General features: G+C 42.4%; 7 protein-coding genes across 16 annotated transcripts; 4 read left to right on the top strand and 3 right to left on the bottom strand.

Moving 5' to 3' along the window:
• Window positions 1–948: 948 nt before the first annotated feature.
• On the top strand, window positions 949–5,134 carry LOC121678095 (muscle-specific beta 1 integrin binding protein). Of its 2 annotated transcripts, XM_042057304.1 has the most exons (8): window positions 949–1,171; window positions 2,093–2,183; window positions 2,595–2,643; window positions 2,827–3,001; window positions 4,064–4,135; window positions 4,313–4,419; window positions 4,555–4,640; window positions 4,819–5,134. In XM_042057304.1, the coding sequence occupies exons 1-7, from the start codon at window positions 1,146–1,148 to the stop codon at window positions 4,638–4,640; spliced, it is 606 nt and encodes a 201-aa protein (XP_041913238.1). In that variant the 5' UTR covers window positions 949–1,145; the 3' UTR covers window positions 4,819–5,134. The 2 variants fall into 2 exon arrangements, with proteins under 2 accessions (XP_041913238.1, XP_041913239.1); XM_042057305.1 differs by lacking the exons at window positions 949–1,171; window positions 2,595–2,643.
• A 71-nt stretch (window positions 5,135–5,205) lies between these two features.
• loxl5a (lysyl oxidase-like 5a) lies at window positions 5,206–11,275 on the top strand. 2 transcript variants are annotated; one of them, XM_042057301.1, is made up of 8 exons: window positions 5,206–7,233; window positions 8,279–9,183; window positions 9,368–9,476; window positions 9,691–9,828; window positions 10,143–10,299; window positions 10,460–10,555; window positions 10,633–10,748; window positions 10,833–11,275. In XM_042057301.1, the coding sequence occupies exons 1-8, from the start codon at window positions 7,124–7,126 to the stop codon at window positions 10,837–10,839; spliced, it is 1,638 nt and encodes a 545-aa protein (XP_041913235.1). In that variant the 5' UTR covers window positions 5,206–7,123; the 3' UTR covers window positions 10,840–11,275. The 2 variants fall into 2 exon arrangements, with proteins under 2 accessions (XP_041913235.1, XP_041913236.1); XM_042057302.1 differs by lacking the exons at window positions 10,633–10,748; window positions 10,833–11,275 and having other exon boundaries at window positions 10,433–10,521.
• Window positions 11,276–16,268: 4,993 nt separating this feature from the next.
• Window positions 16,269–20,869, top strand: mydgf (myeloid-derived growth factor). Its single transcript, XM_042056580.1, has 6 exons — window positions 16,269–16,485; window positions 17,747–17,797; window positions 17,883–17,944; window positions 18,040–18,121; window positions 19,417–19,489; window positions 19,851–20,869. Exons 1-6 carry the CDS (start codon window positions 16,324–16,326, stop codon window positions 19,928–19,930), a joined length of 510 nt encoding a protein of 169 aa, XP_041912514.1. The 5' UTR covers window positions 16,269–16,323; the 3' UTR covers window positions 19,931–20,869.
• Window positions 18,145–24,291, bottom strand: LOC121677685. Of its 2 annotated transcripts, XM_042056576.1 has the most exons (4): window positions 22,768–24,291; window positions 21,481–22,098; window positions 20,668–20,749; window positions 18,145–19,175 (listed from the first exon to the last, which is right to left on the bottom strand). In XM_042056576.1, the coding sequence occupies exons 1-2, from the start codon at window positions 23,872–23,874 to the stop codon at window positions 21,574–21,576; spliced, it is 1,632 nt and encodes a 543-aa protein (XP_041912510.1). In that variant the 5' UTR covers window positions 23,875–24,291; the 3' UTR covers window positions 18,145–19,175; window positions 20,668–20,749; window positions 21,481–21,573. The 2 variants fall into 2 exon arrangements, with proteins under 2 accessions (XP_041912510.1, XP_041912509.1); XM_042056575.1 differs by lacking the exon at window positions 18,145–19,175 and having other exon boundaries at window positions 20,599–20,749.
• A 2,232-nt stretch (window positions 24,292–26,523) lies between these two features.
• On the bottom strand, window positions 26,524–33,322 carry tnfaip8l1 (tumor necrosis factor, alpha-induced protein 8-like 1). 3 transcript variants are annotated; one of them, XM_042056579.1, is made up of 3 exons: window positions 32,897–33,322; window positions 32,711–32,784; window positions 26,524–28,669 (listed from the first exon to the last, which is right to left on the bottom strand). In XM_042056579.1, exon 3 carries the CDS (start codon window positions 28,662–28,664, stop codon window positions 28,104–28,106), a length of 561 nt encoding a protein of 186 aa, XP_041912513.1. In that variant the 5' UTR covers window positions 28,665–28,669; window positions 32,711–32,784; window positions 32,897–33,322; the 3' UTR covers window positions 26,524–28,103. The 3 variants fall into 3 exon arrangements, with proteins under 3 accessions (XP_041912513.1, XP_041912512.1, XP_041912511.1); XM_042056578.1 differs by lacking the exon at window positions 32,711–32,784 and having other exon boundaries at window positions 32,897–33,316; XM_042056577.1 differs by lacking the exons at window positions 32,711–32,784; window positions 32,897–33,322 and adding an exon at window positions 30,694–32,196.
• A 4,950-nt stretch (window positions 33,323–38,272) lies between these two features.
• cers1 (ceramide synthase 1) lies at window positions 38,273–53,230 on the top strand. The gene is made up of 7 exons (XM_042057556.1): window positions 38,273–39,784; window positions 46,078–46,237; window positions 48,010–48,190; window positions 48,323–48,484; window positions 50,291–50,438; window positions 51,449–51,594; window positions 52,338–53,230. Exons 1-7 carry the CDS (start codon window positions 39,527–39,529, stop codon window positions 52,378–52,380), a joined length of 1,098 nt encoding a protein of 365 aa, XP_041913490.1. The 5' UTR covers window positions 38,273–39,526; the 3' UTR covers window positions 52,381–53,230.
• Window positions 53,231–55,482: 2,252 nt separating this feature from the next.
• ncln (nicalin) lies at window positions 55,483–65,669 on the bottom strand. 5 transcript variants are annotated; one of them, XM_042057180.1, is made up of 15 exons: window positions 65,361–65,669; window positions 64,586–64,776; window positions 64,106–64,247; window positions 63,895–63,989; window positions 62,286–62,366; window positions 59,903–60,006; window positions 59,392–59,480; window positions 59,034–59,173; window positions 58,222–58,445; window positions 57,892–57,979; window positions 57,333–57,371; window positions 56,936–57,099; window positions 56,644–56,697; window positions 56,483–56,561; window positions 55,483–56,367 (listed from the first exon to the last, which is right to left on the bottom strand). In XM_042057180.1, exons 1-15 carry the CDS (start codon window positions 65,533–65,535, stop codon window positions 56,302–56,304), a joined length of 1,731 nt encoding a protein of 576 aa, XP_041913114.1. In that variant the 5' UTR covers window positions 65,536–65,669; the 3' UTR covers window positions 55,483–56,301. The 5 variants fall into 5 exon arrangements, with proteins under 5 accessions (XP_041913114.1, XP_041913113.1, XP_041913112.1 ...); XM_042057179.1 differs by having other exon boundaries at window positions 56,936–57,096; window positions 64,106–64,250; window positions 65,361–65,668; XM_042057178.1 differs by having other exon boundaries at window positions 64,106–64,250; window positions 65,361–65,668.
• Window positions 65,670–69,192: the final 3,523 nt, after the last annotated feature.

Genomic DNA, 69,192 nt, shown 5'->3' on the forward strand with positions numbered 1-69,192 from the left:
GTGACCGGAAGGGCAGGTGTTGGTCTCATAAATATTGTTCTCATGCCTTTGATGATTTATGTGACATTTTGGACTGTGAATATCACTAACCTTCTGTGTATTAGTATAATTTGATAATTGATGTAAGTCACTTGTTTTACATCATCATCAAATTAATTTGGATGGTAGGCTACACTACAGACCATGGCCAAGTGAAGGATAAGTCCAGGCTTGCATTTCTATTGTTTGGAACTGGTTGCCACTGAAAATGTGAGCAGCTTCCACACACTCTGTTGACAAAAGATGTTAGCAAGTTTTATCAGCAGCTATGCTGTTGTTGGTGCTGTCAGGTTGTAGCCCAGTTTGTTAGACCAAAGCTCCTCACTTCTGTTTTAACATGATTACATTATAGTCTATACGAGTTGTCTCACTTTGCTAAAACCTTAATCTGATTGTGCCCATTAAATCACATTGTATGTGCTATTCTGTAATCTATTTTATCAGGCCTCATAGAAGTGTGTGATAGGAGGTAAATTTCAACTTTATTCACTGTGAGCAGCTGTCAACATGATGCGTTTCATAGGCCATCCAACACATCGGACAAATTTGCCTCATCGTGCGTTGAACACCACGTTTACAGTGTAGCCTACAAGTACGTTTAAGTGGATATATTTACAGCTATTAGGCTGTTTACGTGAAGCTGGTCACACTGTACTGACGCGGGCTATACACAATGTGCCTGTAATACCTTATAGGTGTCGTTGCGTGCTCCATCAGTAATACATGTAAGTGGTCATGTTATTTGTCACAAGGACACAAAACAGGTGGTAGTCGATAATGTAAACCTTGGAGATCCCTAAACGCCGATTGGTTATTATCGTGGTTTCTAAAAACATGATTGGCTGCTCTAAAAGAGCCGCGCCCACAATCGCCCACGAGGGGTAAATATTCTAGGGATTCGACCCTGGTCTGGAATATAGCTCGTGGTGTCTCGAAGGTATCAATGAACTGCTGCGTGGAAAGTTTAGATAACGTTACCCAGGCTTTTATAACGTTACAACGTCTGAAAGTTAGGTAGCGCTAGCTTATCGTGGGGATTTTGGTTAGTGTCCCTTTCATTTTTAGTAACTACTGTTGTGGTGGTCTGTAACAAAACCGATTTCAGGATGAAGTACATCATAGGAATTGGCGGGTAAGTTGGAATTTCATTTGAAACTTAAACTGTAACGTTATGTTAGTAAGCTAATGAAATACGAAATGTTTTACAAAGTTAGCTACATAGATTGGTAAAGAAATGAACCATTTGGCAATTGAAACTCTGCTGAAAACGTATTTAGCTGAAACATGTCACGTTAATAAGTCGACATGTAAGCAAGTTAGCTTGGAAACTTTCGCCAATAAATCTAAACAGACGTTTCGTTAACTTCACTTTAAACATTCAACACCAGAGTTGATGATCTGTAATGTTTATTTATAAAATATATTACAACCTAATGTCCATTTGCGTCATGTTAGTAGTTCGTTTCCTAAAGTTTAAGCGGGAGATTTAAAAATATTGCGCGGCACCATGTGGGAAGTGGGATTCTAGCCAGTAGCTAACGTTAGTAAGACACAGGATGAGTCGTTTATGGTGTAATTGACTATTTGCATCTAAAGTTGTATTACTTATGTTAGTCTGTTGCAATCATCTTTAGCGTTGTTACAGTATCCGTTACTAAGATGTCTGTATAGCAGTAATTGTTCCTGACTGCTGTGCTGTCCAATGTTTACGATTTGATAACCACATTGGCTGGGCCCAGGGGTTAGCCGATTTTGCCTCTAACGTTGACTAACATTAAAATGTATCCTAATAGATGGTGTTAATGTTTCTGGAAGTAACATTAACTGGGAAAGTAATATTGTCACTCATTACTGCCGATTTTTTTACGTTAGACATTGGCTGGCAGAGACTGGACCATGAAGCTTGAAGCTAACGTTAATGATAGTCGCGCCAATTTTAAGTAATTGTTTCCAGGCAGGCTAATGATAATTAACGTTACAGGACAAACTAGACTATTTCTAGACTTTATAGTATTACTAATCTGTGCATATGTATGTTTTATTTTATATACAGTGTGACAAATGGTGGCAAAACCACACTAACGAAAAGATTGGTCAATCTTTTACCTAACTGCTGTGTGATCCATCAAGATGATTTCTTCAAGGTAAGTATTGTTTCAGTTTGTTGCTAAAAGGTTAGGGAACAGTGAGTAAAGGACATGAGCTCAGGGACACATTGTCAGTGAATGTTAGACTAGCAGTACCAAAAATTAACCAAACTGTAGCTTCAATACAGAGGTACACCGAATCGTGATTTTTTTTTTTTTTTTTTTTTTTTTTTTTTTTGTACCGTACCCCAAATGTAGGAATTGGAAGCTTTCGTCACATCCTTCTGTACCTGCACTCTCATATATGCTGTAAAAGACAAGATTTCCAAACCCAGTCTTTGTGCTTTGCATGCTTCTGTGTGGCTAGAGCAGATGTGTGTTAGCTTGAGTTCAGGATGTGATCAGGCCGTCTGGTGTGCTGGTCAGCCTGAGGTTGCAGCAGTGTTTTACTGGTCACTGTTATTTCAGCCACCGGATCAAATACAAGTCGGAGAGGACGGCTTTAGGCAATGGGATGGTAAGATCGTGTTTGACTGTAGGAAACCCAGCCATACATCCATTCCTTGTGCTATTCCACCTCAATGCTATTGTAATATATTATCTGTAGCATCACACCACTTCTGATCATATTTGGTCATCCACAATTAACTATGAATTAACACTAGCGTTCCACATTTGTATGTGTGCTCCCCCTGTGTAGTTATTACAGCTTTGGATATGGAAGCCATGGTCAACACTGTAAAAGGTTGGATTGAGAATCCGGTCAAGTTTGCCCGTTCCCACGGTGTGAGGCTATCGCCTACAGCAGAGGTGGAAGATCAAGAGGAGCAGACCCACATACTGATTGTGGAGGGTTTCCTTCTCTACAACTACAGGTGAGTCTTGCAGCAAGTTTGCATCATCAGACATTAGGTCATTCGTGCAGCAAGTGTTCCATGCTGGGCTTAATGTGATGATACATGGAGCAGCTTTTTGAATAATGTTGCTGGGCAACCACATAACCAGTTCCATGTATTCTGATTAGATGATCATGATGATTTGCCTACTGATGATTAAAGTTTTCCAGAAAAGAAATTGTTGCCCAATGGGTAAAATGCAGAGAACAAATGTCTTGTATATGCCAATAAACCTGATTTACATATCAATGGGAACATGCCAGAACCACAATAATGAGGAACATTGCCCAGCAATATTGCTTAGAAAGTTTCCCCATACATCATCAGCTTTACAGTTCTTGGGCACAGTGCCAGGATTCTGGCATGGGTCAGGCCGTTTAAGATTTGAAAGCAAATAATTGTATATAACAACTTTGAAAGTTTATGATGACTTCAGGCAGACATTTTATTTGCTTTAAGCCCTGTCCATATTTTACAACTTTGCTATGATATACATTACAATGACACTAGTTCCTGGCATTTATTGACAACGTACATCATATCCTATTTGGAATGTCACGAAAGGTTATTCAGACTAAACAAACTATGATTATTAAACCGATGTGTGTTGTACCATATTGGTGACCTTAAGTGCCTGGAATGTCTACAGTGACCTAAAACATAGATCTTTCTGGAGAAACATAAAAATTAGCTTTGTCAGATAAGCTTCAGGGAAGTTTGGGTAGAGTATACCGAGTCCGACATCACGTGAGATGTAAGTAGTAGAACACTCTGCTCTGAGTGTAGCACTGCTGAGCTGTAGATAAGGAAGGTGGCTGCTGATTGGAGCAGCGCATGTTTTGGACATGGCTGATGAGCAGCGCTTCTTACGAAGTGTGATATCTTCTCACTCACACTTGAGACCAATAGTACACTCGACACCATGGAAAGGAGATACTGACGTTTTAAGTTATGTAAGCTGGGTTGGTATGTAGTGAGGTTATGGCACACAGTATCTATATTATGCACAGGTCATTTTATCTTTTTTTGTTTCGTTTGAAGGCCTTTGGTTGATGTCTTCGACAAGTGTTACTACATCAGCATTCCATATGAAGAATGCAAGAGGAGGAGAAGGTTTGTATATGTACAGTTTTAACATGTTTACAATTTTAACATGCTCCATTATGGACTCAATTTGCAGAGTCCAATTATTCTTATTATTATAAAAATAGACTTTGATCTGTACTGTATGGATCTTCATGTAAAAGCATCCCCAAAAATAACTGAATGGAAAGTGTAATTGTTTTGCAGTACAAGACAGTACACTGTCCCAGACCCACCTGGTTTGTTTGATGGCCACGTGTGGCCCATGTACCTGAAACACAGGAAGGTGATGGAGGATGGCTGCTTGAACATCGGTGAGTGGAAATGTTTGATATATATACAGATAAATTCATGGGAACCATGTTCTCACACTGTCTAATAATTCCTTTTTTTATCTCTGCCTCTGAATAATGTATTTGATTATTTTTTTTGTGTGTGTCTTATTTCAGAATATCTGGATGGCTTGAAGTCTAAAGATGAAATATTCAACATGGTGTTTGAAGACATTCAGAATACATTGTTAAATTGTTTATAGGTAAGCGGAAAAAATTAAAGGAGCCATTTCTACAGCTCATCAACTGCTATCAACTATATTCAACATTATATCTTTCCAGTGTGTGACTGAACTTAATAGAATCTGAGTGAATAGAATCTGGATTCTTTGTTGTTATATAATGTTTTGTTTTCAATAACGATGCTGTTTTCTCTTTCAGTAACAACTCCAGATCGCTGCCATGTATAGCTCTGTAAATAGGAGGCAGTCTGAAGACATTCTTGTGGATGATTTTTTTTCCCTTGCCCATAATTGTTTTGTATATAGTATGAAGGAATGGATTTAATTTATCTTTTTTTGGAAATTGATTAGTTTTGTTTTTCTGTCACTTTCATTTATTACTTGATTATGTAATGTTTTCTAAGACGTGTAAGTAGTTTATTTGTGTATTCAGCCAGGTTCCATCCTGCCTACTTTGAAAGACCTTTTCCAAATAAATGAGTGTCACAATTTTGTGAATGCTCTCCAACACAAAACCACTATCTTTAATCTTTTTGTAACTTTTATTAAGAGTCATAAACAATGACAATAGAGCATATATGAGTTGAGTTAAGTCTTAATGATTAATTTAATCTTATTTAAATAATTCTACATTTTAACTACTGTTTGAGGTTATTGTAATTGCTGATGCTATTCAGTCATTTCAGTGGGTTTAAGACCTTGCATTCCAAAGAATACTTGGTGATTAGAATTTAACTCTGTACTACAGCTATAATTTTATGGGCAGAACATAGGCTCTAGGTCATCAGTATCCTAGTTTTGTACCACATGAGTTTCTTGCACATGACCATGCCTCAAATTCTTTGAGTTATAAATAGGGTTATGGGAGGATTAGAAAAGGACATTGTATGCCTGTATTTGCATGATACTACTGCTATGAAATTGGCCATGTATTTAGATTCATGTTTAGCTTTTACACAGGTAGTTAGTAGAATGCATTTAGGGATGTGGTTTCAGTAAATCTCACTGAATATTTCCTTTAGACCTTTTCAGCTGGTTGACTTTTCTGACTTGACAATTTAGTCCAAGTCAAAACTACAACCTCCACGATTTAAAATCCTAAAGAGTATGAGTCTGGCAGTAAAGGATCACCAGTAGCCTACATTTGCCTGTGGTTACCACAGGTTCATATGACACAATATTTAAGATAATATTAGTGATATAAAATAGCTGCCTGTTTGGTAAATCCAGAAACCCATCTGACTATGGAATGAGATTAATTTAGCTCTCCTGCGTTGGGCAGTGGTTTAGAAACCACATGTTTGTCAGTAAATAACATCCAGGTAAAACCTCTTACAGAGAAGTGATCTATTTCCAGTTTAGGGTAATTCTACCAAAATGTTTATTTGGTACACCTGCTAAAATGTATTTGAGTATTAACCAAGACACTCCATGTAGACTTTTGAGTTGGAGCGAAATAAAAGTCTATTAGCACTATAACAAGATGATCTATTTTGATATCTGGTAATCAAAAGTGAAGTTGTAGTTTGAGTCATTTGAACTCACCCCATCTATATGAGGCCATACATTTGATGATGCTATACATTTGGAACTTGATCTTCCAGCTGTCTCCCCTGAATATTGTGTAACAATGGTTTGGGGATGTGTGAAGGGACAACCCCTGGATGTGTCATTGTGTTGTGTGTGTGGTCTTGGACAGACCATAACTCAGCCTATGCCAGCTAACGGCCAAGAATCCCCTGTGTGGTTAGCAATGACCAAACAACCCTGTGAGGTGGGACAAAAATAATCTTGAATTTTTTCCGTGGGTTTTTATGAATGGTATGGTTGGTGATGAATCCCAGGGCATACATGCAGAGGTCTGAAAGGCTGAGTGAACGTCAGCCAGTCAAGTGATCAGCTTTTCCACACCCGCTGTTTTAAGGAGCCAGAAATACTCCAAATGGCTTTACACTGGTGTCTGCACTGAAGGCTGACCTGAGCAAAAACAAATACTGTCTAGACTTTTTCCTTCAAAGTGACCTAGGTCTCATTTAAATTCTCTTTAGAAAAATAATTTTATTTATTTGCCTCCACTGGATATTTAGACGTTCACTGAACAAACGGAGGATGAATTCCATCATCAAATTCAAGGAATCACTGTATGGTTAGTGAAAAGACAAATCTCATTTTCTTAGTCAAGGTCACAAAGTATAGTGTTGTATTATATGTTTTCATGAGCCAGCTGAAGTCAAAATATTGTAATGACATAGTCAAACATAAAATGTATGGACACACTGTATGTAACTTCATTAAAAAAAGTTACCACAGGCACAAATCTCCATCATGAAACATCACTCATCCTCACACTTTATGGCAGTTGCTTAATTGCCCTCAGCTGAAAGCTCCTCTTTCTGTCACACATTGCTGAGAGACCTGTAAGTGCTTGTGGACAGACTGTGTTTATATTTAGCCGGGACTCTGTCAGGGAGGCAGGGGTAGGCTTTTATAATGGTCAACGTGCCATGGTTGACAGCTTGACTGGCCTCTTGCCCATACCTATCAGCCAGCTACTTTCTCCTCATCACGTCCAGCCTCCATACCCTAAGATTGAGGGCAGCTATACAGGGGAAAGGTGAGATGATCAGAAATACTTTCTATCTCTCTACCTAACATTGTATATAGAGCACCTGAATAACACAATCTAATGCTAGCCTACTCCTAATTACTTTGGTTTGAATCTTGGTTTTCAATATTGTATTAACATTAGGCTTATGTTGTTCTGTGCCCTCACATTACACCTATGTCAGAAATCCTCTCTGACCACTATTATGTCTAAGGAACCAAAACAAAATGGAAAGGAAAGTGTGTTAATGAGATGATGATGCTCAGCATCGCCATCATGTGGTGATAAATGCCAGACAAACACGCCCTTAGCATTGTAAGATGTCATTGCAAGCTGACAAGAGCCCAATCACACTGGCGCTCTTCATAGTTTCCAATTCGTGACAAGACCATTTTAGACTGTTAGATTTCTCCCAGTTTAGCTGTGGGTATAAACCTGAACCGTCTGTCTGCTTTTCCATTGCCTTGGTATTTGCACTTCATATAAACTATCCTCTCTTTAAAAAGCATTCACCGCTCAGGCCAAGTTTTTACCCCCGGCGCCCCCTGGTTACTGTTATGGGATGGTGTTAGTAGGTGGACGGTGTTAGGCAAGTGGAACAAGACATTTTAATCCAATGCCACATGCAAAGGCAGTTTCAACATAGCCTACTTGTAGTGCGCGTACTGCACGTTTAAATGTGACAGCCATTCACGGCAGAACCACCTCTGATGCCACCTACTCGCCACATTTACCTCACTAAACAAATATCCTTGTGTAAGGATTTCAGAAACGAAATGGTTAAGTGTACGGTGCTTCTTCTCGAAATCCTACAGCTATCTGTGCATGCGTAGATAAACTTTGGAACAAGTAGGTGTCTTACACCTCCGTTTTGCAGTCTCTTTATAACGCACCACCCTCTTTAATAGCCAGAATGGACCTTTAAATTCTCCAACTTAAGGAGTTTTCATCACATTAGGGAAAAAAACATCACAGTGGAACAACTATATCCATTTACCATGATTAAGTTAATAGTTCTGCTTTTTATTCTATTCCATACGTGGGTTGATTTAAGCACCGGACAGCGCCATTTAGGCGAGCGCGCTGGACCATGGCGGCATAAAGTGCAATGGGAGAGCAACGGCCATGTCTACAGTTTATTGAGCACCGGATCACAGTTTCATCGACCTGTGCAGTCAAGGAGAAGTAGTCAGTTCTATTTAACTACATATAGAGGTTTGGGAATTCCAAGGAGGTCCACCGCTTCCAGAGCATCGGATTCAGAGTCTAGGTCCCGGCGACCTCATCCCAATGTGGTGGACTCTGCTTTGCCACTGAATTTACGGGAATCACAAAGTGTTTTAAGTTCGGATGCTGGTCCCCACACGGCAAACAGCCTCATCTCCAGTAACGGGAATCAGAGGTTTCTGGCGTCTTTTCGCAGAGATGCTGTAAGTGCAAATCCAACCAACCCTAGCACTTACGATGCACTACATGGCACAACAGGTGTGTCAGCCTTAACGCAGGAATATTCTGGGAACGGTGGATCGCGGGGACAGCGCAGTCACGGCGAAGAGGAACCTGTGTCCGAAGCTGTACATGTCCAACCATCACCATCATTAATGGACAATGCTGAAATAACGGCAGACCAAAACGCTGACATTGAGACACAAGAAGTTGGACGAAACACCTCACTGAACGAAACTGAGACTGAAGGCACCACTGAAGAGGTTGGGCAGCACTTAGCTCCGGGTGAAAGAGATTCAGTGCCTCAAGAAGTGTTTCCTTCTGCTGCTGCTTATAACACAACAGAGGAAGATGCTCAGCTGGCAAATGCAGAAAATGTGACCAACAATGATTCCCGCAGCAAGAATCACAGAAATTCAGTTTTTCACAATATGTATCCCTCAAGTGGAAGAATAAGACCACCAGCCCATCCTCCACCTGCGTCTGGTTATGGCACCAGGTACTTCCATAACGGTAGGTGATAACATCTGATGCTAGAAATTACTCTCACAAAGTTTCAATCATCAATTTCCATACATTTCTATGCTGAATAATGGAACTTATATGTCCCCTGGGCAGATAGGTCCTGCCTTTTAGCACATAGGCCTATATGTAACAATGAGAGTTTGAAAAATGTTCTGTATCTGTATTTTCTCAGGTCTTCCAGACCTCATCCCTGACCCATATTACATTCAAGCAGCATCTTATATCCAGCGTGTGCAGATGTATGCACTGAGATGTGCTGCTGAGGAGAACTGTCTCTCTCGGTAACTTAACGTCTTCTGCTCTCTGGTTAAATAATGATACATAATGACAAAGATATCAATATACATTTTTAAAGTCTTTGTTAAAAGATACAACACTATACAATGATACATTTGATACAAGATAGGGCCTACATTTGATACATTTGTTCTTCAATATATGTGGAAGACATTATTTGATGGTAAAAAATAACTTTCTTTGTATTTCCCCATCAAGGTCTGCCTATAGTCCAAGCGTCAGAGACCTTGACTATAGAGTACTACTTCGATTCCCTCAGAGAGTCAAGAATCAAGGAACTGCTGACTTCTTGCCTGTGAAACCAAGACACGAGTGGGAGTGGCATAGTTGCCATCAGTGAGTTCACTATTAAATTAATTATTGGCACCATAAATATATTTCCACCTCCACCTGTTCCAACAGTCCATTGATAGGCTCCAGGCAGAACTATAAGTCAGTCAGTATCACTATTTTCTTCTGCACTGGAAGTGAGATGTGTATTTTCTTTTTTAAAAGTGTCTTGTGTTTACAACCACATGCACTAGTTATATTCATAGCAAGAAAAAGTTAGGAGAGAGAGTGAGCTGAACTAAATACGTTTTATGGCATTTATATTTAGTGATACTGCCAGATAAGTGCATCTATTCCTCTCCACAATTATTTTCGCTCAGGCACTACCACAGCATGGAGGCTTTCAGTAATTACGATCTGTTGGAAATCTCCTCTGAGAGAAAAGTGGCTGAAGGACACAAGGCAAGTTTCTGTCTTGAGGACACAAGCTGTGATCACGGTGTAAGGCGACGCTACGCTTGCACAGTTCACACACAGGTAAAATAACCTACCTGAAGCACCACTCAGCTCCTAAATAATGCTTCTGTCCCCGATTTTCTGCATAGTAATCAGTTTTTTCCGATATTTTGATTGGATAACCAAAGCAGTTGGCAGTTTTATATTGTACCAGATATTCCTTTTGTGATGATTGCCATAGGGATTGGGTCCTGGTTGCTATGATACGTATCATGCCAACATTGATTGTCAGTGGATTGACATCACTGATGTGCCTCCAGGAAATTACATTCTGAAGGTAGTGTTAACTATACTTTAACTCAGTGTTACAAAACAGAAGTGACATTTTCTTTAAAAGCTGTGTCTTTCCTACAGGTCACAGTGAACCCTTCACGACAGGTGGAGGAGTCTGATTTCTCCAACAATGTTGTCAGGTGTGACGTCAGATACACAGGCCCGTATGTACAAGTGCGCAACTGCAGAATAACTGTGTAAGTAGTGAAACGCCCAAAAAAAGGTGCATTAGACAAAATATAAGTTAGATCCTTTACTGACAAACTGTTGTTCTTTCACAGAAATTAACTTCTTCAGTAGAAGAGGAGAAATCAAGTTCTAAGGATTTCTATTTATTTGAGCACAGTAAACATAACTGTTTTTCTTTAATGCTGATGCAATTGTGTGTCAGTGGCAATTGAGTAACTGAGATGATGAAATGTGAAAGAGGTAAGCCCTTAACTAGGCGTATATGCATAACAATAATGACCAACATAGTGTAATGAACAATGTGTCCACATTAATATCAACATTTGAGCTTTAAGGATGATTATTTTGGATGTCAGCTAACTCATATATTCCATACATATCGCTTTAGTGCCACACCTTTCAGTTCAATGCTTGTTGCTCTCTGTGTGCTGTAAATTTGGAATATTGCACACAATATATTTGTGAAAGCTTGAATTATTGTAATTTGCACTTTTGTATGAAGTGTAAGCAAATTGTATTTTTGATTAAAGTTTTTCATCTAAAGAGAAGCATCACTTTTCTCCTTTCCCCCCTTTTTTCTCATCCCCAACACAAACACTGCACAGCAGTCAGGTATGAACCCACCATATGTGTGCGGCACTACAGATGAATCCTCTGTTTACTTTAACAGGGACGTGTGAAGCACATCCATCCAAAGTTGGAACAAGATAAAACGTTTGTCTCATATAAAAGGCACTATAATGTCACTCACTTTGGGTTTATGACATTAATGGTTCTGATTTGATGTCTTTTTGAATGTAAATTTAAGTAAATAGAGCTGATTATTAAACGACTGAAGGTTTTTTGCTGCATACATTCCAACATACTAAGCTTCAGACAAGGAACGGCCCATGATCCTGGAGGTTGGGGATGGCACGGAGTGGAGAAATTCCACAGGTGGAACAGTGCTGAGTTCAGTGTCTGACCCAGCTCACCGTATGGCACAGAGATGTGTGGGGGCAGTTAAACAGCATGTGTTGCAGAACGCCTCGCTAAATACACACCTCATCAGTAAACCTTACGCTATAGTCATCTCGACTGTCTAAAGACAGTGAATGTGAGGAGAATCTTCACCGTTCACTTCTGATGATGCATTGGCATTTTCCATAGTTTTTGTATTTGTAGTCTCATCAGGTGGCGATTTGAGACAGGTCTTCAGAGACAGTACACATTTCACCAGCAGTTTATGGCAATAGCGTATTTATGTTTTTGTTTGTGCTGAGGGAGAAAATTAATGGAGGGACAGAATTACTGGTGTTTATTTTTTTCTGTGGGATAGTATTTACTCTGTATTTTTGAGACTGACATGAAAGGCTCATTATTTAAAATAATACCCTACTTATTTCCAGTGACCTACAATGTCTGTTTCTTGCAAAGGAAAATGTTTACCTGGTCATAATCTTGACAGGTTGTTCCGTGTAGAACATCCTCTAGACTGTGCTTTCCCTTCATAGCTCCTGAATAAAACCAAATGGTCTGTGCAATGCATTTGTGAACTTGAGACTAATGAACATCCTGAAATGCTGTTTTTTTTGGGGCCAGATGCAACACTGGGTGGTGAGGCCAGCTAGACGAGGTAGGTGAGGTGTTTGTTAGACTGAAGCTGTTATTTTTGGAAGAGCAACAGCATGTAATGTCTGTGTTGTTCCATATTTATAATGTACATATGAAAGCCAGCCAGCTGGCTCTGGTAGGTATGAGTGAGGAGGAGCATGGATTTGAGCACAGGTGTAACTTTTGCTTAATGTGCAGTTTTCCACCTCCTGCTTGCCCATGTGCTCTGGTTGTTTGTGTTGACTGAGCCTTCTGGTGGTGTCGTGAATGTAATTCAACGAAACACAGAAGAAGGAAGGTGCCTGCTTGATAATCCCAGTGAAATACTGTTGACGGCTGTTCTGGTGGATATGTTGTCTGTTCTTGCTTTGGTGTTTTTCTCTGGCTGATTGGCTTCTAGCTTTGCTTAAAACCTGCATCAACGGGGCATGACCTGAAGCCTATTGTTGCGCACTGAGGCTGCTTTGTTGTGTTTTTGTGTGATTTTGTGTTGGCTGCTTTGGTTCATTGTTGGTATTTGTTAGAGAACCCATCATGAGTGTGGAGGAGTATGGGACGCCAGACACCACTGTTGAGCCTTAGAATTCTGGAGGTGTCATGGGCCTGATTCACTGAAACACCAAAGAAGGTGCCTGCATGATAACCTCAGTAAAATGCTCTTGTTGTGCTCAATGTTCTGTTGGTGATGTTTTTTGGTTGCTTTGTTAGTGATTTTGTTTTTAACAGTAAATAGGCTTGGTTGATTGATTGTGAAATTCCCTACTAGGAATTTAACATTTCTCCTGTGTATATTTGAAATGCAGTAAAATCATTAGAGCTATGAGATAGAAATAACATTATAAGGGAAACAAACTACTTTGTTCCTACACTGCCCTCTACTCCTTGATAGATACTTTTCTCCATGGCACTGCCGTCAGGGTTGGGGAGTAACTAGTTACATATAACAGTTACGTAAATAAATAAAAAAATAAATGTAATTACAATCAGTTGAGAAAAAACTGTGTAATTAAATTACAGTTACTAATCAAAATCTAGGTGATTATCTGAATTATTTCTTTTCAGAAAAAAAAAACAGTAAAGCTAATATGCAGAATATTACATTCATAATTTTGCATGTTTTGCAGAGACTGGTTCATCTCTAAATTTAAACCATCAAATCTGCAATCAAAGCTGAGAGCCTTTTCTGTTGTATTCTAAAGGCTAACGCCCACTGGCGGCGTATGACGCGCGTCAAGTGACACAAAAGTTTAGAACTCCATTATTTTGAATGAGGCAAAGCCAACTGGTGGCATCTGATGTGCGCCGACGTAAAAGTTTAGAAAATTGTTCCATCTCTTGAGCGCCAATCGGAATGTCACCGCTGTTGTGCGTTGGCCTCAACTCATGGGAGAACCCACATGAATCTGTTAGCAAATTTGTGAAGTGGTCTTGTGTTAACCAGGCTATCTCAGAGATGGAAAACCACATATTTGTTCCATTCACTCAACCAGCTGCTCCTAATTAGTCTTCAGTAAATCAGCTAATTATTGATATCACCTGTGTTAAGGGCACAGGCAGAAAGAATACATGGCAGGACTTAAGTAATGCGCTCCTCACATTGGCGACGCCATGATGCACTGTTACTCACGCACATCATCTGGCAAGCATTGAATAAACAAAAACAAAATGATGACAAAGTGACGAGTCCACAACTGGGACATTTTTACTTTCTGGGGTTTGTCCACTTTCACACTCAACTCTTAGGGGAGGGGCTATGTTAAGTGGGAAACTCATCTCATTATCTCATCATCTCATTATCTCATCGCCTTATAGACCTCTCCGGAATAAGTCCCGCCTCCGAAACATCCGGATCCACCCAACTTCCGGTTGCCGAATGTCTATGGGAAATAACATGGCGTTACGAAAAATTGTACCTGTCAAATAGCCTAGAAATCTAGACGCACCCTAGCGGCGGCAAATTAATTTGCTCAGCCTGTACGTCTAGTATCAAACCATAGGGATTTCTACTGGCTAACACCGTGGATGTTATTCAATCACAGCGCTCTATTTTGTTAGAGTCTTAAGGCGGGCTTAACAGGATAACGACAGTCCTGCGACGGTGAACAACAAGAAAGGTGGCTATGGCGAACGAAGAGCGGTTGTTTGAATCGGCGTTGGCGTCAACTTTGGAGAAGTTGGACTTGTGCTTTTCTTTGAAAGTTGAGCAACACAATGCACTTAAGTCATTCCTTTCGAAGAAGGATGTATTTGCCGTTTTGCCGACCGGATACGGATATGGTCGTAGTGCTGGCCTATTGCAAGCCTAGGCAGTTTGAAAGACAATTCTCTGCCCGCCCCTTGGATTAAGCGAGGTGAATGGTTCGATGCCAGACTATACATTTCAATGATATAGGATGGCCCGCCAGGCTACCTGTCAAACTCTGTAGGTGGCAAAGTAGGATTTTTTGATTGTCGGTGCCGTTAAAGTAGTAAACGATTATTAATGCTAACCGGGAGCTAGTTCCGATGTACGCGGGCGGAGGAGGGCGTTAGATCTCGCTCACAACCAGTCACAACCTAACGTGATGGTCATTTACGCGTGATTTCAGTGGTCTATAAAAGTAAATCGTTTGCAAGGTTCAGCCTCTTTTCAACACAACTTAACTTTGGTTTGACTGTGCTGAGAGTTTGTTGGCTGTTATTGAGATATTTGAAAAAGAAAGAAATCGCCGACAAAGACACTAAAGACATGACGAGACAAGATTTTTTTTTCTCACGAAAAACAGATTATGATAAGCAGATTAGGAATCAGAGGCAGAGTCGTATTGAGTCAATAGCTTTATTTTGCATGACCTTGATCAGAACAGTAACATTTTCAGAATGTATTAACAACCTATCAAACATGACTATTTCATGCAGGGTTAGTGCCACCTCCGTAGACAGATTCTGGTGCCACGAACTCCATTTCGGTGAAGACAAACTATGAAACATTGCCGTTGCTATGCAACCTTGACTCAGGGAGTCGCGGCGTCCGAAGCGTGCGTTAGCTTAGTGCTTCTTACTGATATATTTCTACTTTAACGGCACCAGTGGAAACTAGATGGCAGAAGTGTGTAGGCCAATCGGCCCACCATTTTTTTCTACTTCGCCACCTACAGATGTTTGACAGACATTTCGAAACGGCATGTTATTAGCCCATAGACATTCGACACCCGGAAGTTGGGTGGATCCGGATGTTTCGGAGGTGGGACTTATTCCGGAGAGGTCTATTCACCTGGCGGCCAGATCGAGGCTAAAGGGTACAAATGCCATTACACCTCAGTCCAGCAGATGGTGGTGGTAATGCACTCCATTTGCAAACTGCCAAAAAAAAAGCTCACCAAAAAAAGAAGGGTTCGGTGGCCTGTTCTTCTTCTTCAGTGAGTTTTTTTTGGCAGTTTGCAAACGGAGTGCATTACCACCACCATCTGCTGGACTTAGGTGTAAGTGTAGCCTACCCTTTAGCCTCGTTCTGGCCACCGGGTAAATAAGGCGAATAGACCCCTTTTTAGGACCGTCAGCCGACACACGCACACACAAATGATGTCCTGTTTAATTATCAGTAGCCTACACAGTTCAGTCTTTTCACATGTTTTCAGGAATAATTTTCAAACCTATATGAGGTGTTTACAAACAAACCTCCCATTTTGATTGACAGGGTTTTTGAGCTCTTAGTAGGCCTAGGCCTAGTCCTATAAGGCTTTCTGCAATCAGTCATTTCAAATAGCCCATTTCCTCTCATAGCCTATAATTTATCATTGTAGCCTGGGCCTTTTTGAATTTATTCAAGATTAAATGATGCCAGAATATCTCTATAGTAAGACGTGTTCATGGACATTTGCTGAATATTTTGTAGGCTAACTGTAGAGGGCTACTGTTGACGTTTTCTCTCTTGACGTCACGCAATGCTAATATCTGGCAACCCTGGAACCTCCTTGCCCTCAACTCTGGTGCATCAGCCAAAAAGCCAAAATGACCCTCCTCAGTAACAGCAGAAGTGCAGGTCCCTCCACTAATATTCTGCTCGGAACTGTTGTTCTCATCGTCGTTGCGGTTGCTTCATCCGAAAACACAAAAACGGTGGAATTCAACGTAAAACCCGGGGGAGTTGTTCAGACTTTCTCCCAGAAAATCGTAAGTAGCATCTAGACTATTTAGCATAGCTATCATACCTAACCTTAGCTTGAAAACAGTGATCCCAAACTCTGACGAGTCAACTTAACGACAGCAACTAACTAAAAGATAGTCTGTGATCCTATTTGAATACCCGCATTGACCAGGAGATTGTCCTAGGAGTTAAAGTTGACATTTTGTGTCAAAACATAGCTAACTAGCTGCTTTTTTGCAGCGAACGTAAGCTAGCTCGATGAACTGCTAACTCAGGTGGCTGGTTTGAATGGACATACTTGTCCTGAATGACCGTTAACAGGACACATTTTAAATTCCCATAGATCGATGTAATATTCACGTTAATATTGTATCTAGAAGCTAGGCGTTACTATCGATTTTCATTCACGCTTTCCTTAGCTCACGGTAGGCAGATAAGTGAAGTTGCTGTGTGGTAGCACTAGACGTGGCTAGCGTTGAATTCCACCAGTCAGTCAACTGCTGCAGCTAGGAGCAACGTTGTTGAAAGAGGAATGCTGAATTAATTCTATTAATTACACTAGTTGTGTTTTGCAATTTTTAAATATGAACAATGGGTTTACTGGAAAATGTAAAGCATTGATTTGGTACAAAAAGCAGCGCTTTAAATTTCGACACGTCAGTGCGGAAGTGCAACAATTCGGCTATTCATTGGTGGTAAAACTCAACGTCACCAGCAACTATGGCTAATCATAATGCGCCACCTGCAGTGCATTTCGCAAGTAAGCACATAGTGGTCAGTATAGAGTAGACCGGTGAAAGGTCTCGATTTATACCAGCTTTACTAAATATGATTACATTTGCTTACGGAGTTACTTAGCAGACTTTGATTTGTGCCTAAACAGAACTCCAGTGCTGGTCATCCGTAATAAGGCTTGAACTCCCTTGTCCCCACATAGTGCTGCAGGTTGCTCTAGTTCAGTGGTTCTCAACCTTTTTTCAGTGATGTAACCACTGTAAAATATTTTTTCAGCCAACGCTGACGCTACCCCCATTTGAGAACCACTGCTCTAGTTCACTAACTGTGAATGATACATTTTTAGTAAACTGGTGTATATGGCCATTTTCATGTGAAAGAAAGCATAGAATGCATCAGCATAATTGTTGTAATGTGGCAGCGAGAGTGCATTGAATTAGGCCTGAGTTAATTAAGCATTTTGGGGTTGTCAACTCGTTTTAGACTGTGAAACCTTACCTATGATTGAGTTCTGAATTTGTGTCTCTCTCCACCTTCCTTCTTATCTTGCAGAAAGATCATGAATGCTCTTTCACATATGCATCTCAAGGAGGCACCAATGAGGTAATATGAGCTACTTTCAGTGTCATCAAGTTCAGAAACCTTGAATTCCATTTTTAACTCTTTCTTTAACGGCTTCTTTAATTAGCAATGGCAAATGAGCGTGGGCCTCAGTGATGACGACAGGCTTCTCTCTTGCTCTGTGTGGAGGTGAGTTGTCCTGTTCCCTAGCATGTGTTACCATTTGGTGTCAAGTGAAGTGTACCATACATTTATCTGAGGTGTTTTCTCTACTCCTTTGGTAGGCCACAAGGGAAGTCCTACCTGTTTTTCACTCAGTTCAAGGGAGAGATCACAGGATCAAAAATGGAATTTGCAAGTGCTTATGTAAGTATCCTGATCAGCAAATCTACAATGATTGTCTTTATTGAGATCATGAATGCTTTGTGTTCACCTTTGTGTAATATTTCTGGAGAAGGTATTCCATAGTAATACATTCACAACAATTGCTGCAGCATAAAAGATTTTACATATAAGAATACATTACAGAATGTTGAAGTTCAAGGTACATTTTGGTTTCAATTAATCAAACAGGTCTGCTTGACCTTGATGACTCCAAGCTAAGACATCAGGGCCCTAATATTATCCCATCAGTTGCTAATACTTCATTTAAAGTGGCTGGAATAAAACCTTTAGAGTACAGCTAGTGTTGATATGTGAAGTTCAGTATGATGTTTAAAGGTATAAAGTAAGTCTGAACTTGCATGCATCCTTCCTGTAGTAGGCAAGTCGTCTTAACAGATTTGCATCACAGTTTAGTCTGATGGATATGACTCCAACATTCCAGTCTATTGTTCTTTTAGTGCCATGATTGCTTGATTAGCTTTTAGATCAGATTTGTGGAAGAATGTAATCATGCACATACAACGGAGTGTGAACGGCTTGCATCTTACAGAGGGCCGCACGTGTATCGTGCTCACAGGCTCTCTGTGTAGGTGATGTGCTGTTTACGAGAGGCTCACATTTCTGTTAAGCTGTGCTGTCCTATAAAACCATGCTTGACTGATTGTTGAACAGTGATGGGGATATTTGTTAGCTCTCCCTGGACCAGCCATGATGTCAAAATCATTTGTCTTCTCCTCTGCACGAGTCAAAACATGTATGCACCAATCGCTTTTCCCTGAGTGGAGGATAAGCAGGCCACACCGGTGACCCAGAATCCTTAATCGTCCTCCGGCACGCCAGACAGGAAGCGTTGTTTCTGTCGCAAGTCCTGTTTCTGTGCAGGGCCCGTGATCTAGAAATGAGTGGTGTAGTGAGTACGAGAGCGGACTGCGCAGTACAGGACGGCAGGATCTGGTCCGAGTCCTCCACAACTCCAGTGCACTGAGCAGACGCTTGTCTCGTGGCCTCCATACAACTCCATATGCAGCAGCAGCACCTACGTATATATATATATAAAAAAAGATGGGTTTTTTTATTTTTTTTATTTTTTTATATATATCTAGGAAATGAATCTCACACACATACACACTAAAAAATAGAGTACACTTCCCTTGCCCTTGTCACTTATCTCTGCTTGTTTCAGGATGCAGTTTCTCCTTGTATCTCAGGCCTCTTGATGTTCGTGTTTGTCACATCTCGTCACCGCCACTGTTTTTCTTTTTATCCCCCCCCTACAGTCCCAGTCTGCTGTGGGAGGACAAAAGGATGTGCCTTTGAAGGAGGAAGAGTACATCGTTGGGGACTCCTCAGGTGATCTTTCAAGGCCGTTGATGTATTCCGTTACCTGTCAGCTCCTCTACCTCTCCGAACTGGCACTTATTTCCTGACAACCATCTCAACAAGCACAGCTGTAAAGCGTGTACTTTGAACTGAGATCAAAGGGGCGCTTTTTTTTTTTTTTTTAAACTCACTGAGCAGCAGTTGGCTGCCTATTGCTGCCACTGTGGGCCGGTTTGGCAGTTGACGTTTATAGGGTCATAGTTTTGCAGTGCCATTTGATTGCCTTTATCTACTGGATGACGCCCAAAAGAGCATAATCCCAAAACTAGGTTATTGCTTTTCTTTATTGTGCACAATTTGAGTGAAGCACTCTGTTCTTTTTCATCCTCAGTGACCCATAGAGAGGGCAAGTTCCGGGCTGAGCTCTCGAAGCTGACCATGATCGCCCGGACCAAACACGACGAGCTGTGACAGCACGGACGCAGGTGATCAACTGAATGTGCTTTCGTGAGATAAAGGAAGGAAGAAGGAAGCTGGACGAGTGCATTACCGTCATCCTGCAGAAACCTCTGTGACAAAAGAGGGGAAGGAACTGTAAATGCGAAAGAAAGAGATTGCTCACTGTAACAGTTGTAGTCAAATGCAACTGTTCTATACAGTATCGTATAGTACAGCTTGGGGTTTGTTTTTCTAATGAGGCATCCCAGAGGGTGAATGGGGTGGGGGGGGGGAGGGGGGTTCTATGGGGATATTAGATATAGAAAACGAAACCAGAGATTAAGGATCTGCTAGAATAGCCATGTGCACAGACAGAGCTGCATTGTATCTGAAGATACTCCGTGTCTCCAAATGAGGTTGTTCCAAGAAAATTAAGAATGCAGCTCACTGTATCTGCCATAACAAGAATCCCAGCATCTCGCACTGAACTCCCACTGAGAGTGAAACAAACCTGCAGCCTGCAGATTCTGTCTTCCTTGTGCTCATTCCTAATCCTCATCTATGAAGCAGAACTTGGCAGGATGGTCTCTCTTGGTCCAGTGCAATAGACCCACGGGCGCATTCTAAAACTGTTCACCTACACGCAATCTCAGTTATTTATACAGTCTGAGGTTTTTTTTGTTTGTTTTTTTTTTCTCCCCCCCTGATGCTTATCTTCCCATAGAATAATTTTTACATCAGACAGATGGAGGAAGATTGATGGGACTTACCCAATCTACTGTAGCATCAGTCCTCAGGGTGTGTATTAGCTGGTGGTGGTGCATGCTCCCTCAGTAGTCCCGTGGGTCTTTCCTGGGGGGCCACAAGACATTGTTATTTAGATTTTGCCCCCTTACTCATACATATTGCTATACGTTCTACTGTGCTGCCACTTCTGTAAAATAAATATTGATTTTTTTTTTTTTTACCAGACAGTTGCTCGAGTTATTGTCTTTTTGGACTAATGTGTCAAGCTGAACTTATTCAGGAATCATTTATATATTTTGTATCTAGGACACTGATATTTAGGTACCTCAACACAATACATTCTAATCCATTGTATTAGCACAAATATTCCCCCGATTACAAAATTCTGCCAACAGAAGACATCTAATTTTTATGTCTTGTAGCTGTAATGATTCCCAACATCCTCTAGGGGGTGATGAGTACTTTGGATCCAGCTCAGGGGGCTCAGTTTTGAAAAACTCTAAGTCTATTATAATTATGTTGTGCAGCAAATGCAGGCGTGTCAGTAATGTTTTTGATTAGCTAGCATATTTTGGGTAGCTTGTATGCAGCTACTAAAACATTGCCAGGGAGGCCCAGTAAGGGACCCACTCAGGTAATTGCACAGAGAGCTGTTTTCTTCTTCAATGCCTAGGCAGAAACGTAACATTTAACAAGGGACCACAAGCTTTTTTTTTTTTCTGGAAAAAAGTGTGTGCACTATGTCGTTCTGGCACAAAGCCAGTCGAAGCAGCCCACTAAATAAGAACACATCAATTTCAGTCAGGGCACAGCAGGGGTTCCGGCTTCATACTCACTGAAAGGTTCCTGTCACCGTGGAGACCGACCTCTCACAGCTGGTGAGAACTGTGCCAGCCAGCAGCGGCAGCAGCCCTGGCGCCCCGAGTCCCTCAGACGGTGGTGGAGAGCAGCCTGCGTTTCACTGGGTACGGGGGACAATCCCTTCCCTTGTCTGCCCTGGTAGTTTTGGGGTGCTGGTGGGGGTATGGTGGGGGCTTCTTGCCCCTGGCTCCTAGAGTAACTGCCCTCAAGAGGGCTGGTTTCATTCCCTCTCTCCTGCCCTTTGGCCTGGGGCCACTAGATTGGATAGCTGGTGGAGAATCAGTGTTAAGTGGGTAATTTGGCGAGGTGTTGTGGTCCTCATTAGAGTTCTGACTGTGCTGTGTTCTGGCGTTGGCCACAGTGCTGGACGACACAGGGCTGCTGCTCTCCGAGGCGACGCTCTTTTGGGAGGAGGGGACACTGTCTGCTCTGCTCGACTCCACATCCCCCCTGTCGTCCCCCTCCGCCCGCAAGCAGCCCACCATCACCCCGCTGGAGCTGCTGCTGCCCAGCGTGTCACTATGGAGACCGGCGTGTGGCTCGTCCCCCGTGAGGTCAATGTCTGAGGTCAGAAGCTCAATCTGTTGGACCACCTGTGAGGGAGAAAGATGACACTAACATCTCCACAGCAGCTCTCCGTGCACAGCCAAAGAGGCCCCATCCCCTGCATTTGTCAAACCACAATCAGGCAGGAAAAAACACCCCGAAAGTGGGCATATTATGGGGACGCTTTTATGGCAATTACACCATTAGCCATGGTAATGTTTTCATACAGTGGCGGCTAAATATTTAAATAAATAACTTATTCCAGCTGTTTCCAACATCTGTGGATGAGTGGACTCGGGGGGGAAAAAAGGTGTTGCATGAGCATTGCCTTCTGCCAGTGCATGCATTTGGTAAATGGAGCATATGAAACAGCTCTTCCCCTCCTGCTTTCATCACTCTGAGCACTGGCCTCTTCTGTCCTCTTCTTATGCTACATTATCTGAACCTGCTGTATTTCTGGGTGGATTATAGTGAACGGCGTAGCCCATAATTGCTCTGGGAATGCTGTGTTTACATGCAAATGAAGCTGGTCCATTTGTACCCAACAATTCGTAACACTGAATTATATGAATATATTGAAAGCTATCAGAATGTTTCAAAATACAGCTCAATTCAATGTTGCTTGTGGGTCATTAATAATTTATGTCATTAATGTTTCAGAATTAGTCTTTTTTTCCAATCCTTCGGGCAAGAAATGGAAATGTAATTTTTTTTACCTCTTTTATCTCCAGATGAACCTCTTTTAGGCCATGCAAAATCCCCTCCAGTTCCACAACGACTCGTCGGATTTGGTCCCGAACGGCCCTCTGTTTCTTCTTTGGCCACGGCAGGCACGGCTCGGGTTTGGGCTCTGGCTTTGGAGCGGGCTTCGGTCCCTGTGCTGCACTGGAGGGCAGCCGCTCAGCATTAGTTGTGATCTCCCCCATTTGGGAATGGCTCTGTTGATGCTGCTGCAGCTGCTTGTTAGCAGAAGCCAGCTCCCCACGTGAAACTTTGTATGGGAGGATGGGAGAGTTACTGGAGCTGGATTTATCTAGGCTTTCCTGTGCAAGGACCTTGGGTGCAACCTGATCCCCCTTGCTGCTATCCACTTTGCAATCAGAATCAGAATTTAAAGTGTTTTTTAAGTAGTCGTGTGGAGCGGGGTCTTGTTTACCTGTGTCAGGCATGTCAGCTCCATATGGCTCTCTCTGAAAGGGCTCTCTCACACAGCCCTGCTGTTGTCCCTGGCTGTAAACAGGCGCTCCACAGTTTTCTTGACCTTTGAACTGTGTCGGTGGAGCAGGCGAGCACTTTCTTGAGGAGGGGTGTGTGTCGGTCTGGTGGCAGTGCTCAACAAAGCGGCATTCTCTGTAGTAGTCCCTCACAAACAGGCAGTGTTTCTGCTCCTGTCCCACAGACCTGTTCCACCTCACAGGGCTCGCCTCCGGCGCACAGCTGTATCCGGCCACATCTGGCTGCTCGCGGCCGTCCCGCGCGGCAAAAGGCAGCTTTGTCTGACGCCAGGGTCTGTTTGAAAGGTCGCCGCTGCTGCCCGTGCTCTCGTGAGATTTCGCTGTGTGCTCTTTTGCCACGAAGCGCAGGCTCCCGTTTTTGTCACATGTCCTCTTGTGTTCACTGTCGGCGCGTCTCAGCTCCCGTGGAAAGCCCGGTACCTTGTGTGGCCACGGGAGGTGGTGGTGGTGCGTGCCGTTGTTGTTTTGGTAGACGCTGTCCCGGCCTCCCTGCCTGGCGTCTGCGAACATGATGGAGAAGTCCGGTCGGCTCAGAGGAGGTGTGGTGCACAGAGCCTGTCGTCCGGTTCCCGCCACTTGATTTAGCATTGAATGGGCTTTTCTTCTCTTCCTCCAACTTTCCTCCGCTCCCGGTGCACCTCGCACCCCCCCCCCCCCCCCCCCCTTCCTCCTGTCCGCTCCCTCTCCCTCGCTCCCTCCGTTTCCTGCCTCGGCTTGTTTCTTGATGTTATCCCTCTGTTCTCTCCCCCCCCTTATCCTCCTGGATGCTGTCCGCCTCTCTCTCTTCCTCCCCTCCTCTTGCCTCTCACCGTTCTCCCTTGTTACCCCGTGCTGCAGTGGGCCTCCCTCTTCCCCTTTCTCTCCTGCGCCCTCCCTGCATTTCTGTCTCAGTAGCAGTGGCACGGCTTCCTGCCTCTCCCTCCCTCTCTTGCTCTCTCTCTCTCTCTCACTCACTCACTCACTCACTCACTCACTCCCCCTACATACTGCGCTGTCTCCCCTTTCTGGCTCTTTCTTCCTCCCACACTCTCTCTCACTCACTCACTCTCTCACTCTGAGCTGTTCTCTTTGCTCCTTTTTGCTTATTCATTTGCGTGGACTAGTCTGACTTCAATCAAGCCCGCTTTTAATCCCGGGTTAGACAATGTGCCACCACGTGAGTTCTCCGCTTCTGTTCTGATCTGCCTCACTCACGTTCTGGCACACAACTCTACAATTAAACACAGCATGGGATTCCGAAGATGGAGGAGAGAGAGAGGGAGAGAGGGAGGGAGGGAGGGAGGGTGGGGAGCGCAGGGGAGGATAAGAGGGAGGTGGGCTTTCCCCCCTTAGGAACAGGCAGACTTGAGTTACAGGAAACCGGCAAAAAGAAAATGATGTAATCGTGCTGATGAAACATTGCCTTCATTGTCATTCATTGTTTCCACTCACACAAATACACAGTGCGCCTTCAGTGTATTGTCTTTATTTGTGTTTGATGTTTTCATACCAAATTACTGCATTCAGTAGCAGAGGCTCTGGTGTAATTTCATTCCAAATGTGTCTCTCAGCACAGACGCCTTATGAAACCGGTTTAAATGAAACTGAATTATAGGCACCCATTGCAGACTTTTTGCAGCTGATCCTATCTGAGGCAGCAGAAAATAGTGGCTGTCACAGCTTTTGTCTCCTCTCCTTTCCTAGGAGAAGGGCTTTTTGTCTTCCATTCTCGATGGAAATGGAACAGTAACTTCCCACCACTTGATGACATTGCATGCACCTCTCTCTCTTTTTCACGAGGGCCCCGGCTGCTCATGCGTCACATCACACTGACTCCCTCTCATTTCAGCCATCACCCACTTGCTGTGCGGTCTATAAATAGGTCCAAATCTACATTATTTTAAATTCACAACAAGTACACTCTGTACCTGTAGCAGTGGAAAACTTCCCGTCCTTGTCTGCTGACAGCCTCTCAATTCTCCTCTTCATCTATTTAGGTGCTGGTGCACTGGAGAATTGGAGACTGCATCAGAATCACCTCTGTTCAAATAGCCCTCCTCCCCAGCATCATGTGTTAGTGCAACGGACCAACTTTAGCCACATACTGAGTAATGGTCCAAATAAACAGCACTTTTATTTTCTTGCCAGCCCAACAACAGAGAATGACGGCTAGTAATGGTCCCTTTGCACTGTGCCACATTTATATGGGCACCCGGGAGTGTGTGGGGACAACTTTTAGTGCAGGAGCACAGACAGGGGTCGTTAGTGTCACCTCTGTTTGTGATTCAAGGGCTTGGTCATTTGGTATTCTTGAGGGTCGGTGTTTGTCTTGGCACGGTCTGACAGGGCAGCCTTCACAATGGCGGGTCTGTGGCTCTCGCAGTGGGAGAGTGGATTGTTTGTCAAGTGACCTTTTGACGTATGGTGGTCTGGGCCCAGCGCTGAATACATTAAGCCATAGTGAGTGTGGGCTTATGCTGTTGTCAGGAACATATTTTTATAGGGTGCTGCTTTTCCTGCTGACACCCCTTCCCGTTTTATCTCAAATAAACATGCCAGTCTTGTTTCCTCAGAGGACAAACTTTAAAGAAAAAGCGAGATTGGAGGAGCTCAGGAACTGAGTCTCAGGTAACCGTCATATTTCCTATAGCCTGGAGGCAGAGGATATTAAGCAAACACAGTGGAGAGCGACTGAGGCAAAGAGCAGTGAGCAGAAATAGAAATGGAGAGTGGCGAGGGGGAACATGCGTTTGGCTGGGACTGGGAATCTACTTAACAGAAACGGAAAATTGATTTCTGAAAATGAATAGGCAGACAATCAATTTTAATTAATATATTTTCATAGTGTTATTTTAATTAAACATTGGAGGGGATATGAAACACAGATACGCATTCCGCTTTCCTCCCAACTAGATACTAGCATGAAAAATTCCGTCATGGTAAGCAGACTTGACTACTTGTGGGAGTGGGGGAAATGCTGGAGTGCTTTGTTTGGGGAGTCGGAAGTACAGCCTCTAAACATAACAATGCTCTGGCCAGGAATGACTGATTTGAATGGACTAATCCAGGTCAGATGCATGGAGATTAGCTGAATGTTCTCTCCACTGTTTTAAGAGACTCTAATACTGGAGATCAGTAACAGAAGTATACGGAGAAGATCAAATAATGCAATAACCTCTTAACAATGCAAATAATGCAATTACTTTTACTTGTCTAAAAAGTGTATTTGTTTATATTGCAATTGTAGAAAAGAGAACGGATGTTGACAAAACCTTTATGTTCACATGATTTGTTCACACATATCATATTACTTTCAATCAAAAGGCATACATTGGATTTGACTAAAAATATCTTAATGGTCATGATGAACCAAATATATATATATATACAGAAATAACAGTTCACCGTCATTTCGTTACTGACTCACTAAGAACAGAAGGCCTGAGAGACTCAACCCTGAGTGCTTAAGTTGGAGACGGATATGGCATTGATTGCAGCTGAACTTTACTGCTCCATAAAAAGATATTCTGGTCTATTGTTCTCCTCTCAGTACTTGTGTTGGCATACTCTTTCAAATCCTTTATTCATGAGCTCAAGTGTCACATAACCAACAGAACAGTCCAACAGGTGATCACTTTACAGCTGGGAGATGTATATTTAGAAAATACAAAAATATTACCCACTAATCTACTAAGTGCATAGATAATGAATAGTAGCATTCTAAAGTTGAACTTCCTGTGGAATGTAAACACAGCATTCCAAAACAGAACCTCTTTTGGAATGTTTGGGTCCTCTCTGTGACTTAAAAACAATCATTTGAAACCTCTTTGGCAGAGCTGCTACAGGTTTTGATTCAGTGACGGAACGATTACTCCTCTGGTGTATCCCATGAATTGACGGTCTTCCAAGTGTCTCTGATCTTCGCCAGAGACAACATTAAATGAGAATAACGTATTTAAAAAACAGCAATATAAAAATAAATCTAGAAGAGCCTGTGTGTGCAGAGTAGCATCATAGAGGCAAGTAGATTATTCACATCAAACTTCATTCCTGATTGAGGACTTGCATCAGAGAGCAGATTTCTAACTATCTCTATCACATGAGCTTGGGGTACAGGGTTTAGAGTGGGCTGTAAGCGAATACTACTGAAATACTAGATCCTGGTCTGAGTGAGTCTCACTTGAGATTTCATAACTGACAAATATATATGTTACAGTTCCAAAATAAAGGTCAGGTTTGTTGAGCACCAGCTACATGGTTTACACAAACAGGCTTTGGTGTTGCTGTAATCTAATAACTACTTTCCATTAAAACAAACTCACCTGTGCATAGACAAGAATAAAGCAGGCATGGGGATAGTGCTGGGGATTACATGTAAACTCAGGATTACATATACATTCATATCCTACCTGTAATCATAAATGGTCCTTCAACATGTTAGTATACTTAAGAAATTGCAGTGCTTGTTTTGCTTCAAGTTGTGCTTTAAGTTCATCATATTCTCACTAGGCATTAGGGCTTGTTGGCTCATGGTAATGTCCTTAGACTGCACTAGTTCACAACATCCTCTCACAAATTTGATCATAGGCTTTCAGTGAAAGACCATTTTAGGTAGATAGTTCAGTCATCAAAGGAAGTGTCTGTCTGCATTATAAGGATCATCATAAATGATGGGAAAGGGGCAAAGTGTCTTGAGTCTGGAGATCTCTCGGATTCGTCTTGTGAATAGATGACACACAGAGACTAAAAGGCTCACAGAAAAACATGTAAAATGTTCACAAACACACTGTTTTGTTTTTTTAAAAATGGAGGGAGGCAGAATATAGGGTGGTAAGAGGTCAGAGGTTGCCTTCATCCAACATCTTGTTCACACCGTCACAAATCCTCTGTAGGTGGCCACGGTAGACCTCGGTGGGCCCGTAGAGCGTTGCGAGGAAGTCACAGTCGGCAAAGTGGTTGAAAACGTGGTTGATGCGGGAGTGTGACTTGGCGGTGAGGTGGCGGTTGATGGCCTGGTGGAGCAGCTCGCGGCACTCGTTTAGGATGCCACTCATGATGCGGCGGTCGAAAGTAAACTCGATCTGGTGGAAGCTAACCGCCGTCATGGCCAGCGTGTGCACCTTCTTGCGGAAGCCCTCCACCAGCGCCAGCTCGTCAGCGCTGAACTGGTTGTTGCGGTAGAGCACACCCAGCTTCACTACCATCTTGATGAGGTTCTTGATGATCTTCTGCGCCTCCTTACGGTTCCGCGTGTACTCCTTGGTCACGCGGTATAGCTCGTCCAGCACCTCGCTGCTGGTGTCGTCGATGAACATGTTGGCCACTGTCTTGTTGGCCATCTTACTCATCAGCTTCTTTTGAGCCTGCAGCGCCAGGTTCTTGGTGCTGAAAGAGTCCATGATGTCTGTGGAACGAGATCAAGCAGAAGAGGTTTGAGGCACTTCTCAAGTGGTCTCCCACAGAGACTCTCCTATTCTGACATCTAATGGCAATCAAATCATGTTCCATGCAGAGAAAAATATATAACATATCATAAAAAAAACAACATGAGAGGGAGGCTTGGACATGAAAAACTCTCTTTGAAGACACTGAGACATCGATCAAAAGAATGTGCTCATGAAACACAGCAATCCACTAATTACTTCCACTTTTTCATTCAGCTCAATAACAATAGATTTCATTCCACACCAACCAAGCTCTGAAGAGAGAAAAACAGTGGCCTGGTTGTCCTAAAAAAATAAATAAAAAAATAAAACCACACACCACTCAGCACGCACTGGAGGCAGATGAAAACTACCAATCATCTCACGCAGAAACGCCAGTAGCGAGGCGAGTCGCTGAAACATCCTGCGCTGCCGCTGAGAGCACTGAACCATCGGCGGTGGGAGAGAGCAGGAGAGGTGGGGCCGTGAGTTATCTGTGCGCCGCCTGCCAGCCAGCATGCTGTGAGTCACTGCTACTTCACGCGCTGATGTCAGCCAAAACAAAAAAAATACAATGCACTGGAGGAGCACATCTTCATGTCAGGGCTTCACTGGCAATGCTTCAAGAGCCTTTCATTGTCGAAAGCACATTCTAATTGTTTCAAATTATTTACTCAAATGTCACTTGTAACACCTACTTTTGTGATCAATATGGTGAACCAGTGATGGAGATTGATTCAAGTGATACAATGTAAAAATCAGGGGCACAATATAATAGTCAACTATAGCAGGAACAATACTGAACAAATTCATGGGCCCTTGTGGAGCAAGGCTCTGACCTATATTTGTGTTACCTGCATTTATATTTTATGCATGGAGCAACATTACACACATTAGAATGTACTTGGTGAGACACAAGTAATTTGTATTCCAAGACACTGTCCCTCAAAGAACACAATTTGCATTCATTAATGTATGCTCGATGGGCCTTTTTGCCCATAGAAAACTTCAGTAATAAAGTGCAGGAACAGTTCCACAGCAGCGACATGACAGGAATTTCAGATGATGTAAATCTCCCACTCTCTCTGCCTCAGCTAATCAAAAATGTCAGCCGGGATCAAACTGAAACGCTTTGAGGATCTAGAGATCATGATATTAGGCTGTAGATATCAAAAGACTTTCCTATATCTAGACTATATGCCTCTCTGTTGTCACCCTCTCTGTCACAGCATACGGACACAAACACAAAAAATGCAGGGGGGGGGGGGGGTCAATTGAAATATATTTGTGTGCTCATTAAATTTCAACTTTCAAGGCATAGTCCCAAAATCAATTCAACTTGATGGCTAGCTCCTCAAATAAAGTCTGATGTGCATAATTTGGATTTAAGAGTTGGCACAAGCCTCCTAGAGTTTGCACTACAGCGCCGAGCTTAGCACAAAAAATGTCACTGTCATTGGCTGGCAAAGGTGCCTTTTTATCTCTATGAAGAGATGACTGATTCCTCAGCGCAAACGATGTGGGGGAACGAGAAGGGAGGAGAGGCGCGGAGAGGAGGGTTAGGTTGAAGCACCGTTCAGAATTATAAGGAAGCATAAAGTGCTCTTGTGTGCCTTACGCTTCAAGTGATGGTGCCAAATACAAGCATCAACTGCTACATGGGATGAATCAGAACTCGGATCTTTGAGCTGCATTTAGGAGAATTAGAGGTGACAGGAATAAACAAACACAAAGGAGACGCATCTCCAGCAAGACGCATCGACCTCAGAATTTGGATAAGGCAATTTTAACCGATTTCAAAATGCTCTGCATGCACAGCAATAAATCCCAGAAGCCATTCAATGCAGATGCTGCAATACAGCAAACAGACTAAGGAGAGTGAATTCACTTTGATCATATCTGGCACATATGAGTACAAATGGACCCCTCTACCAAGCTAAATGAAACAAGGGATCAGTAAACAACTCCTAGTTCCTTAGCACCCATTGTGTCATCAGTCACTCACCCTCAGAGATGTATAGAACAGCCTCTAGCTCCATGGTAAAGTATTACTGAGTGGCTATGTTTCTATGGGGAAGGAAGTTCATGAGTTTAGCCAGACTAAACAGTTTGGTCTGAGCAGAGTGAATGGAGGGGTGGTGGAGGAGTGGGGGAGGTGGAGGAGGTGTTGCAGGCTGATTGTGTCAGGTGAGGTAGGGTGTCAGATTGGATTCACCTGGGGACTGCAACACAAGTCTTCCAATCAAGTTCGGCTTTACATTTGGAAATCCTCCAAAGGCTCCTCACTGCTGAGCCTCACCAATGCAGCAAAGCAAACACTCTACAACTGTGGCAATACACTTTCTGACTAAAGGATGCACCAGTTGTCTTTCTTTTTTCAGGCTATTCTCTCTATTCTTGCACTGTTACATAAGAGACAAATCACTACACTAGGTGGTGGAGCGGGACCTTATTTAGTATAGCTGTGATGTGTGTGGCTGTCTCTCTCATCCTCCCACTAGCAGCTAGGCTTTGAGTAGAATGCTGAGAGTTTAACAGGCCCTCCAACTCCAAACAAAAAAGCAAGCAATGTTCAGAATGCTCTCATAACACCTTGAGATGCCTGTGGTGCAATGAATTATTGAAAAGAAGCTAACTGACGCCAAATAAATAATAGGCGCTAAATTATGTCTCAGCAGTAAGAAGTCACAGTGCAAACTCCAAGTCACTTGTGTGAGCCTGTCATGAAGCAAGAAATTCACCACAGAATAAGACTGTTAAACTCTTTAGACCTCTATACTTGAACCACTTGTGAATTATTTCAAAATCATCAGTGTCAAGGTGTCCAGAAGGTTTTTTAGTTTTCTACAGTGGCACCCCACACATGGTGTCAATGTGTAGGATACCTTCTGCCAAAAGGAGGGGATGTGAGGGCGCAACATTGTTTTATGTCATATTGTTAATGAATAGAATAGCCACATCATGACATTATTTCCATGGTATAACCATTACAGCATGCAGTATCCACTAGAAGAATGCTCTGAGAAATACTGTCCAACACTGATATCACACATAACATAGCCTACAGTCTTCCTGTCATGAAAGAAGAGGACACCTGCTCACAAAACAGGAACACGGTCTGAAATGAATGAGCCACATTTTCAAAATTAATGCTTGCGTGTTAAAATGCTTCAGGCTTGTTGCTGTGGAGAGTGGAAGAAAAATAATGAAATTATACAAAGGGCATACTTTAAACCTGCTGACAGCACGAATCAAAGCGCAAACTGTTAATGTTTCCGTGGCAACAAATGAAGCAGCCTACCCACTTTGAACTTTGCAGTCTAGTAAATCAGGTCAAACATATGACCCTGTCTGTAAATGACTGACAGTAGGCTAAGCACTACTCTCTTAGAGCAATGCATTAATATATCTTTAATCAATATTAGACAATGAATTGGCTTGTAGGCTTTATTTGATAGCCTCATACCAAACAACAGTAGGCTAGCCTACATTCAGTAAAAGCCAATCCATCCATTCATTCATTCACAAATCTGTCTCCAAGATAGATAGGCCTAGGCTACCATTTTTTGACAACAATATTAGATTATTCAATTTGAAATATATATATATATATATATAAAATACCCACAACCCCGATAGATTTCTCCACATCTTGAATTTCCCCTGGGGATCAATAAAGTATATATCTATCTATCTATCTATCTATCAGCTGATATGCTTTCCATATTACAAAGGCTATACTGTCTTGTTATTGGACATAGCCAATAGGCTTACAAGTTTACATTGACAAAGCCATTAGTGCTGAGCGTTATGTGTCCAGGCGCAGTTCTGTCCAGTGTTCAGTAACATGGTCACTCAAAACAATTACCCCTCTCACACCCTGACCCATATAGCAGATAGAGACATGACATCAGTTCATTCAGCCACTCTCTACGATGTTTGGGAATAATGGGCTGATACATAGTAGGCTAAAACATGAGTTATATCCTCTTGGAGAACACTTCAGGAGGTATATGACTTACAGCGCAGCTTTGTTTCAGCAGTCCTTCAATGCGAACGGAGCGCACTCAAACAAAAACGCAACAGAGGAATTACACTGTTGCCAACAGAAAAACACACACAATTACAACTTGTAGGCTACTTCTTCAAAACGGGTTAACATGACACGAGATGAGGATTAAGACTTCTGTTACAATCAGTTTCCTTACCTTCCTGGGATATCTTAATTTTGAACCGGATACAGGCGAATGAAAGCTGTGATCTGGCTACAGTGTTTGTTGCTTGGCTGCGTCCAACTGTTCAATACAAAGATCGAGATAAACGTCGAATCTTCATGATGACAGCCGATGATAAAACAACTTGACAAATACCTTGTAGACTCTGACTTTGCTACAGGAACGAAACTGTTTTAGGTCTCATAACCCCTTCGTTGTTTCTATCTGGATCGTCGTAAATAATTGAAATGGTATTTTCTTTCGTATGTTTCCAGATCGGTTACAGGAGTGAGTAATCTGACTCCTCCTCGCAAAAAGTTTCAAAGTTGAGGGTCTCAAGGAAACGTAGATTGATAGTACATTTGACCAATCGTTGTCCTAGGTGTTTCAGGGACCAATCATAAATGGCAAATTGTCCGCTAGAGCCTCAATTTCCCTGCCCCCATTCGGTTTCCAGTAATTATCCTCATTTAGCTTCGAAATCCAAGGCTGAAAAATTCCCAAAGGAAGTTGCATTAGCCGAACAATGAAGAGGAACTTCGGCACATTTCTATAAACAAAAAAAAACTTATATATCACACCACTGAACAGGGGAGACAGACTTTAGACGTTAATTTAGACGGTTCACTTTGGCTCTTGCTTGGCTTGGCCTGCGGTTCTTTCAGTGAAAATGCGCGCTCGCGCGCCCAATCACACACACACACACACACACACACACACAGAGAGAGACAGACAGACAGACAGACAGGTCACACACACACACAGTGCGAGCAGATTATAAATCCAGACGTGCTAGGTGCAGTAGAGCCGGATGTTTTCTGGACAGCACAGTGTTGTTATTTTCCGTTCCATTATGAACTTTGCAGGAAGTCTGGCAAAGAAGAATGTGTTGTAGCCTAAGTAAGTACAATGGGCCTAGTTTATTACAGACTAGCATACACCAGATGGTGTGACATGAAAAGGATGTAAGGCAATCCTTCTCATTTGCTAAGATTGTGTTTGGAAGAATGTGATAAGATTTCATATTTCAAAATGTGTTGCCATAATTTTTTTTAGTTAATGAATAGGTAGAAAAAATAAGAAATGCAGATAACCACAATTAGATGTGAAGGCTAAGATAAAAAACTTCATTATTTGAACAGCTGGCCAAAAAGAACATTTCAACATAAAAACATAAGATAGATATCTACGTTTGAAATTCATAATGACAATTGCATTGTGTGGATCCAGTTCAATCAGCTTTGCTTTGTGTACACACATCTCTTTTGACACTTAATGCTTTGTCCTGCTGAATATCATTTTTATAAAAATGATCAACAAAGTAGCCTTCACTATCTGTATTAAGGAGCATGTACAGGGACATGTGCTAAAAACACAGTTTCTGGTACCACTATACTTCTCCTGCACATAGGCTACTCAAAGCCCTTAAGAGGACTTTTTTTTTTTTTTTTGTGCACACATATACCTATGTGTCATTTTTTTCATGGTCATCAAAAAAAAATCCTGTGCACACAAGAAACTTTTTTAGGCCCATTTTATCTGATTGGTTTACTAATCTAAAAAAAAACCTTCAGAAAGGCAATGCTATTTTTCGTGCAGTAGTTAGGATCTAAAATTATATACAGTAGACCCCATTTCTCCCACTAGGTGGCGACGCGGTAGTGATTTTGGGCACAAGACAATGGCTTCAGTGTGAGATTTGAAGCTCTTGCGCCATAGGTGGTACTAATACGAAATTCAGGCAGGATCTGTAGCAAAATATAAAGCCACCATTAAGCATTGTGATGATTTTTTGTAATGACTTTTCTGAAAATATATCGTTAAGAGCATATCACATCATTCATTTTCAACCACTGTATTTTCTTATTAATGGGACATAGGTCTCACTCGCACTGGCTTTGCTTAGAGCCTGCACGGTTGTTGGTGGTGTTTTTTGCTGCTTTGGATCTTTGGTTTTGCATTCAAGCTACTAATGTTAATGGTAAATAGGACTGGTTGTTGATCAGCCACTGTGAGAAGTCCCCTACCTACAGTACAGCACAAGGATTTTAAAACCTCTCCTGTGCCATTATAATCAAAAGTGAGACTGTGTTACTTCACTTGATCATCATCTATGGCCATATCTTGTTTCATATTCTGCTATAGTCTTGTATTTTTTTTATTTGATAGGTAGTGTCATCACCACCCAGGAGACATATAAGTGTACTACTTAGAAATAGCCTATATGTTGGTGCTACAGTCAACAGAAATCAGAATCACCGACTAACAAATAGACTAGAGTATCATTCACTAGTCCTTCAGAATACCATGTTGGAAGCTCGTGCGCACTGTGTCCTGTAGGTGAGTTTGGACAACAATGTGCAGTGCTAATAACATACGGTCATGGTAGGCTACAGCACATATACTGGTTAATACAGTGATTTAGTTTGGATAAATACACCTACTATGCCCAGAGAGATTGCTCGGGACTTCAGCTTCAGACTGATCTATGCTTCTAGAGCTCTTTTATGGAAATGTGCCACTAGAGTTGGACTGTTCTGGCTTGGACATCACATCATACCTTTTGGGTTGGCTTCCAGGCTAGTATTTAATGATGTGTCTATTGGCTTTAGACACCTATTTGGCCTATAGATGGCACCATTGTGTATGAAACCACATTGCTGGCATCAAGTGAGAAAAATGTGGCCTGTTCAAGATTGTGACTAGTTTGACTGTTATTAGGCAATGACCCGTGGTTAAATAATACCAACAGGATTATGGCAGACATTTTCAAGGTGGTACTGTGCTCAGTGTTCATCAAATAATTACACATAAACCCTGATCTCTAACACCTTTGAACATTTCAGTTAAAGCTGTTATGCTATATACATAAAACACCATTTCTGTTCCAGGCTAGTTATGCTCAATCAATTATCACAACAGGTGGTAGCTCTTCCAGACACACCTTATGATGAGAAATTGTTGTTTGCATAGCAGGTCTCATCAGAACTTTATAGTTTAGGGCTCACTATGCATATATCGCTGGCCCTTTTTGTTGTTGCTTTGCCTAAGCCATGCGATTATGCTACAGGCACAAGATCCACTAAACCTGCTCAAATAGAACCTCACTCCATTAAACCGGAGCCCTGGTCATAAACAACAGGACACAAAGTTCACTGATAGTGAATTGTGCAGAGCTGCCAGATGGAAATGATAGTTAGTAAATAATCAATAGAATCATTCATCACTGTGCGGAGGTCAAAGTAAGCTTTGATTGTCTTTCCTGGGACATGCGTGCACTGAGTGAATGCTATCTTTCACCTCTGATTACCCAAACAACCAAAACATGTTTAGCAGAACTAAAATACCTACACACAAATGGCAGCTGTCTGCGGGATTTTTCTTGACGGCATGGTGTCATGGTGCCGTGGTTGTTGTTTATTTACATATTTTGAATACAGTAGTAAAATGTAAAACATATATATTCAATAAAGATTTAATTTCAATGGGAAACAATACTTGCAAAAATATACGTAGTAATAAGAAACATAAATATACAATGCTGAGAAGATGGTGAAGATAGGCTATTGAGATAACTTTGGTGGGTTTTATTTTTATGGTTTTCTGACTCTGCCAGTTCATTTCAAGGTTCAATACACTCCCATACAATATTGTCTTTTCCCCTCTCACCCTGAAAATCTGTTAATCTGTGTTGTCATGTTAGGTCTGGATTTATAGATGGGTTGTATCTGTATTGACTTGTAAAATGTGATGGTGTCTATAAATCTGTCGGGAAGTAAGCCTACAAAATCAGAAAAACTTCTACCGGACGCCTAACCAGACAATCCTGATCACAATTTCAGACTTTCTAAGCAGATTTTCCACCAATATAAAAGCAGGCACCATGTTTTAGTAGGCTACATTCCTTTGACTTATTCTGTAAAAAAAATCTGTCTTTCTATTGTGTTCACAGACACAGATGAATAGGGCACACCAGGAAAACCACCAAATTGTACAATGTGCTGCTGAATGAAAAACATTCAGGGTAATTTGAGTAAATAGCTTTCTAGATCAACCATAGGCTTATAGTAACATATGAATCATGGCAACAGGTGTTAATAAATGGCAATCATAGAGCCTCATGTCTAAGGTACCCAAGAGCCTATTCATTCGTACTTCCTGCCAACCTTGGTGAGATGACAGATTCAGTTATGGGGCAATTCCATGGGGCAAAACTGTCACATCCATAATGCCAACTAAATGCCATGGTATTTGTATAATGCAAATGATTATGTGAAAAGTTTTTCATGTAAGTTCTACAAAGAAGAGTGAATGCTTACATTTCAAAATTATCATTCACATCATACCTTATGGCATTGTGTTGGCGTTATGGGCGTGACAGTTTTGTGTGGAATTGTCCTATGCAGTCTTTAACATGCAAAGGGTTTTTAGAAATAATAGAAACCTTCAAGTCAGAAGAGCAGAGAATGTAAAAATGAAGGATTGTATCTCCAGGGTGTCTGGCTGAACACAGCAGGGACAGAGAGTGAAGGAAGTACTCAAGAGATATAGGCCTATACGTATGCAAACTGCCTGGCTTTAACAGCCAAATGTGTGTGGTTACAATTGAATTGCTAATTATATGATTCAATAATGTTTAAATACTTCCCGTTTGTTCGTATGAACTTTCATTGTTTTTTCCTCCAAGCATCCAGCATGATTCTGCCATGTAACATTCCTTCTATTCATTCATTCTTGAATTCCAGCAGGGCCATAGGCCTATAGCTAGTATTGATCAAACGTACACAGTGATTAGATCAACTTGTAGCTAAGCTGACATTAATCTACACCCTGTCCCGGGAGAAAGTCAAACACCCAGTTTGTTGATGTGTTTTTTTTAGCTAATTCATGGATATTCATAAAAACATATTTTGGAGGCTCTTTAATCTCCATAGTGAGATGTCCTATCTGAAATACTGAGCCAGCGCACGTGTTCGATGTTATTTGCATTAATGCTAGAAAATGTCTTCAAGTTATGTAAAGTTACAGTAGGCCTAGTTACAGACAGGAACGGTTTTGTTATGCTACAATTTGTCTTGAATTTACTCGTCTTAAATGTTTGCTTTAGCCTATAGACTATTGAAGAAGTTATTTCCAGGTACAGGCCTCGCGTCTTCATTCTCAAAACAGTTAAACTTAAATTGTTTGATCCATGTTTTAAGATTATACATAGTGTAGCCAATGATTACTTAAAACTATACTTGGAGATATACTTATCTTATTATAAATTTTCGAAAGCATTCGCTGTACTGTCCACCACTGCCAGTAGAGGCACTGTGTCTTTAACTGTTTCCCCCCCTATAATCCTTGCAGTTGAAGAAGATAGCGGGCCTTAATTACGTCACGTCACCTCTGCTTTTTTTCTGCAAAGCCTCCTGTCTTAACGGTAGTGTGTCTCTTAGATCTCAAAGAAGAGGTGTTCGTTACCACGTTTTTTTTGGAAACTGGTCACATTTACTGGGCACTCGTGTGCTCCTTCAACAGCAGCTGAGGGACAGCGCGTTTTTTTCTTTCACGTTTGTCAAGGCGCAGCAGCCAGTCTCTCGCACCCTGGACACGTTGACCAGACAGAGCACTCCACAAGGCGCTCATCACTAAGGATTACAGGATATATCTAACCAACGTTTCTTTTTAGCGTTGAAGATGTTCCAGGTTTGTAGATTAATGTGGCAGGGACATTGTTTTTACCAGATGAAAGAAGGAAGATATGTTATATAAGGCGAATAATAGAAAGGAACGGATAGTCTGTTTGACGTTTGCCTCTTCCAAAGGCTGCATGTAATGCAACTGAATGCATCACTATCAATGTTACCGTTAACATTATAGAGTGGTGTTAAAATGGTATTGATGATATTGGTCGATAGCTAACTCTTTTACTTATGTGTGTTCACTACATTGATACCATCCATCAATTAGGCGAATTTAGTGGTCTACAAAGACAGCTAGCGAGGAAGCTGACATCTACTCCTGTAAGGTTAACGGCTTTAGACCGCTCGCTTAATACCAGCTAACGTTAGCTAGCTAATAACGGTGACGTTATCAGTTAACGTGATTTATTGTAAATCTTCATTTGAAGACCCAATTCTTCGTTTAATATGCATTTAATTGAGATGGCACCTTTATCAAGCATCCTTCACTCTGCTATGGTGGTAGAGGGGTCGTGGTACTCCTAGCTGGCCAGTTAGCCAGCTCTTAAAGCTAGCTGACCGCGCCACATTCAGAATTTTATATCACCATTATCTGCCTAGCTAGCCACCACTATCAAGTGATCATACATCTGTAGTCCAATAATATGCCAGCTAAAGGTTTGGAGGACAACGACACAAATATACTAACATTAGCGGAGATATATCATCCGACGTTTTTCGACATGGACATATGTCATATTCATGTCTGTATATAGCAACAAAGTATTAGGCTACTTGAGTGGTTAAGCAGCTTAAACTTTTTTTTTCACGTTATAAGGTTAGCCAAGTTAGTAGCAGGGATTTGCGCAAAGAGCACAGTGAATACAGTGAGGAGGGTTTTTCTCCGTCACCTGATTTTTTTTTTACCCTGCAAGTATTGTAGTAGTTACTTAGCACAATGGGCGAACATAACGGAGATGATAGTATGAACCTCGGCGTGGCTGAGGAGCCCATGCCAGGTTATGTGGACCTCTTCACTAGAGCATGTTCCGTCATGGCCAGTGCCTTGAAGGACTGTAGCGACTGCGGCTTGGAGCTCTCCAGAAGAACCCTGCTGGACAATGCCTATATTACCTGGACCGAGATGGGGCTGTTCTTTATCTGCGCTGTTATGTGGACGCAGATGCGACGGGGGCTGACCGGATGCCTATTCAAGGTAAACACTTGCCGATAACTTGGCATATTGTGTGACGCTGTCCACCCTCGTGGACTACTAAATACATCTGTCAAAATCTTTCACTGAACTGCAACAACAGTCAGTAGTAGTATTTGTGGAAGAACCTATCAACTGCAAAGCTATTTGCGACATTTACGCATTATTCGCATACCCGTTTGAGAAGATCCACGGACGAAGGTTTAAACAGATTAGTTCGCCCACAGCACCTCTTAAGATTTATGAGAACATTAATGTCAGGACAGAAGGTTTTGGTGCCATCATTTCCAGCACCTACATGGACTGGTAATGTTTGATGGTTTCAAGGAAAGTGAGAAGTTCTGGGTTATGTGGTCATGGGTGAATCTTACTGTTGCAATTGATGGGTAACCAGACCATAAGAACCCGTCATTTCATCAGTTCTACAGCTTTCTCTGCTTAATTAATTGCCCTACAATTGATAACTATGACAAACAGATATTCTGTTTCCTATACTGTTAGAGTAGGCTGTCGACCCTGTAAATATTTTAAACCTAGAGGAAACTTCGATCTTGGCATCCATGGCATGATGTTTATTAAGGAGCATTTGAGCTGATGGGTTCAGGTGGAGATGGAGTTACTTAGACTTGATTAGTTTAAACAGCTAAGGACATGTGCTGTGAAGCTCTAGAACTCTAGCCTGGCAGGCCATCCTATATCATTGAAATGTATAGTCTGGCATCGAACCATTCACCTCGCTTAATCCAAGGGGCGGGCAGAGAATTGTCTTTCAAACTGCCTAGGCATGCAATAGGCCAGCGCTACGACCATATCCGTATCCGGTCGGCAAAACGGCAAATACATCCTTCTTCGAAAGGAATGACTTAAGTGCATTGTGTTGCTCAACTTTCAAAGAAAAGCACAAGTGCAACTTCTCCGAAGTTGACGTCAACGCCGATTCAAACAACCGCTCTTAGTTCGCCATAGCCACCTTCCTTGTTGTTCACCGTCGCAGGACTGTCGTTATCCTGTTAAGCCCGCCTTAAGACTCTCTAACAAAATAGAGCGCTGTGATTGAATAACATCCACGGTGTTAGCCAATAGAAATCCCTATGGTTTGATACTAGACGTACAGGCTGAGCAAATTAATTTGCCACCGCTAGGGTGCGTCTAGATTTCTAGGCTACTAGAACTCTCTTTCCAAATGACATTAGAACGTGTCTAGAACAGTATACAAACTAATGAATATAATTAATCAAGAGGACTATGACTACCTTAATCATACATACCGTCCTTGTATCTTGAGGGCAACATTTTAGCCTACTATCCCCTGATCAAGAAGGGGATAGCTCTTATAGTCAACCCCACAGTGTAATGGTGGAGAGAAACGAGTCTCTTTCTGAAGGCGACATGTGTGACTGAGAACGATATAATGGTTTCACTTCCTGCATAGACAGTGCAGCGCGTGTGGCATGGAAAGAGTATGTTCATGACCCATGTGCAAGCACACACACACACACACACACATATACTGTTCTGTGCTAGATCAGCACACTGCATCGTCATTAACAAGGGTCAATTTGCCTCACTGATACATGGACTCTCCAGATGCACTCACGGGGCAGGAAGCAATGCCCGCCCAGAGTAAAAACACTCAGCTGCACGTTATTTTCCCCTTGTAAATTCCTCACAGGCCGCCCGTCGAGAAACCACAGGAGACCGCTTGCAGGGGTGGTGATGTTTATCTGCAAAAATACATTGTTGTGTCAGATACTTACCAAACACATTTGTTTCAGGCCAGCTATCAAATTCCTGAGCCCACCTAGCTGGAGAAGTGCTACAGGCTAGGCTTATTATTCCCGGATACCATCCTGTTGTCTTGCATTCACATCAGCATGTGCTAGTGACCGCTAGCAACAGACGATAAGCATTACTCGTGTATGCCTTTCACTTCATGATGGAAGCTGTAGTGCTTCAGCACCTTGATTAATTGAGCCTCTTGAGCTTGATGTGTAGGAGGAGAGACATGTCACCCAGTTGGAATCCAATTTGTGCAAAATTGTGCCTTGCACACATGCACGGCACTCAAAAGAGGCTGGCACCTGAGTGACCGTTGACTTCACCAACACATGGCAGTTCAGAAAGAGTAATTGCACAACGGTCATGGCACACTAATGGCCCCAGCGTTGATCCGCGGAGATCTAAAGCTGGGTTTTGTTAATGGGTTTGCTTCCGAATCCCTAGGATGGCGTCTGGGCCTGCGGCTGTCCCGCCCTTTGCTTGTAATCGCTGACTTTTGGTCTCCTGTTGCACGGGCCGCTGTTGACGGACACACTACCCTACAGATTGGAAAACAGGAAATGGAGACGCATTTTTGTATAATTGACGTCCTGCGTTAGTGGTCTCCTCCCTCCCCGCATCTGTGAAGCAAGCCAGGGAGAGGGTGACTTCATATGAATTACCCTTATGCTGAAGGAGTGGTAATGTGCCGTATTGATTTAGTGTACAGCGTGACAGCCCCCTCCAGAAGCACTGTTTGAATGGAAGAAATTGGATTACAGTGGCAAGCTCTCCCTTCACTTTTACTCTGCTGAGGATGCCAGCCTGTTGCATTATAAATGATGGCCAGATGGTTATTCAAGGAACAGACTTGGGTCATGAAACAGTGTAACAATGGCTTAGTTTGCTGGACGTTTTGTACCAGTTGAGTCAATGGAGATGATTTAAAGAACTCCCACTGGTTTGACCAGCTATAGAAGTTAATTTTTAAACTTTGAGTAACTGTGTTGTCTCTCATTCACGGAGAAGCTACCCACAGATTCAATCAGTGTTCGCTCTGTGTTCAGTGCAGAGGAAATCTACAGTCGTTAATCATGTGGTGGCGAACGGTATCAGGCATTCTTTGCTTATGTCATTGTTTCATGTGAAGTTTGATTAATGCCTTATCTCGTCATTCACTGACAAAAAGAAACATTAATTATTTACATTGTGTGTTGTCTCATTCAATAGAATGGGAGAGTGAGTCTAAATCAATGTTGCATTGTTAAAAATAACCATTTTGTGTCAATGGACAATATAAGTAAGAGTTCCTCATAGGCAATTTGTCTGCTTACCACAAATGGGTGAAAAGAGAGATGGGCACTTGTAAGGAGAGCAAGCATTGACTGAGAGCGCCTTGCCGGCTTGGGCTCATGTTTCTGGAGAAGAATAAAGTGTGCATAATCCCGTGACGAAGTGTTTCCATGTTCATTTGATCTCATTCTGCAAGTCAATTAAGGGGATGACTGCCGTAATACCTCCCTGAGATTAAGGCCGCTGGACAAGCCGAGCCAGTTTCAGGTGTGTGTGAGTGTATGTCCAGAGGAGGAGTACAGGCCTTAATGTCAGTAAATGAGTTCCCCTGCTGACCACGTCACAGTTCCACGTTCCATCTTCATTGTTATGACTTGAGGCAGATGTTGTGGTCTTGCATACACAATCGATTTTCAAAAACATAACAATGATATTTTTTTTATTAACAGTTTACATGCAAGCACTTTATTTTGTTATTGACATAGGCAGAAACTGTACTGTACAGTGTACTGAATTGTAAAGCAAACTTTCTTTACTTACATTTTATGCGTATGATGGTGTCTTCTTTATAATATAAGTTTTTCTAAAGTGAGACTCGCAATATATCGCCTTTCACAATATATCCTTTCGCACAGTATTGAAATATATTGCAGTATATCGAATCGTAACCCTGTATCGTGATGTGTATCATATCGCCAAATTCTTGCCAATACACAACCCTAATCGATACAATGTAGTATCAAATATGATAGTGTTGTCGCATCTGGCAGTTCCCACCCTTAGTGAACATGATATTTGCTAGCACCTGACTGCTGTTTCGAGCTGAAAGAATGCCATGGAGATGGATGTCTCAAGCTCATCAGGTTTGACAATTAGTCTTTCAAATTGTCCTCAGAAGCCATCTCTCTAATATGAGTGGACGTATTGATGTCTCCTTGTCACAGGATGAATGACCTTTCCACTTACCCATAATCACTGGGTTGATGCAAGTTTAGTCTGGGGTAAATTTGTGCCAGTAATCCTGATTCTAACCCTGATGCTTTTGTTGTGGAAGGGTCAAGTTCCACTCAGTCGCAGTTATTTATCATAGAATCCCCCCTCCCCCCACTCCCTGCAGTGACTCAGCAGTGCATGTTGGGAAGGGGCTTGGGGTGAAGGTGAGGGGGGGGTGGGGCGGTCTGTTTTTGGGGGTTGGCTGCTTTGTCCTATGCTGGCAGATGTCTCTGGGGAATGTCAAGCTCTGCTAAATGTATCCCCTCGACACGACGTCAGATGAAGCCCTTTTGTGGAGTCTTTGTAACTGAAAGTGGAAGGAAAAGAGGGAGACACAAGCGACTGAGATACTCGTGGCAGCGAACAGCTGGTCAGATTGAGGCCTGTGAGATTTTGGCAACAGAAACCTGCCATCGTTAAGTGGTTGCTACGGATACAAGGGCCTTTTCCTTGACTGAAAATGGGGGTAGAATAGAGAACATTTCCGGGAATCGGTCGTGTTCGAACAAGTAGGAAGAGGTTCAAACAGAGTTCAGATGATGTGTCTGTCAAATTCAGTCTGTGATGATTAGATTTCACAGGGCTCTTGGGGTCTCGCAGAAAAGCCCTTAAAGTGAATTTAAGGCATCTGTGATTAGAATGAGGTACTGCTAATTTGAAGCTCAGACCTTAGTTGTAGGTCAATCCCCCTTCTCACTGAATCTCAAATCGTCTTTCTCTGCAAACATCTTTGCACCCTAGCAAAAGCCCGACTTGCATTTATGCTATTACCACAACAAGGTGTTGGGCTATTTATTCTATGTATCTTGAGAACTGCTAATTTTGCAACACATTGTGCAAATAGAGGAACTGTAAATGTTGTGCAAGAGATGCAGAGAATCACCCCCTGGCCAGACACTATGATTGAGAGGAACTCAGAAGGGTAGTCCTCCGTTCCGTTGCAGTCTGGCCTGGGCTCTCGACCCCACGCTGTGCCTCGTTCGTAGGCAGCGGCGTGGGTGATGACGGGTCTGGGCCATGTGGTACGCGCACCGGCCGACATGCAGACATGCCCAGTCAAGGCGGGGAGGAGGAGGGGGAGTCTGGGGCCGGCGCTGGAGACGGCAGAGTGGTGGATATGCTGCTGACAGCTGGCCTCTATAAATAAATGCGCCGGGGTGGAGCGAGGGCCAGGAAGGCACGAGGTGGATATCCTGCTGCCGCTGATGCTGCTGCTCGGGCTGCCACCGTCCCCACTGCTGCCGCCGCTACTTCTGCTGCACACGACTCACAAGCAGGAACACATGGCCAGGTCTCCTGCGCCAATCAGAGGCCGACAACCAATCAGAGGCCGACAACCAACGTGGCTCAGTGCCCCAGGATGTGGTCATGTGACAAGCGCGTGCTCTCTTTCTCTCCATGTCTCTTTTTCTATCCTCTCTCTTCTTTCTCTTCATTCTTTCTCTCTCTCTCTCTCTCCCCTCTCTGTCTCTCAATGGAGGACTGGCAGTTGGCTTGGTCCGTAGGCACGTTTTGGTCTGATGGAGTCCTGTGTGTGTGTGTGTGTGTGTGTGTGTGTGGGGGGGGGGGGGGGGGGGGGGTTACCTGAAGCTGCCCTGGAATGAAAGCGAATAGGAGCAGTAGACCCCCGGCTGCCTGCCGTGACCGATAAAAGATAAATGATTACGACGCGCTCCTGAGTAAATTGCCCTTTCGCTTTTTTATCTCCGGTTACGTCGACCGGGCTTGGGTGACCATCGCTCGACAGCAGCAGATACTCTGTCATGTGGAGAGATAAGACGCGGCACACTGGTTCCCACGTTCTCCCACCACCACCTGTGAGCATGGAACCTGTGCACCTGCCCACCCCCCAGGCTTATCTGAGTGTGTGCACTGTGTTTTTGCTAATCAGCCACCCACCCTCCCACCCCCCACGACACACTAGGCCGCCCACAGTTTACTCCAGGATTCTCTGACGAAGGAAGCACGTCTCAGCTTTTCAGCTCTTTTTCTGCTGGCGTAGCACATGAAGCGAACAGCCATGAGGTTCACTGAGGGTACTCGTCCAGCACAACTCAACTCCAGTCCTCTTGCCTACTCCCCACTGTTTTTATCATCATCGGTTTCTTAAAACAAACACGACATCAACACGTGTGCAGTCGCAGATGTTGCTGTATGAACCCTGTTTGATATATCACAGTGTCCCTGGCGGGAGTGTGGCTTTGTGTTTTGATAAGCAACCTTTGTGTCTCTCTTTTGTGTCCCCCCTGCAGCCGTTTGCACAGTGGTGTTGTCTCCAGCCCAAAGACACTGCCAAGATGCCGGAGAGCGCGTGGAAGCTGGTCTTCTACACCATGTCGTGGTCCTACAGCACCTACCTACTTTTCCTTACCCAGTACACCTTCTTTTACAACCCGCCGTCCGTTTTCTATGGTAAGCCGGAGGCACAGACCTCTCTGTGGGAGTCCCCGCGTGTTCAAACTCAAGGGGCTTTCCAAAGCCTGTCATAAGAAAGGTCACTTATTACAGTGTAAATTGCTGGTGTCGGATGATGGTGTTGGACTTCTTTTAGTTGTGGTTTGATGGGTGCTTTTACAAATGACCACTTATTACTCCTGCAACTGTCACAGCCCCTCTGCACTGAATGTCAATATTGTGGCTAGAATGGCAATTTTGTATCAGTTGGCCTATTTTGATTGTATCAAGTTACTAATCCAAATCCCACTTTTTATTTTTCAGTTTAAGACACCAGTATTTTTCATAAAATTACACGGCATTGAGTTAAATGACTACAGAAAAGGCTCATATTAAATAGATATTTAATATTGTAATGCAAATCTCATCCTCTTCAAAGATACAAAAGTCCATGGAGTTGTATTATTTTAATACTGTGCATTAGTCAACGTACTGGTCTGTGAGCTTAACCGAGAAAGGGCTAAGCGCCTTAGAATGAATTTTTATCAGTTATAATTTGTAACAAAAATAAATATCTCCTGATCCAGTATTTAGCTGACTGTTGTTCTGTGGGACAAGATAAGGAACTGAAAGGCTGACAGTGGTTGCCTGTGGAAACACACGTTGGCTGGTTTTCATAGGCATTCATCACAAACATTTTACCAGAGAGGTTAATCAAACAATATTTAACTTTTTGCTTATGAAAACATGTGTTAAATTAAATTTTATTTGGGGTAAGTAAGTTAGCTGTACTGTGTGTATTTGGTGTTCATGATAGTTTTGCTGTTTCAGCTGCAGTCTGAAACTTTGACTTAATGCCATACTTAATATTTACTTTGTAGCTAAACTAGGGGGATCTTCCTAGATCAGAGATGTAGCTTGCTCCAAATGAGCAAATGCTCTTTTGTGTGACGGAACGATATTCCTTGTCAACTGTCATTCTTGCAAATTTGCATATTATCATGTTTGTGTATTTGCATAGGGACAAATACCATTACAAGGATATTTAAAGTCCATGGTGGAAATAAAACACAAACCTATTTGTACAATAAAAAAGTGTGCTGATGAGCACTCTTTCCCCTATAACACCCCGGTCAGAAAGCTTTATAGCAAGCAATGATAGCTCATTACGAGACTCTCTGAGATGGTGCTTCCCAGCCTAAAGCTGCTCTGGCGGCCCCCGGGCCCACGCCGACTGTTGTAATTGTGTTCTCAATGTTTAATGACGGGGAGGGGATCAATACGCATTAAAGGCTGTGGCATCAACAACAGCAGTAGCAGCAGCAGCGGCAGTAACAACCGAGGCAGCAATGGCTCTGCCTCAGCTTGGCTCAGCGTGGAAAGTTCCTCAAACTTCCAGGTTAATGCGTCCCCGGGGGAAGCTCCATAAATACTGCATGGCGTCCTGTCAGGCCGAGTCTCCATATCCCACGAAAATCAGCCTGTTGGGCACTAATGACGCCTCTACCGGACATACCAATGGTGCATCACAGGCTCACAAATTCCTGTCCAGGGGAAAGTAGATAGAAAGCTGCTTAGTGCTTTTGACACAAGCTAATGGAAGTGGATATATGTGTCTTTTAGGGTGTGTGTGCGTACTTATGCGTGTATATGAGAATGAAAGTGGATGTATGTGTCTCTTGGGGGGGTGTGTGTGTGATGGATGAAATGTAAAGGTGTGTGTGTGGTGTTGCTTCCTGTGCGTGTGCATTATGCTTGACGACTCATTGGCACGTTATTCCTGACGACAGACTGGAAGAGTGGCATGTCAGTGCCCACGGACATCGCCATCGCCTATCTGATCCAGGGCAGCTTCTACGGTCACTCCATATACGCCACCGTCTACATGGACGCCTGGAGGAAGGACTCGGCCGTCATGGTGGTCCATCATGTGATCACGCTGGCCCTCATCACATTCTCCTATGCCTTCAGGTGAGACCACAGGAACCAGCACCAGAGTGTCCATTGTGCGCTCACCCAAACTGCTTGACCACTATTGCCTGTATTGGATGTAGGCTATCACTTACATACACGGGAATGTAATACTTTGTGTTCCTGCTGCAGATACCACAACATTGGGGTGTTAGTGCTGTTCCTACATGACATCAATGACATTCAGCTGGAGTTCACCAAACTGAATGTCTATTTCAAGACCCGGGGGGGAAGCTACTACTTGATCAACGACATTCTCTCCAACATGGGCTCTGTAAGCTTCAGCATCACCTGGTGAGATTTAGCTGGCAGTCACAAACACACACCCACACACAAGGTCACTGACTTGTCATGTAGTTGGGGGCCAAGCAGCGAAGCTGCGAGGCAACCCATAGTGATTCTACGTATTCTTATTATTATTATTATAACGAAACGCTCATTTGCCATTGAACCGTACAGTAAAAAGTTGAGAAATTTGGCACATTGATTCGGTACAGTCATATCTTTAATTTATCAAAGTTTGATGTCTGCACCTGGAGTGCTCTAGCGCCACCAACGTTTCAAAGTTTGAATTGCATCTATGCATTTACCGTACATCACATTTTGAACATTAAGGTATATTTGGAATCCTTGGATGAGACCGAACTCAACGCAGATGTGAATTTATGAGGTAAACTTAATTGATCAGGCTGCCATATTGGATTTAATCAAAAACAGCTAAAAGGCATCAAAGTTGGCAAAGTTTGTCCGATTTTCACGAAACTTGATGCAGATGATCTTCAGACCATGACTCATAAATGCATTGCTTTTAGGAGCCATATTCAAAACCCGTCGCCCGTCACGACCAATCAAGTTTGGCGGCGAAGCCGCCAAACAGGAAGTGAAGTGATCTCAGCAAGGCTTTCGCGTATCAACACCAAACTCAGTATAGGGTCTCAGGACCCAATTAGGAGGAGGCTCAATAAATTTGGTGACTTTTGACCTATAGGTGGCGCTATAATTACCAAAATTACGTTTTAGCCTGTAACGGGTCATGTGTTTGGAATTAAAGCATATTAGTGATATCTGTTAATACCTTGAGAGGTCCTTAGGCCGACACATGTCAACATATGACGTCAACATAATTAATACGACCTCCATATTGGATTTCACCAAAAACATTTAAAAGGCATCAAAGGTCACAAAGTTTCTCCGATTTTCATGAAACTTGACGTAGATGATCGTCAGACCTTGACTCATAAACGCATTGCTTTTTGGAGACATATTCAAAACCGGTTGCCTGTGACGACCAATCAAGTTTGGCGGCGAAGCCGCCAAACAGGAAGTGAAGTGATATCTCAGCAATGCTTTCACATATCAAAACCAAACTAGGTATATGGGCTCATGACCCAATCAGGAGGACGCTCAAGAAATGTGGTACATTTTGACCACTATGTGGCGCTATAATCACAGGAAGTGGGCTCATATTTCTTCAATGCTTTCACGTATCGAAACCAAACTTGGCTCATTGACTCGGGAGCACATCCTGAGGACAAACAATAATTTTAGCGACCTTTGACCACTAGGGGTGCTATAATTTGCATCACTTTCTCGTATCGACACCAAACTTGGTACATGGACTCGGGACACATCCCGAAGACGCTCAATATATTTAGTGACCTTTGAACACTAGGGGCGCTATAATTATCAACACTTTCTCGTATCGACACCAAACTTGGTATGTGGACTTGTGACTACAACCTGAGGACGCACAATACATTTGGTGAAGTTTGAGGCATGCGTATGTGTGGGGAGCCATTGGGGTGTGTGGGGGAGGAAGTTTATCTGTGTATATGTGTGTGTGTGGGACGGGGGGGGTTAATTGGGTGTGTGTATAATGTATCAACATTGGGTTGCCATGACAACTCCTGCTCAACTGCTTGGCCCCCACATTGCTGCTTGCAGCTATATTTCTGTTTGTGTCAGTAGACGCCGGCTTATTTATTTACAGGTTGCGCAGTGAACTGTTAACTCTGTGTGTGTTTGTGTGTCTTGAGTCATGGTTGAGATCCCTCACACCACACAAACGAGTGAGTGTCCCCTCTTTGTTCTACCTGGCAGGTTCTGGTTCCGTCTGTACTGGTTCCCACTGAAGGTTCTCTACGCCTCCTGTGTGGCCAGTCTCCAGTTGGTGCCTAACATCCCCTTCTACTTCTTCTTCAATGCCCTGCTGCTCGCGCTGCTCCTTATGAACATCTACTGGTTCCTGGTGAGACGGCTTGACTACTTCCTGCCTCTCTGTCGCTCTCCCTATGATCAGAACTGGCTCACGAATAAGGCTCAGGCCCACATGTTTTTGAGTCGAGAATCCAGACACTGGCCAGTTCTCTCTCTCTTTCTTTCTCTCTCTCACTCTTTCTTTCTCTCTTTCTTTCTCTCTCTTACTCTCCCCCTTCTCTACTCCTTCACTCTTTTGACTGACCATCTCTTCATGGAGGCATACTCAACCTTCTTTATCTCTCCCCAAGTCTTGGCTACTGTCTTTCTTCCTGGATGTGTCTGCTCTCATCAGTGCTTTTTGCCAGTTGTATTGTGATTTACAGGCAAGTTCATGTTTCCATGCTTGTCATTGATGTTTCATGCCTGGCTGTCTTAATTGAAGCCATCTGGACGTGTGATCGTGTGTGCTGTTGATGAATGTTGACTGCTGACAGCTGAGAATGTTGTGTGATTCCTCTTCCGTGCGCATGTCGGCAGCCCCCTTCTAAAGTAAGCAGCAGATTCCGGCATTCCGGATTCCGAGGCAGACGTGGGTGAGGAGTGTGTTGGTTTGGCGCAGGGTTGTGGTGTTCGGTTCTGGTGCCGGGCAGCTGGAGTGGTGTTGGGTTAGAGGCAGTAGTGTTTGGGTTCTGAGGTGTTGGGAGTTGGTGATTTTTTAAAAAAAAAAGTATTTAATTTTTTCACTTTTCTTCCTCTTTGTGGTTATAGTGTGGGATTATATATACACCTTTGATGTTCTCTCTCTCTCTCTCTCTCTCCCTCTTTGTCTGTACTTCAATAGCTGTCTTGTCATCTCACAGTATATCTTGTTATGATATATGATAGCATATTGTTACCTCATAGTACTTTTATCTTGTTCTCTCTCTCTTGCTCTCAGATAGTCCATTCTAGTACTGACTTATCATGCTCTTTCTTTTCCACCTATTTTCCTTTCTTTCTCCCTCTTTTCTCTCTGCATCTTTTCTCCACCTTTCTCTCTTTCTCTCCATGTGTCTGCAGTTCATCGTACTGTTTGTGGTGAAAGTGTTGACGGGCCAGATGAAGGAGGTGAATGATGTGCGGGAGTACGAGGAAGAAGAGGCCTCTCTGAAGGCAAAGCTCAAGATGCAGAACCCTGATGCTGGCCATCAGGACAAAGAGGAAGGGTATGTTCATACACACACACACACACACACACACACACACACACACACACACACACACACACACACACACACACAAGGAATATGCGTGCGCACACACAAGGAATATGCACACGCACACACAAGGAATATGCATACACACAGATACACACACGCACACACTCACTCGCTCACTCACTTGGGTCACAAATACAAAAGGCAACCATATGCGAAGACATGCACACAGCACATGCATACAGTCTTACTGCCACATACAGTAAAAAGATGCTTGCTCAAGGAAACCGCAGATGGTTTTATGATTTTCATGCTATGATACAAACATGACAACCACAGACCACATATACAGATATACAAATTACCAGGTATAAAAATGGCACCGTGCTAAAGACTTGTTTCACAACAGATGCAGGCAGGACATGTTTGCACATCTGCCCAGCAATCCCGCAGCACTCTCTCCCCAGCTATTGCAGGGCTACATTCGGACATGGGACAATGAGTTGGAGGGGGTGGTGTGGGGTGGGGGCAACCTCCCACTGTCAGTAACACAATCTCGGGGAGATGAGATACCCCACACCTTGTGTAACATGCAGATAGGATCAAAGAGCTCATTTAGATGTGATTTCAAAGTATTCCATGAGCCCTAGCCCTTATCTTACTAACCTTGAAAAAGTGATATCCCTCGGTATTATTCTGCATTGGCTGATCATCATCTCCTGACCTGATCTTTGTCCCCCCTCTCACCATAGGAAACACGTGCAGAACGGGATCACCAAGGAGAAGCATCTATAAGAGCCTCTCCAGCACCATCTCCTGGCACATACCTAGAATTACAGTTAAACTAGATGAGCTATTCTACGTACATTGACTTGTGCTCCAAGTGGTTAGATGGTTTTGCAGGGGGGAAAAACACATGTAGACAGTGATATGTTTTCAGTTACACTATTCTGTTTTTTTATTTTTTTTTTATTATAGCACTGTGAATGTTATTTCAGGTGACTTATGTCTTATACTTTTACTTTTTTGGAGAAAAAAAGGTGTAAGTTCTGTGAAGTTCCTCTTGTGTGGTGGGTATATATAGAAATAGTGTCATCTCTTTCACCATGCTTTGACAGCGGAAGAGAACTCTGTTTCTTAGCCTCAACGCGTGAAACATCTCTCAACAGTATGAGGACTTCTACTGAGCATTCACAGTAACACTGGTGAATTGTGCTTTGTCGAGACCCGAACATATTTCAAATTTAAGAGCCGGGGGCTTTGTTTTTCCAATTTGATGTTTGATTAATTTATTTTAATTCCTGGAGTGACGGCTGTATAAAGGGAAACATTAGTGCGTTTGTATCCTGTCTCTGTGTGAGAAAGAAGGGGACAATGAGAGAGTGCATGTTGAGTCTCTGGTTTTAATTTTCTAAAGACATGCACTGATGATCCATATCATTGCACAGGTTACTCCAGACCAAATGGACTTTACCCAGCCTGACCTGTTTTTCTTGCGCGAGCCACACATCTTTGTAATATTGGTGTAGCCTAGAAATCTAGACGCACCCTAGCGGCAGCAAATTACATTTGCTGCCAAGGCTAGTCTAGCAACTCTCTGTTGGCTTGTGTGCTGGAAAAATTAAACTTCTATCAGGCCAATCAAATCGTGTATAGAGACGTTAAGCTGGCTTAACATAATGATTGATGGCAGAGTTGCAACGGTCTGGCTTGAATTCCTTGCTACTTGAAAACAAAGAAGATGGATGTTGCTATTGGTGAACAGCGTGACACGAGTTAAGCTTTTTTTTTAGTTGGCAAAAGTTTGAACTAGCCAACTAGCTCCGGTGGGAAAACGCATGGGACTCATAGCCCTGTCCTATTGCGTGTAGAGGGAATTTGAAAGACAACCGATTATCCCGCCCCTCGGACTGAGCACTGCCAACGATGAGTGCCCAGACCCTACATTTTAATGTGGGTCTGGCTCGTCAGGCTAGTACTGGTGTGCTTGAATGTGGAAAAAAAACACATGATTTTAAGGGAATTTTGTTTTGTTTTCACTTTTTTTGGTGTGGATAAATAGGGATTGATCATATTGCTTGCATTCCTGTTTGGGGAAGATGTGGCGTCACATTTTCTGATTATATTGCTGTTCTGTATCTGTTGTTGCACTGATATGAAGGCATAAAAGCTGACCATTGATTTACGTATGATCTGACATAGCAGGAATTGATTGAATTGGTTGCATAATTTATTCCAAAAGGAAATTTGGTTTATTTTTTTTTTATTTGGAAAACTGCGAATTACAGAAACCAATTGACATTAATAGCCCTTAAACTTTGTGTAAGTCCTTAGGCAAATATGAATATATATGCACATAATATGGTATTCTGGAAATGCATGATATTGGAATGGCTCCAAGTATGTTATGAAGTAGTCCTATGACAAAAGTTAAATGAAAACTATTTAAATGTAACTAATCGACATGCGACGTCACACTCAAGAACAGAGACCACAATCATACATACAAAGAAAATCTACTTGCCTACATACTGTTCTGAATGTTTTCATGAGTTTTAAATGTGTACGTTTGCATCAGGTCTAGATTCGTTCTTTTATTTTGTTGTGCTGAGACCAAGTGCTGTCATTCTGATCAAATCCATGCTACCGTTTTATCTCTCGTCATGATGGACAGCATGCTTGTGCTGGAACAGTCCGCAGATGCCAGTAAGAGAAAGGAGTCCAATATGCGTGGACGTGTCTTCCATTCTCCGGACTAGGCTCTCCACTAGTCCGCACTTTTCCAATTTTTATGTTAGGACATTGTTATTGATCTGAGTCAGCTGCTGTTATTTTTGTTTTTTCTCTCTGAGAACACTGTTTGTAGATGTCTTGTCCTTCTCCTGTGTATGCATTGGTTTGGTTAACTGTTTGTACAGATGAGGTGCCCTTTGTCTACCATGGTACTGTCCACAGTGTGCACTTTCTTTGGGCTAAAACAGTCCTTCAATGCGCAACTGGCAATATCGCATCAATGTTAGAGTAGTAAATTATCATTCGATTTTGAAACCATTTGGGTTGTAAAACTCTTTGCTGATTTGGCATATTTAAGTTCCTTGTATTGGAGCACAAATCCATCCAGGTTTGGGGTTTAAAAATGTGGACCTGACTTTGCTTACAAAGTCTGAACCTATGCATTTTCCTTGATAGTGTATGTATCCTTCGAGAATGTGCCAAATATGAACTTGTAAAACCACTGAGAAGTGTTATGACGGAGAGACCTGGGAATAAATAGGGAGTCTGGGGTTGCCCTGCTGGTGTTTTGTACAAATTGCACTGTAATTTATTGCTATTATTTTTATTGTTCTTTAGGAAATAGGGAAGATACTGAGGGATTTTTATGAATTAATTTCATAAGACTTGGATCAAATGAAGTATTAAATATTGCGTTTTAACTTAATTGTTTTTTTTTCTTGGACCAGACACTTTTACTCAAGGATCCATAATCTGCCCTATACCCCCACCCCCTCCCACCCTTAAGGATCATGATCTGACCACTTTCTAAAATCTGACCACTTGGGTATGACAGGTAGTTTCTCTTTTGTAATGAAACAGTTTTAATAATTCCATTGAACCAGTGTTATTGTATTGTTTTCCCATTAAATTATGTCAGAGGAAAAAAAATTCTCTGGTTCTCATTTTTATTTCAACAGATCTTTATTTTTCTATCATTCATCCCTTTTGCAAAAATGAAAATTGGTGATGGGAGGGAGGGGTAACTAATGATAATCTTGCTTAGCTGTACCACGCAGTATTTCCCTTGCAATGAAATGTACCAGTAAAGAACTTCACTACATGAATGTTTATTTTTTACGAAACCATAGGTGTGCAGGAAATCAAACCATTTCTTGCCACTGCTTTCACTACATGAATGTTTATTTTTTACGAAACCATAGGCATGCAGGAAATCAAACAATTTCTTGCCACTGCTTTCAAGTAGAAAGTACATATCTTATTAGAACATTGCATACATTTCAGAATCACCTGTGAGGTCTGGCTCAAGATAAGACATCTTCATCTCTAAATTTTAAAAAATGCGTAAATGTATGATCATCATCATCATCTCCCATCACTTCAGAGCAATTTTCACAGCAAGACATCTCGGAACAGGACATGACCTCAAAATGGAAGTTTTAGTTAAATAGCTGTAACGACTGAAGAGTATTTCCACTTCAAGGTCAGGTTCTAAAAATATCTGATGAACAACTGATGCAGGAAAAGAAAACAGAAAAAAATAATAATAATCACACACAACTGCACATTTTAACAGCACAGACAAGAATGGCAGGCTATCAGAGATTTCATCTCGGTAGTTCAGGTCCCAGTTAAGTTCTACACAGTGAAAGCTCATCTTAGCTGCCTGAGAATGCCACCCTTTGACACTTGGTTGGGGAAAGAAGAGAGAAAATGTCAAAAACAAACATGGCAGTAGAGAGGAAGACGCTGAAGCTGATCCTGACCTGAATGAGGGGGTCGTTTAAGGTCAAACTCTTCAAAACACACTTTTAGTAGGGGGGGGGGGGGTATTAGTGAGTTTTAAGTAAACATGGCCGCTCTTGGGTTGGAAGTCCATGTGGACCAGCTGTAGAGCTCATTCATTTCAGAAACAAACAGGACTGTGGGTCTGGGTTCCTGTTTCAGTGAAAAGAGAACAGAGTCGATCCTGAGCTGAGGTTCTTAATGCTGCTTTGCGGCCTTGGGTTGGGTGACCCGGCGCAGAATGTTGTAGAGAAGGCCAAAGTTCTGCCAAAACAAAGACACGCCTTATGTCAGCGACAGCATATGGATGTATTCTCACTGATCTCCATCCTTGCAAAACAACTTCTGTTTAAAAGGGATCATCAGAATGATATTTTACCTGCACAGCTAAATACATGACTCCAAGGTAGGCAGCAATGCAAACAGCCAACAGGAGATCGAAGATGGCTGGCTTTACCCTGTTGAGCATCAAATCACAATGAAAACCACAGAAGAACATGACGACATGATCAAACAAACACACAAAAAAAACAGTCTTACCTGTACGCGTTCATCGTCTGCTTGAGCTGGTCATAAAATACAAACTCTGGATCTCTGAGGAATAAGAAAACAGACACTTTTAAAAATCTCCCCACACACCTTTGTTCTTTATCTACAATCACTCTTGGAAACAGAATTTAAGACTTAAAAAGCTGACACAGAGATAAAGTTGTGCTTAAAAGACCAATCAAGTTTCCAATCCGTCCAATCTCATGAGGATATGTAGACCTCCATACGCTCCACACACCCACTTCACTGAACAATCACAGATAGCTGGTGAAAAATGCATCACCTCTTGTCAGCTTTGACGTAGTGCCGCTTTACATCCTTCAGATAGCGGGCCAGATAGTACTCCAGTGTACTGACTAGGCTGCTGTCCTTATCTACCAGCTGGGCAGCCCGGGGCTGGGCCGTCAGCCAGTCCACCACTGAGGATAGCTGCTCCTCCTGCACCTGCTGAAAGAGAATGCAGGGCGCAGACAGACCACCACGCGCGCGCGCGCACACACACACACGCACACACACACGAACATGCAGACAACAGTTATGCAGATATGCAGACAACAGTTTATGTTGGAAAATATGTGTGGGTATGGGGTGGTCCCACCACAAGTGCGTGTGTGTGTGAGGGGGTTCATTTGAGGTTATTTCAGACGGGGATTTCAGGGAACCCAAGTGCTAATACTCACCATTTGCTCTGTGAAGATCTGGAGGTCTCCTGGCGCACCCTGACGGATTAACATGCAAAAAAGGAGATTTACATGAATAATTATGTAGAACATTCAGGAAGTAACAACTAGGCCTTCCTGTGTTACAAATAATTTGGGTAAGGTTCTACATTAATACAAAGGTCTCTAGGATGTGAATACTTCTATGCAGTGACTAAAAGTTAAATATACATTTATTTAATTAGTGGAAGCCATCCCTTTGCAATATAACTCTGAGCCGGTTGCTACTTCAGTTAAAGTAGCACTAGCAGTACAATAGCAGTAGTAGAACAACATTTAGCTATTTTAGTTATAACAAATGCAGGTGAGAAAAAACATAGAACGGTAACATTTGCAGTGACTGTGTAATTGTAACCCTGCTGAGCTCGCCCTGTATGTTCCTGGCTGCCTTTCACTTAGGCTTTCCAGAGAACATAAGGCAGTTGGAAGTAAAACAATTGTGGGTCCTTCTGGTGGACAGTAAATAAGATTAAGTGTGTGGTGGGTAAAAGGAGCAGATGGATTTTCATTGGTCCATTACCTTCTCTGTCAGGTTGTAGACAACTCTGGCCAGAGCCTCTGCAATCAGCTTAGTGTTGCGACTGAGCTTTTTTAAGTCCACATGAGGCCTAAAAATTAAAAAAAACACACAAAGCAAACACAAGTGCAAATTACCCCAACAGTAAACAACAAAGTACAGAATTATTTCTGCTGACAAATAAGGAATGATGAATGAAGGCGATGGAGAATGGGGAATCATGGGTGACGTAGGGTGGACAAAGTGCGGAGCAATGAAGGTGGGGGGGCGGAGTGGGGTGGAGGGTACGGTCGGACACAAACACAGAAGGGAATGCGAGCGGCGTCCACCCACCCAGCTGTCACCTCTCCCGCCCCATCCTGAGAGGGGGACACTGACCGCATGTCCATGATGCTGCTTCGCAGGGCGTGCCGGTGGCTCTCCAGGTGCGACAGCGTGAATGCCGGGAGACGGCGGATCCCGAAGCGCTCGTGCTCCCAGGCCAGAGTGTCGTCGGCCAGGTTGATCTTCTTGTGGACCATGGAGAACTTCACGTCAGGGTACTGGCTGGCGGCCACCTGTGAGCAGGGTGCGAGTGTGTGTGTGTGTGTGTGTGTGGGGGGGGGGGGGGGGGGGGGGTCAGAGGAGGGAAGATGTGAGAGGACTAACATCTGTGGTCTATGCAAGGTGGTAGGTCCAGGGAGAAGAACAAGGCTCGCACACCGTCACACGCTGAAATCAATTCCTTTGGTTTTATCAAGTGTTTCTACAGCCATGCTGTCAACATGGACCAACTGCTCTACCTTTGTGACTTCTCAGCTCATTGAATTCACCAACAATCTCTGCTTAGTATTGTTTTTCCGACTGAATTAATGGCAATGTCTACAGGGAGTCTAGCTAGTGGAGCTTCCAGCTTTGAGGCTCTATAAGGTTCACTGCTACAGGGAGCTTGTTGACTGAGGAAATAATTACCTCACAGACAGCATGTGGTGGCAATACTGTGGCAAAAACAATGGAATAAATCACATCATAATAAAAATTTAAAAAAAACAGGGCCCATTAGAGAGTATTCATAAAAAATGAGGAGACTTTCTTGCAGTCATCCAAGTAGTCATATTACATCCTTATTCATCAGCGCATATAATACTATCAGAAGTCAGACTTACAGTCTCCAGTTCTCTCAGCAGGGTGTACTGTGGGCTGCCCTCTTTGGGAGGTTTGGACACATGAAGGTGAAGGCTGTCCCCATTGCCCAGAGTGTCCAAGCACAGAACGAACGCTACATTGTCCTGCAGCAGGCTGGAGTCTGTGGGGGTATGGAGAGGGAAATTAGGTCAAAACCCTGCAGCACTTCAGGTGGTATACATCATCAAAGAGGACAATAAAAAAAGCAGCAACTCTTGTCATGGTCCAATGAAAATATCTTATTATAGCTTTGTGTCCAGTCAACATGGACACTTATACATCTGGGACTGGGACTTCATAATTGCATAACATTTAGCAGTGAATTACGCAAAATCTTACCTGTATGGTCCAAATTATCTTCCAGCCAACGCTTGGTGCCTTGGTAATTGAACTTTCCACCTCCGGACACAAAGAACAACAAGTTGTACCTAGATATAAGAAAGGAGAATTCATGACATGTCTTTTCAGTTCAAATGATCACACATGGCTTGTGGCTTGTATCAATTCTTCAAGGGTCCTGAAAAGAAAGTATTGCCAACATAGTTGCCATGGTACTAAAAACCCCATTAGATGGACCGTCTGTGCCAGCATCTTCAACATCTGTTAAATATCTCAGTGATGGCTCTAAACAAGAGATACTGCTGAGTGCAGTCATTTAAAGAGCTATTCATCAAGCAGCGACACAACTGCCTTTGTCTCCACTATCCAACTGGACAAGTGCAACTGGCCTCTTGCCAACCAGTCCATTGACACTATGCTATCAGTCCATCAGCTTTTCTCCACTGCCAGACAGACAGGATGTGGCAAGATACTGACGCCGTTTCTTGGCTGGTCTGGGACAGATACATACCCGGCATGCGTCCTCTTATAGGTGTACAGTCGGGAGAAGAGACGGGCCAACTCCAGCAGAACGGACACCCCGCTGCCATTAGAATCAGCGCCATAGGACAGCCACTGTTGGAGGAAACAGCACATCAGATTAGGGCATTTTAAAGTGGACCAATACGAAAGGATGTGTCCAGCTCTAGGAATGTCAGTCTGCGCTTATCACAAAGCTGTGCCATTTGCTACAAGACTGGGTAACACTTTATTTTAATGTGTCGCTGTTACAGTGTACCTACCTAATTAGGTACAGTGGTACAACCTGTGTAACAACATGTACTATCAGGTACTATCATTGTGTATTTGTGGGTACCTACATATAGTTGTTACATTGTAATACTGAGTGCTTTTACAAAACTTTGCCAATTTGCCTAAATTTTCATTAGAGGCAAAGAGCTGACCTGAGACCTGCTGGATGGGGTAAATCTGGTCATGATAGATTTGATATACAAAGCATTCTTAGCTCCAGTCAAGGCCTCATTGTCTTCAGTGTACATGTAACAGCTGTGCTGCTACAACCTTGTTACTCTTTGATACAGTGGAATAAACATATTAAGTGTACCAGTTAATTACTTACATGTACATATGACATGTATGTTATGTCTTCGATGTCTTGGAACAGGTCTACTAATTCACTACATAGTACATATATCAACTGTGTTGGTACACACTTATTGCTCTTTGATACAGTGGCATAAATCCATTAAAATGAAGTGTACCAGTTAAGTACTTACAATTAAATATTACATGTTGTGTCATTGGTGTCTTGGAACATGTCTGCCATTACCCTACATACTGTAGTACATGTATAAGTATATATACTTTTTTGATCCCGTGAGGGAAATTTGGTCTCTGCTTTTAACCCAATCGGTGAATTAGTGACACAAACAGCACACAGTGTACACAGAGTGGGGTGAAGCACACGCTAATCCCGGCGCAGTGAGCTGCCTGCTTCAACGGCGGCGCTCGGGGAGCAGTGAGGGGTTAGGTGCCTTGCTCAAGGGCACTTCAGCCACGGCCCACTGGTCGGGGCTCGAACCGGCAACCCTCCGGTTACAAGTCCAGAGTGCTAACCAGTGGGCCACGGCTGCCCCTAAACTGTGTTGGTACACATGTATTACTCTTTTGATACAGTGGAATAAACCCATTAAAATAAAGTCTACCAGTTAAGTACTTACATCTACATATATACATCCTGTCAATGATATTATGCATCCTGTAATTGATGTGTTGAAACGTGTCTGCTGTTACACCACACAGTACATGTGAATTAGTAGACCTGTTCCAAGACAAGACCTGTTCCAGTTTATTCCACTGTATCAAAGAGTAACAAGGTTGTAGCAGCACAGCTGTTACATGTACACTGAAGACAATGAGGCCTTGACTGGAGCTAAGCATGCTTTGTATATCAAATCTATCATGACCCGATTTACCCTATCCAGCAGGTCTCAGGTCAGCTCTTTGCCTCTGATGAAAATTTAGTCAAATTGGCAAAGTTTTGTAAAAGCACTCAGTATTACAATGTAACAACTAGGTACCCACAAATACATTATGCAAGTACAATGATAGTACATGTTGTTACACAGGTTGTACCACTGTACCTAATTAGGTAAGTACACTGTAACAGCGACACATTAAAATAAAGTGTTACCCAAGACTGTCTAGCAAATTACTACTTTTGGTGAAAGAAACATGCAAATCCTCTTAAGATGGCTGGGGTCACTTTGCCTATCCCATTTCAGCTACATCCAAAGATCTCTTAAGCATGAACAAGAACAAGGAACAAGAGGGAAACTCAAGCTTCATTAGACAGACTATAACAGCACTTAACATACATGAGAGCAAAGCAAAGATCAGTGTTCCATTCATTTTCAGTTGGGGAAGGCAATGGGCAACAAGCTGGATGAACCAAGTGAAAAAAGTTGGGGAAAGCTGAATATTATGCAAATGAGGAGAACATTTTGTGGGTGGCTGCCAATGAGATTGTTTGTTGACGGTCAGAAAATTGCAGGACTGTGGCACTGTTCAATCAGTTAATTTAATTAAAATGAATAGCTTGGAGGGCTTTGCAAGGGGTTGGTGTTGCTGGTACATTAGACATGTAATCAGGGGCTTACTTTGATGGAGTGCCAGCTCTGACATAAAGACAAGTGACTGGACAACCAGGCTAGTTAGCTAATTAGCTTGCCAGTTCTGTCTGTCAGCGTCTCCACACATCACGGCACATCCACAGAGAGAGCGCAGAAAGCCTTTCACTTCGCTTGCATGTAACTGTACGGTAAGCCCCAGCTCTGCTCTTCCAACATTTATGAAATATTGAATCAGTGTCAAAGGGAATGAACAAAGCTTACAGGTGCCACTCCAAAGGAGTCATAGTGAGCCACCAGGACGATGGTTGGCAGGTCCTCTCCTCCAACTCCAGCCAGTCTTCCCTGGTGAAACACAAGAATCAGTGATGCAATAAAACACACTCTTTTGTTTAGACTGGACACCTTTGTCTAATGCAAGGGTAATGTCATAAGATATTCTTTAAATTGTTAAGTGGTACTGATATGGTTATACAGTATGAATAATTTAAAACATCCTGATGAAAGTAGTCTGCCACAAGTCTGATTAACAAGTAATTTAGGGTGATCACAATTTAAAAAAAATCTATTTAAGTACTGGACAGTTCTTAAGTGCACGGAGTAATGTACGAGAAAGAAAATGCAGTGACATTTTGCCAATGTTCTGTGGAAGCAGTGAAGTTGTGAAAAGCATCTGGAGTGCGTTTCCCAAAAGCATAGTTCCTAACAAATAAAAGCTAATAAATATGCTCTTATTTTTTAATTTTCCAAAATAAAAAATGTGATGTTACAATATGAAGCTTAAATGTTTGTGCATGAGTAACTCAAATCTACGGACTCATATTTGGCAGTGACACTACCAAGGTAGTTGCTATCATAGTGAGCAACTATGCTTTTGGTTAATGTGTGTGTGGTAGTAATGCGTAGTGAATCAATGGCCACTTCTGTGGCCACACAGAATAATCAGACAGCATATGTAATCTTCAATCTTTCCAAACAGTTCTGATTAATGATAAGCCATTACCAACTAATCTAACCAGCGAAAAAAGGTGCTCATAGTAATGTTATGAAAATCCTATTCAAACGGCACATTGCTTTTGAGGTTGAACTGGCAGGTTTCCTTTCTTGCTGCAGTCTTTCAAGGTTTGATTTAGTGGCGATTAGGCCATTAAACTGATCAGGTGACCGGTCCACAGCTGGAACAAAGGCCTGCAGACCTAGAGGCTCTTTGTGGGCAGAACCCCCCCCCCCATCCAGCATCGCTAAGCCTATTTATCTGACCTGCTTTTCAAACTAGTGCATTGGTTCTATATGTGTGTGTGGTCACACTGTGGGGTCACAGATTCATGTGCCCACTAACATGGACACACACACTTCATTCAGCAGTCCAAGAATGTGGAGCGAGTTGTGTGACTTGAGGTTATTTCCACACAGAGGGTGAATCATGTTTTATTATAATATGCTTTGAGTATGTAAACAGATAGCTGGGACCTAGACAAGCTCTCTGACTGCCTGTCTGTATAGCCTGCAATTGTCTTTATCTGTACAGCCTACGAGTCATGCAAATATGATTTAAAAACATACATGCAAAATGTATTCAGTATCTACATTTTAAAATCAGGTCGTCCCTTGTCAAGACATAAGCTCCACAAAGCCATTGAAAATATTGAATATTAACACACTCAGAGTCAAGAGAGACTGGAATCACTCAAACAACATACAGTCTAGAGCCACTTTAGTCAGTAGAAATATCTAAACCATAATAGTCTTGTCTAGATCTTGCTGGCAATGTGCTATGGATATGGTGGGGGGAAAATACTTAGTCGTAGTATTGGTATAATTCAAACATGAAGCTCGATAGAGAGCTAGAGAGCTGAAGAAGCAGTCTGCTCACCTCTAGGCTGGTGATGGCCCAGTCGCTCACTGCCTTGCTCTGTGCGCCGCTGGTGACCATCTGAAAACCATTGGCAGTTGCTGTGTGCAGCAGCACTAGAATAAAGAAAACACACTTAGTAAGCATGTGGTCAAATATGGTGTAGCTGGTATGAGAAATGCTGCCATTCAACGCCATGTTCATTCAGGTTCATTGTGAGTCTGCTCCATACCCTCAGCTGCTGATGAAGATATTTGTGATGATGACGAGATCTGGGTCTGCTTGTATATGGACAGCAGCTCATCATCTTCCAGTGCAAAGTACACTGGAACAATAGTTTCAGTGGCAAGGAGCTCTGGCTCCATCTCCATGAACTGCTGTTAAGAGAATCGGACACATTGTGTCATGAGAAATTAAGAAATGACAAATGGCATGGTCTCCATGACTTGAACTACAAAAGCTACTGATTCAACAAATCAACATTTAAGGCCACAACGTCTTTACACAATACTATGCCAATGGAGACACAGAATAAGGATGTCATTGCATATGAAAATTTAACACACCATTATCCACACTAGGATAAACAAACATAATCCCACATAGTATGTTGTAGTATACACTATGTAACAATTTATAACGAAGTAACTATTAAATCTCATTTAGTTTACATGGTGTATAACCTGGCAGGATATTCTTAATAATAGTATACCTGCAAAACGTCCTGCGGCATGGTGGACATATTTTTTGGCAGAATAATGACGACAGCTCCGGCAGACTGTCGAAGAGCTTTCTGGTACTTCTCATATGAGAAATCTGCTAGTCGGAGGAGCACGCAGCGGCGACTCAGCACCTCTGCTTCCACGGTGCGAGCCTCGGTATTTAAAATCGCGTTTCTGGTGCCTGAGGGGGGCATGTAACAGATCAGTACAAATTTGACTGATCTCTCGGAGTTGCACAATATAAACAAACAAAAAAAAACATTTAAAGAATATCTGGTTATAGCGCCAGCTAAGTTTAGCTACAGTAGCCCACTCATTTGACGTTAGCCTCGTTAATTAGCCAACTTAGCATACCTCCTGCCTGTCTTTAAATACCATCAGCTGATTTTGGTTAGTCATAGCTGCCAATCTGCCTCACAGACAAATAATTCATGCTGTCAACATTGAAAAGGTAATCTGGACATGTCTGAGTGCCTCCAAATGTTTATATTCGTATTGGTAGCTAATCTAGCCTGACATTAGCCAGGGGTAACTGAGCTCGATAGCTTCTTATCTGGCCAATGATGTTAGCAACCTTGAATGAACGCAGCTAGCAAAGCAAGATGGCTAACTAAGCTAAGGCAAGTTATCAAACGGTTGTGATAAACATTAGCGTCAGTTAGCAAACTATCCCATATAACACCCACACACGTATGTAAATTTGAATATAAATCTGCAAACTCTGCATCAGTATAATTCGCATACACTTTTCAGAGTGTAACATACCATAGGGCTGTCCCTGTAGGTCGTACTGTTGCATGCGGTACACCGTGAATTCATGTGCCGCTTCGGCTGGAAGTGGCGAGACCAAAATAAGCACAGCCGGCAAAAACACAATGAATGTTAAAGGAAATGAAGATTTAAACATGTTCTCAAACACTTCGCTCGCTTCTTCGAACATGTTGAGGCTAAAACGTAGCAAGTTTAAGAAGAAAAACGTGAGAACTGAGCGTGTATCTTCTAGCAGTCGATGGATGTTGGGTACACCTGCGGTCGCTGTCAGAGGCTTGTTAGCTCTTTAGCTAGCTTGGTGGTGCTATCATTTTGATACAGGCAATGTGAACTGCCACCTAACAACCGTCGCGTGCCGTGTTGAGCTCTTTTTTTTTTTTTTTTTTTTTTATTGCAAAAATACCCGTTACATGTTATAGCAAACCATCACTTCATATACTGTTCAACATGTATATTCAATAACATACCATTCATACATACGAAACATACAAAACACACAGTAAAACCTATTGCCAGGGGGTAAATATCTAATTAAAAACATTAAAAACATCACAAACAGTAATAGTTTTAAAAGCTTTTGCTTTCGTAGAAAATCTAATTGAACATATGTATTGTTTAAACTCGTTTCTGAAAGCAATGAAGCACGGTGTTTTCCCTAGGAATTTATTTTTGCGAATATAAAACTTTGCCATAATAATTAGCAGATCAATTAAAAAAAAGGCTGTTCGAGTTACGTTCATCAACTGCAAGTCCAAATAACACATTTTTCCAGAATAATTCAAAGTTTTTGTCAATGTTATTCACTACAAAAAGGCACAGATCACGCCAGAACTCTTTAACAATGGGGCATTCCCAGAACAAGTGTGTGCCGTGTTGAGCTCGTCGAGAGGAATTTTGAAGTCTTGGGATCATCTTGATGGGACCCAAAATGTGCAGCGGACACTGCAGAATGTATTATGTGGTTAAAAGTGGGTGTGCACTAGAAAGACATTCACGGCAATATACAGAATGCACTAATACAGGTTTTAATGTTTAACAATATTACAGTAGTTGATGTCTGAGTCCTACCAACATGTCTGACACAGTCACTGCATATGACATATTTATTCATGACATGTATTTGTATGTTTGACACTTCACTGTCTATTTCACGTTTAACGTGTTAAAGGTAAGACCAGAGAATGTCTAATAAGGGGAGAACTGCCACTCTCGGAAAACTTCCGGTTTCTGAACTGGTTGCAGTTCCTTGCATGAGGGCGCTCGTCCACGAGTGCAGAATGCATGGAGGTCTATGGAGCTGTACCCCTCAAAATCCACTTTTCTTGGGATATAATTTTTTTTCAAGTAATTTGAGTATTGCATTCGAAAGGAGAGGCAAAGAAAATACACTTGGTTGAGTATTATATTTTATATAATTATAAGTCACTTAATTGCTCTAAAAAGCCTTTCAAATGTGTCAATGACGTCATTCATTAGCACAATGCTAGCGTGTTATGTGCAACAACGACCCAACCTGTAAGAAATCAAAAGGACATAAGTACTCGTTCATTCAACTTTTGACCTATAACCCATGTTGAAATTATACAAACTACAATCAAATCTGAGATTTGTCAACGACAATCAGGTGAAAGAGACCAATTTAGCTGTCTAGCTCCATTGACTCCCATTCGTTCTGCACTCATGGCGATCGCCCCCAGTGGAACTCTGGTGGAACTGCATCCAAAATTCGGTACAATGGGACTTAATACGGAGTGGCAAGGCTCTCCGTAGACGGGCTCTGGTAAGACTAAACACTGCGGAAATGAATGCATTATGAACCTCTCGACTAAACGGGGTCCTTCCGTACATTTACCCCAACGAGGCGACTACAATTTTATTGGCTCTCCGGCCCTCATTTGTTTGGCAGTTCGATTCTCGTCAGTTTCTTTTGCTGTGTAAGTGCAGAGCCCGTTTACGGAGAGCCTCCCCACTCTCTATTAATCCCATACAAACCCATAGACTGTTCTATATACAGTCTATGTACAAACCGAATTTGGCTGCACAGAGTTCGGAGAGTGAAGGTTCTACCCTTATTAGACATTCTCTGGTAAGTGTTAGCCTCACGATCGCATTCTATAATTAGGAAAACTGTAACAGCCCCAACTGTTTGCAACAAACGGCCAGCCCTTCCGTTGCAACCTTTTACTGTCTAATGGTTGCAACCTGTGTCAGCAAACAACTACTAGGCCTAAACAGGCTGCTCTCACTTTGGCCACCAGAGGGACACCACACCAATGAATAGTTTTCAGAACAACTTTGGAAAAGCCAAGTGTGTAAAATGTGTATGAAGAAATGAGTAAACACGTGGTCAGGTGATCATAGCTTAAAAATCCCTCTTAGGTTATACATTTTTAGCAACAACTTGAATGCGAAAAGCTAGATATTACACACCAGAGTCATCTTATTTTCCTGTGTGTTGACTCATTCAAAGACCAATGACATAGAGATTTTTAGGGCCACATGCCATTGTGTTTCTATCTTTACTTGGCCTACTAAGGGGTAAGCAGTGAATAGATAGATAGACATTTATTGATCCTTTCGGAAATTCATCTTGCATCATACAGCTCATCAGATAGACAGACAACAGACAGCAACAGGACGACTAAACCCTCCCACACCCCCACACAACAACAATACACAACACCAAGTATCTCTACATTATAAAATAGTAAAGTGCAGTATCATAGTACCAGTAGGCTATAGTAAGGTGCAATATCATCAGTTACATTTTAATATAATACCAAAGTGCAGTATCATCACACAGAAAGGATCAAGTTACTGTTCTAACTTATTCAGGAGAGTAATGCTGGTAGGAATAAATGATTTGCGAGCCTGGTTGGTTTGTAAGGACGACATCCTTACCTTCTGCCTGATGGCTGCACCTCAAACGCCTGGAATAGGGGATGTAGCCCGTCACTGCAAATTGCTTTGTTCTTTCCTCACCACCCTGGATTTGCAGATTTTGGTCAGAGAATTTAACTGATGTCCAGCAATCTTGCTGGCCATGTTAACTATGTTTGTCACTGACAGTGGAAAATACCAGGCAATGGAGCAGAAAGTTTAAATACTCTCAACAAAAGAGTGATAGAAAAAGACCATAATTTCTCTTACTCTGAACTTTCTCAGCTTCCGCATGAAATATAGTCGTTGCAGACCCTTTTCATAGATGGCATCAGTGTTGGGATTCCATGATAGCTTCATCTATTATTGTTCCTAAGTATTTATACTCCCCTACCACTTCAGTCCCTTGCCCCTGAATCTGCCTTAGTATCCACTGTGATTCTTTCCTTTTGTATTATATTTTTCATAATACCAGTCTATGGCAGTCCAGAATCGTATGACTTAATTTTAAAAATTGGCATATTTTTTGGGGACAGTACCCTGATTCTTTTTGTGAAGCTGCTAGGCACCCAGATAGTGGGTGTTTTTCTCTTTTTCTTTTTTAATTATGATTGGGGACCAAGCCGATGCAAATAAACCATTGTGTTTCTAATTTTTATTTTTACTGGTGGCTAAGCATAAAGCTGAAGATTTTGCTTCTTTCTACTGTGGTAGCCCCTTGAACTGTATGGTTAAGACATTTGGCCACTCACTGTTAACAGTACCCTAGTTATTTTCAACAAATAATGGGGAAGCTTTGTAGCTCCCCCTTCTGTTTACCTTTACTTATCATTCATCACCTTTACTATGGGTGAAGCAGCAAAGCTGTGTGTGTTCTCTTTTTCTCCATTATACTCATTGTACATTTTCTCCATTATACTCATTATACATTGTGCTTCAATAATTT

The sequence above is a fragment of the Alosa sapidissima genome, chromosome 12 (genome assembly GCF_018492685.1).
Source record: "Alosa sapidissima isolate fAloSap1 chromosome 12, fAloSap1.pri, whole genome shotgun sequence".
Taxonomy (NCBI): Eukaryota; Metazoa; Chordata; class Actinopteri; order Clupeiformes; family Clupeidae; genus Alosa; species Alosa sapidissima.

Bases quoted from the DNA above. Each gene is read 5' to 3' on its own strand.
- LOC121678095 (XM_042057304.1), top strand. From the start codon at position 1,146: ATGAAGTACATCATAGGAATTGGCGG. The intron at 3,002-4,063 runs GTGAGTCTTGCA...TTTCGTTTGAAG, and splicing joins TTCCTTCTCTACAACTACAG to GCCTTTGGTTGATGTCTTCG. The intron at 4,136-4,312 runs GTTTGTATATGT...ATTGTTTTGCAG, and splicing joins GAATGCAAGAGGAGGAGAAG to TACAAGACAGTACACTGTCC.
- loxl5a (XM_042057301.1), top strand. From the start codon at position 7,124: ATGGTTGACAGCTTGACTGGCCTCTTGCCCATACCTATCAGCCAGCTA. The intron at 7,234-8,278 runs GTGAGATGATCA...GGTTGATTTAAG, and splicing joins GGCAGCTATACAGGGGAAAG to CACCGGACAGCGCCATTTAG. The intron at 10,300-10,459 runs GTAAAATAACCT...TGATTGCCATAG, and splicing joins CTTGCACAGTTCACACACAG to GGATTGGGTCCTGGTTGCTA.
- mydgf (XM_042056580.1), top strand. From the start codon at position 16,324: ATGACCCTCCTCAGTAACAGCAGAAGTGCAGGTCCCTCCACTAATATT. The intron at 16,486-17,746 runs GTAAGTAGCATC...CTTATCTTGCAG, and splicing joins AGACTTTCTCCCAGAAAATC to AAAGATCATGAATGCTCTTT. The intron at 17,945-18,039 runs GTGAGTTGTCCT...CTCCTTTGGTAG, and splicing joins CTCTCTTGCTCTGTGTGGAG to GCCACAAGGGAAGTCCTACC.
- LOC121677685 (XM_042056576.1), bottom strand. From the start codon at position 23,874: ATGCTAAATCAAGTGGCGGGAACCGGACGACAGGCTCTGTGCACCACA. The intron at 22,099-22,767 runs GTAAAAAAAATT...TCTCCCTCACAG, and splicing joins TTCATCTGGAGATAAAAGAG to GTGGTCCAACAGATTGAGCT.
- tnfaip8l1 (XM_042056577.1), bottom strand. From the start codon at position 30,727: ATGGAGCTAGAGGCTGTTCTATACATCTCTGAGG. The intron at 28,670-30,693 runs GTGAGTGACTGA...CTCGTTCCACAG, and splicing joins TGTTCTATACATCTCTGAGG to ACATCATGGACTCTTTCAGC.
- cers1 (XM_042057556.1), top strand. From the start codon at position 39,527: ATGGGCGAACATAACGGAGATGATAGTATGAACCTCGGCGTGGCTGAG. The intron at 39,785-46,077 runs GTAAACACTTGC...TCCCCCCTGCAG, and splicing joins TGACCGGATGCCTATTCAAG to CCGTTTGCACAGTGGTGTTG. The intron at 48,191-48,322 runs GTGAGACCACAG...TTCCTGCTGCAG, and splicing joins ACATTCTCCTATGCCTTCAG to ATACCACAACATTGGGGTGT.
- ncln (XM_042057178.1), bottom strand. From the start codon at position 65,535: ATGTTCGAAGAAGCGAGCGAAGTGTTTGAGAACATGTTTAAATCTTCA. The intron at 57,980-58,221 runs GTGGGTGGACGC...TTTAATTTTTAG, and splicing joins GCGGGAGAGGTGACAGCTGG to GCCTCATGTGGACTTAAAAA. The intron at 56,698-56,935 runs GTGATGCATTTT...CTTATTCCTCAG, and splicing joins TACGTCAAAGCTGACAAGAG to AGATCCAGAGTTTGTATTTT.